Source organism: Dipodomys merriami, unplaced genomic scaffold (genome assembly GCF_024711535.1).
Source record: "Dipodomys merriami isolate MVZ:Mamm:240054 unplaced genomic scaffold, mDipMer1.0.p SCAF_192, whole genome shotgun sequence".
Taxonomy (NCBI): Eukaryota; Metazoa; Chordata; class Mammalia; order Rodentia; family Heteromyidae; genus Dipodomys; species Dipodomys merriami.
Window position 1 is genome coordinate 393847 of NW_027203293.1, and position 72089 is coordinate 465935.

Below are 72089 nucleotides of genomic sequence, written 5' to 3' on the forward strand. Positions count from 1 at the left end.
CCCAGCACAGAAAAGAAAGGAAGGAAGTAGGACAGGAAGAGGAGGGAAGGGGAGAGGAGGGGAAGTGAGAAGTTGGGCTGGGGAGGGGAGGTAAGGGAAGATAATAAGGCTTAAGCAAACAAACTGGGTCAGTTCATTGAAGTCAGCTTTCCAGTGGCTTTGAGGAGTCTTTCAGAATGGTGAAGGAAAGAGGTTTCTTTCTTTTTTTTTTTTTTTGGGGGGGGGGGGGGGGTTGGTCGTAGGGCCTGAACTCTGAGCCTAGTTGCTGTCCTTCAGCTCTTCAGCTCAAGGCTAGCGCTCTACTTGAGCCAGAGTGCCAGTTCCAGCTTTTCTTCTTTTGCTTATGTGGTGCTAGAGAATCGAACCCAAGGCCTCATGCATGCAAGGCAAGTGCTCTACCACTGAGCCACCTTCCCAGCCCCAAGGGAAAGAGGTTTCTTAACAGTGCCATTTGCATTTCAGTTTCCGCAGCCTGGGATACATACAGTCATACTGACAGCAAGAAGAGAGAAAAGAGCTGACTGCACTGAGGAGTTCAGGGCCAGAGTCCCTATTCAGTGATTTCACTGATGCTGCCAGGGAGCAAAAGGGCTATGTGTGTAAGTCATTCATATGAACTAGTGCTAAATCTATTCTAACCTAATGTCTAAAACAGGATGCTTCTAACCCCACATACAAAAAGAAGGTTCCCCTCCCTCCCAGCAGGAACAGAGGAGGGGAGGTGTTTGTGGTCTCTAGGTGTACATAGGCCTTTTGGCCAACCACTGACTCCATGACTGCCCCAGATCCCTGAGCTCTCCCATGCAAGACCTGCCACCCTGCCCAGCATATCCTCACCTGGTTATGGTGAGGAGTGCAGGGCCAGGTTCACAGCACATGGGTAGCTAAACCTTGCCAGTGGCTACCATGGAAGGTTGGGTCCAGGCAGTCTTGGTCCAGGTGCCACCAGAGAACACAAATGGGCATGCCAGGCCCCTCCCCACCCAAGATCTATTTTCCTTTCTTTGGGTTTTTGTTTTTTTTTTTTTTTTTTGGTCAGTAGTGGAGCTTGAACTCTGGGCACTGTCCCTGAGCTCTTCAGCTCAAAGTGAGTGCTCTACCACTTGAGCCACTTCTGGTTTTCTGGGGGTAATTGTAGATAAGAGTCTTACAAACTTTCCTACCTGGGCTGGTTTTGAACTGCAATCCTCAGATCTCAGCCTCCTGAGTAGCTAGGATTACAGGTGTGAGCCACCAGCACCTGGCTCTTTTCCTTTTTTAATTCTAGTTGAGGGGTGCAGTTTGGATTTTTCAGGATTTTTCAGGCAAGTCCAGTGGCTCAGACAGTTCCCAACATTTGCCTGTCCCACAACCTACTGTCACCTCACCCAGTGCTGGTGAGGGTTTGTGAAGTTTCCCTTTAAAAGTAGAGACTCTTCATTTAGGGTCCTTGACTTTGCCCTCAGAATAAGAATTTCTGGATATCATAATGGTAAGAAAACTTGGAAAAGCTTTATTGATTAAGTGAGCGAACAGACAGACAAGCAGGAAGGCAGGGGCATACTCTAAACATAGTGTGGATGCTATCATAGGGAGAGAGAGACACCCTGGGCTCTTTGACATCAGGGTATTATATGATGACAGCAGGGTCTGACTTAAAGTCATGCAAAGATAGGTGTTTATCTTTGTTCCTAACACTCTTGGTGTTACACTGTTAGCACTTGGGCTCAGGATCTCTGAGACTGACCTGTAACTTTAACTATATGACCATTGTGTTTGGGCACCCCTTTTAGGAAAGAGTGTATTCTGTAATATATTTATCTTTTTTTTATTTATTTTTATTTTATTTTATTTGAGAACATACTGTACAGAGGGGTTACAATTACATGGGCAGGATAATGCATACATTTCTTACCAAGCATTGCAGCCTCCTCCTTTGTTTACCCTTCACCTCCCTTCCCAGCCTCCCCCCTCCCCCCCACCCAATCATACCCCCCTCCCCACCCCACACCGACATTGTAAAGCTGGTTTTGACATGACATTTTGTTATATTTATCTTTGATGTAGAATGCATCTGCCACACATGTTTATTCTTTGGGATGAGCATGTTGTATCCCGAAAAGCCATTTTTCCAAGTATTTGCATCTCCAGGGTACATGGCTTTTTTGTGTGTGATGCCTTTCTCAGATTTTAGAACACCCTGTTTGGAGCCAGCAGGCAAGGTCAGGTGGAGAAAACTGTCCTTGCTTTTCCCACCTTGTGTTGATACTGCATCTTATGAAGGAGTACAAGGGTTACAACGAAGGAGATAGTGCTATGTTTCTAAATATATTGTTTCTAAATTCCTGGCTGCCATTCACTTTATTTTCCCTAGACTATCCAGATGCATTTCCCCATAACATGACTTTAGTTCCTTAATTTTAAGGGAAGTTGATGGGTAAAGATCAGTCTCCTGCATTTGCTCTAAGCCAAGTTGTTGTTATTTGTGTTTGTTTTTTAATTCTTGGCTGCCGTTTACCAGGCCTCATTTCCCTTAATCTGTCCTGCCTCACTACCACCCAAGAATGGGCACCTTGGTGCCTTCCACACATGCTTGTGGGCAATTTAAACTCTGTCTCTGAGTGTGAAATGTGCATCAAATAAAGTAATCCCAGAACTTGCTTCATCAGGGGCTATGAGGTAAAATTAAGCATGTGAGGGCTTACAAACCTAAATTTCAATGACTGAAGATGGGAAAATGAGGGAGAAAAAGTAGAGATAGAAGGAGATAGAGAGGAAGAGAGAAAAAAGAAAAAAGAGAAACTCCAAGTCCTTTAGATTTGTCTCTTTTCTTTGGTCTTCCAAAGTTCCGAGGACTTCATTTCCATTGTACAAGATCTTTCAGAACCATATTGAGAATTTCCAAGGACAGCATGCTCAAGTGCTCCCCAACCATTTTTCCATGATATACCCAGAAGGATTCAGTCTACACAGCCATAGGTGTGCAGAGGTGTGGGGAGCGGGGGGGCGGGGGCGGGTGGGTGGGAGGGAAAGGGGTCCAAATAAGGAGCCAAGTATTGAGAACCCCTTGGGTGATTCTAAGTTTTCCTTCTCATATATCTCATAAAGAAACATTACCATGGGCCAGAGCCAGTAACAGTTATGGAAGGCCTCATCCAGCTCCTCCCTGAACCAGGGCATCTAGAAGCTTCCTTCCAGTAGTATTGGCAGTCATCTGACAAGTCATCTAACAAGTCATCTCAAAGTAGAAACAGCACAAATCACTGCTTCACATGTTCCTACATGAGGGCTCTGACCTTTTAAGAACAGAATTTAGAGCTGAAAGAAAATTTAATGGCCAGGCCAAACCTATCCTACAAACCAAAGATGTTGTGTTTCTCATTGTAAGAGCTTAGATATCCTGGCAGGAACCAGTGCTCTCTGTACTACTGTAGAATATCTCCAAGTTAAGTGATGATACACAAAGTTCTCTTAAAAATTGCAGCTCTAGGGGCTGGGAATGTGTCTTAATGGTAGAGTGCTTGCCTAGCATGCATGAAGCCCTGAGTTCTATTCCTCAGTACGATATAAACAGAAAAAGGTAGAAGTGGCACTGTGGCTCAAGTGATCGAGTGCTAGCCTTGAGCACAGAAAGGCTCAGGGACAGAGGCTAGGCCCTGAGTTCAAGCCCCAGAACTGGAAAAAGAAAATTGCAGATCTCAGCCAGATGCCAGTGCCTCATACAAGTAATCCAAACCTCTCAGGAAGGATGGTAGTTAGAAGCCAGCAGAAAAGTTTACAAGATTCTAATTTAATTTCTAATTAACCAGCAAAAATCTAGATTGGAGGTATGGCTCCATGGTAGGTGGAGCATCAGCCATGAGCAAGAGAACTGATGGAGAATATAAGATCCTGAGTTCAAGCCCTGGTTAAAAAAAAATGCTGATGCTCAATATTGACATGAATAATTACATTGCATTGCCTAAGTATGAACAAGAATAAAATTTTGCATAGGTTTATGATTATATAAAAGTAGATTTGCAAGTTACATGCCAACAGAAGTATAACATATAACAATGTAGTACCAGTAACATTGAAACAGATATTATTAATGAGATGGAAGACATTGTTTTGTTTTGCTGGAGGCAAATATAAAAATCACTGCAGGCAATATAAAGATGATCAGGGCCACAGCTACACAGTTTCTTTGGGGTTCAATGGGGTTAGGTCATCCTAGCCACATATTGGTCCTCTACCATTTGAATCATGCAGGAAGCATTTAATCCCAGTAGTTCATCTGCAGAACATTTATATATTAGAATAACCTATTCTTTTTCAGTAGCTTGAGTAAAAGTCTTATATGCGCCGGGCGCTGGTGGCTCACGCCTGTAATCCTAGCTACTCAGGAGGCTGAGATCTGAGGATCGCGGTTCAAAGCCAGCCCGGGCAGGAGAGACTGTGAGACTCCTATCTCCAATAAACCACCAGAAAACCGGAAGTGGCGCTGTAGCTCAAGTGGTAGAGCGCTAGCCTTGAGCTGAAGAGCTGAGGGACAGCGCCCAGGCCCAGAGTTCAAGCCCCATGACCGACAAAAAAAAAAAAAAAAAGTCTTACATGCATAAAGAAAAAGGGTAGAAGCTGAAATCCTAGGATAATCCTAAACTATTGTTACATTAGTGATCATGTAGTGTGTGTGTGTGTGTGTGTGTGTGTGTGTGTGTGTGTGTGTGCTTGCGCGTGTGGGTGCAAGCATGCCAGTACTGGAGCTAGAACTCAGAGCCTGGCACTGTCCCTGACCGTTTTGTACTGAAGACTAGTTCTCTATCACTTGTGACACAGTCTTACTTCTAGCTTTTTGCTGGTTAATTGGAGAGTCTCACAGACTTTCCTGCCCAGGCTGGCTTTGAACCGATATCCTCAGATCTCAGCCTCCTGAGTAGCTAGCATTACAAGCCATGAGCCACTGGTGCCTAGCTGCATTAACTGTAGTTTTAAGAGAAGACTAAGGAGAAGGATCAAAGAGTTGATATTGATCAAGATGCATTGTACTCATAATCTGACTTGTTGAATCAAAACCCTTCTGGTACAACTCAAGTAAAAAACCAGAAACAATAGATTGAAATGAAACACATTTAAAAACATTCTGACTCTAATTTGAGAACAGTGCACTGTCTCCTACTTTTGTTGCTGTAAAGGCACCAATGGTAACTTCTCTACTACCTGCTCCAGATGCCGGAACTTCCACATTCCAGTCATGCCTTTGCTTCTTTAGGCTCCTCACCTAGCAGTATCTTAGATTAAGTCCCTGGAAATAGAAAATGTCTTGGAATGTTCCAGGTCAGAAAGAGAAAGGGAAGGAGAAGGAGCCAGGGGTAACCAGTGGGGTAATCAGAGAGACTCACCTTACTCAGCTCTACAAGAACAGCCTGCTATTATTTCCAGAACTACTCTTGTGGATGCCCACCTACTTCACAGCTGTCCTTACATGGCTGACCAAGGATCCCAGCTATTGCCTCCATTTGGAAGGAGGACTGAAAGGACATGACACTTTACAGCACTGCCACCACTGCACTGGAGTTGTTAATGTGCTACCTTGCCAGTGTACTTCAGAGTCAAGTTCACAGGCCTCCACTGAGTGGCAGGGTATATGACAAAGTAGGGTGGGGGAGAGGGGGCTGGGGGTGGGATGGGGAAGGTGTCTCACTAGTACCAGGCAGTGAGGAAGATGATCTCACCAAGTTCTTTATGCATCCACCCAGCCTCTGGACTCTCTGGGTTTGCCTTTGTCTAAATGTCCCTATTATCTGGGGGGTGGGAAGGGGAGTATGTGCAGGGGGTGGGAGAGGGTTGAGGGGAAATAACCTTTAAGAGAACAGTGTCCAGATTGGAGTTGTGGCTCAATTGGTAGAGCACTAGCCAATGAGTAAAAGTATCAGGTACCAAGTTCAAATCCCAGTCTTCAACTAAAGAAAAGAAATAACCACAGTCATTTCATTTTTATATATTACTCCATTTTATTAAATAAATGAAATGAGGTTTACACTACATATTCCTACAATGCTTAAATAAAGAGCATAAAGTATAAAGGTTTATAAAGAAGGTATATTCTACATAACATAGACTACTTCTAGCACATGATTAAAGATGAATAGGAGCCACTCTTTAGTAGTACAGATCAGCAATGCTTAGCATCATGAGTTCACAAATCCATAAAGAAACCAAGAAGCAAAACATTTCCTTCAACTTAGTCATAAAAGTTAAAAAAAAAAACAAACACAAAACACTACTGGACATTGGTGACTCACCCCTGTAATCCTAGCTACTCAGATGGCTGAGATCAGAAAATCATAGCTCAAAGCCAGACCAGGAAAAAACGTCCATAAGACTCTTCATCTAAAATTAACCAGCTAAATGCTGGAAGTGAAACAGTGGCTCAAGTGTAGAGCACTAGCTTTGAGCAATAAAGCTTAAGAGAACAGTGTCCAGGCCCTGGGTTCAAGTCCCAGTGTCAGCACGCACATATACACAAAACAAAATAAAAACAAAAATAACAAAATTTAGAAATCCTTTAGTCATATTTGAGCACTGTCCAGAGGAAGAGAGGGCTATAACAATACCCAGGACAAAGAGGATCAAGTTTCCCAAATCCTTAAGTTATTTCCTGGTTAAAAATTTCAACCATTGCATTAATTCCAGGAAACAGAAAAAGCAGGTTAAGATCCTGTTCTATAAGGCACATAATAAATCTCTACCATATTTTTGTCTTAAAATTGCTGAAGTTTTCCAGTAAAGTTTTGAGTTTCTTTTTTGTCCATAATAAACTGGTAATTTGTCTGATATTTGCCCTTTATAACAGTCTTTGAAATGTATTTGTTTCTATTTCAGAAATTACATACTTGAAAAAAATAAAATATTTTCAACATTTTAGAAAAGTAGCTCAGATGAAACAACCTTTTAATTCAAAGAACTCAAAAGTGAAAGATTCTCAGCAGAAAGTCTATTGCTTAATGGAATGTTCTGATAAGAAAAAAAAATCTTTTTTAACATGTAGTTCAATGCCAGAGGCAAGGCCTGAATGAGCTCAGAGCCTCTACTGCCATCTAGTGTCTACACCACCAATAAGCTATCAATGATCCTTCTTTCTCTCTTTTGAATTTTTGTCTTAGTCTTTTGAAGACTCTGTCTTACTTGCGGAAGTAAAATTCTACTTCATAAGGTCCTTTTTCAAAGGAAGCATTAGTAAAGAAGACAAAGTGAAAATGACTTGGAGAAAAAATGAATGATTCCCCAAGAAAATCTATTCCTTTCTGTCCCAAGAAAGAAGCAGCCAGGGACATAGCACATAATGTAGAAGTAACCTGCCCTAGAGCTGGAGTTAGCGTGTGGTTCTCAAAGGCAGGCCTGGGGCTAGGAGGAAGTCAACAGTGCTTGCCTGCAGTGCATAAAGCACTGGGTTCCATCCCAGCACCACAATAATCAAAGAGCAGACTGGAAGGCATCCAAGTAAATCTAATCCATTTCCAGCCTTCTACAGGTAGAAAGCTCTTGGGGCTCTAAAAGTCATCTTTCATTTTAAAAATGTGAGGAAAACAAGAAAGAAGGAAAATGACAAGCAAGAAAAATGATTTGCCGTATCATTACAAGAAGGAAAAAAACATGTAACAGAAACTAGATAAAAAGATATCATTTGGGACTAGGGCTATAGCTTCAGTGGTGAAGAGCTTTCCTTATTTGAGGCCCTGATTTCAGTCCCCAGCCAGGAAGGAAGGAAGGAAGGAAGGAAGGAAGGAGGGAGGGAGGGAAAAGAAATTGTCTTTTTTAACCCTTAGGTACAATTAATATACACTAAAAGGAATGACAGGAAAATAAAAGAGATGTTGGGGATGGGTACCAGCTACAGGGGGAGGGTGACTGAGGATGGATACAGTAGAATATGCCTATATAAAAAACTAAACAGTGAAACCAGTTAAAATTGCTTTTAAGAAGGAGGTGTCTAAAAAGCCATAGAAGGTGTGAGGTTGATGGAGTCTACTGGAAGCATATATAGAAATGTCACAAGGAAACTTCCCTTCTATACAAATAATATATGCTAATACATTTCTTTTAAAGAAAAGAAAAGGTGGTGTGGCACTGGTGGTTCACAGCGCAATACTAGCTGATGAGGAGGCTGAGGTCTGTGGATCATGGTTCAAAGCCAGCCCAGGCAGGGAAATCCATGAGACTCTTATCTCCAATTAATCACCACAAAGCTGGAAATAGAGCTGTAGCTTAAGTAGTAGAGCACCAGCCTTGAACAAAAAGCTCAAGACCATGAGTTGAAGTCCATGCTAGCACAAAAAGAATTTTTAAAAGAATCACACAGCCAATTCCTAAAATTACCTGAGACAGAAGTCAAACAGCTTCAAACATCTTCCACCAACACACTCCAAACAACATACACTGGTAATTTTCAAAGCCAACACATCACACCACCCTGGATTAAGGTGTTAACATATTTTAACAATTCCTCACAAAGGTAAAGTCTTCAAAGGCTTAAAATCACTTATTATAAGTGAGAGATCCTGACAAAGTCGGAAATTTTAAAGCAGTGCAATACTCTGAGGATCTACTTCTAGCACTGTCTATACCTGGGGTTAAAAAGTCCAGGTCTTCACAGCCTGAAATATCTTCAGTCGACAAGCAGCAAGAGCTTCTCGCAGTTCAGAAACAGCAACATCCTCTCAGAAGCTGCATCACATGGTTTCCAGTGCTTTTTCAGAACAGTCAGAGAAAAGTAGCATCAGGAGCTCCTCTTCCAAAAGAAAAAACATACAGTGCCTGTATTCTTTTTTGCTGTTGTTGTTGCAAGTTTTCTATAACAAGAAATATGTACTTGTGTATATGATTGTGGGTATCAAAGGGCACTTCAATGGTAAGGACTGGTGTTTGGAGGTTACAATTCAGGCCATTAGCACTGGCGAAGAGCATTTGATGCTGACACACAGCAATCGAAAGAACCCAGTCTTCATCTGTGGCTCCCATCCCAGAGCTGTGATGAGCCAAGTGAGAAGCAGAGTGGAATACAGAAAGCTCAACTATTGCAGAAGTTTGCGCTTTGAGAAGGTAGTCTCAGGCAGCCTTGAACTTGTGTCACAAGTCCAGTTTCTTCAGCTGCTCATAAGTCACAAAGAACTGGAGTTATGGGTTAAGGCTGTCAAATGAACCCTTCATTAAGTGCGATCTTCTCAACTCCAAGAATAAAAGCAGGGGCTGGGAAGATGGCTCAGTGGTAGAGTGCTTGCCTTGCATGCATGAAACCCTGGGTTCAATTCCTCAGCACCACATAAGCAGAAAAAAGCCGGAAGTGGTTCTGTGGCTCAAGAGGTAGAGCACTAGCCTTGAGCTGAAGAGCTCAGGGATAGCGCCCAGGCCCAGAGTTCATGGAAGCAGACTATCAATTTGCAGACCTACATGGGCAGACCCATACCACAGACCTTATCAAACATAGAAGCCCCATCCTAAAACTCCTCAAGCTAACAACCCGTAAATGTGTCCAAGGTCAGTTTGGAACAGAAAGACCACAGCTGAGATCTGATTGGTTTCTGTGCCACTGCAACAAGTCTTAGAAAGCTTCCTTGGTAAGCCTTGCTTTGGAGGAAAAAACAGAGAAAGAGAAATAATCAAGCCAGGTGCTAGTGGCTCACACCTGCAATCCTAGCTACTCAGAGGAGATCTGAGGATTGCAGTTCAAAGCCAGCCCAGCAGGAAAGTCCATTGGGACTCTTAGCTCCAACTATCATAAAAGCTTGAAGTACAGCTGTGGCTAGCCTTGAGCAAAAGGGTCTCAGGGACAGTGCCCAGGTCCTGAATTCAAGCCTCTGTAACAGAGCACACACACACACACACACACACACACACACACACGCACACGCGCACACGCACACGCGCACATGCACACGCGCACACACCCACACCCACACACGCACACACACGCACACACACACACTAACATTCCTCTTCCTTAATTCTGCCTTTGCTGCCTCTGTCTTTCCAAGGAAGAGTTTAGGCCAGCCAAACACCCCCACAGCCAATTCCTGTGTGGTTATCTTCACACAGTCTCTACAGGAAATATTCTTGGGTCTTGTTATTAACCACATCCTTCCCCAGAGTAGCTAGAAATACCAATCCTTGTTGCTCTGAAATTATGAATACTTTTAGCTCTTCAGCAGGATCCAATGAGATATTTATTGCCTTATTACATTTCAATAACTATTTAATTATTATTATTATTAGTATTAGTATTATCTGGTAATACTGAGGTTTAATCTCAGAACCTCTCACTTGCTATAGTGGTATTCTACCACTTGAGCCATATATCCAGCCTTGCTTTTTGCTATTACTTTTCAAGATAAGGTCTCATAAACATTCTGCCCAAGCTGGCCTTGAACCAAGCCTTTCTCAACTTCCTGAATAGCTAGGATTACAAATGTGAGCCCTCAATGCCCAGCTGAAAGATAAGTCATTTTAATAATTTATATTGTTAAACTAAGATCAGTGTCTAGTACCCAGACTTTATATTTCCTGAAACAGAAACATAATAGTTATGTCTTAAAGAACTCAAATAGGAAAGAATTTACTTTTAAGTTAATAATTTGCTAGTTTGTATAAGCAATATTCTTTGTTACATTATGTTTTTCAAATCCACTACAACAGGAAAGGATACAATGATATTCCAGGGACCAAGCCTCAGCCAATTAGGCCAGAACCCTTTATACAGGGCAAAAAATCCTTCATTCTTCCACGTCTGTTAAAAAGCAAACAAGAGAAAAAGATTGAGTGTCCAATTTCCCAATTATATTGAATGCTTAATAGTTGTCAGACTATTTTCATAAAAATTGAACCATGGCATGAGTTTTGGCTCAGTGATTGAGTGGAAGGACCACTCAGCAATATTTGCCCTCTCTGGGCACCGGTGGCTCACGCCTATAATCCTAGCTACTTAAGAGGCTGAGATCTGAGGATTGCAGTTCAAAGCCAGCCCAAGCAAGAAAGTCCATAAGACTCTTATCTCCAATTAACCACCTGAAAACCAGAAGTTTGAGCACTGTGGCTCAAGTGGTAGAGCGCCCTCTATAATATTGATGTTTGGTGTCTATGTGTGAAGATGACATTAGGAAACTCACTAAAAGTTACTAAACAGGGCTGGGAATATGGCTCAGTGGTAGAGTGCCTGCCTAGCATGCATGAGGCCCTGGGTTCAATTCCTCAGTACCACATGAACAGAAAAAGCTGGAAATGGTGCTGTGGATCAAGTGGTAGAGCACTAGCCTTGAGTACAGAGAGGATCAGGGACTGCCCCAGGACTAGCAAAAAAAAAGGAAGAAAGAAAGAAAGAAAGAAAGAAAGAAAGAAAGAAAGAAAGAAAGAAAGAAAGAAAGAAAGAAAGAAAGAAAGAAAGAAAGAAAGAAAGAAAGGAAGGAAGGAAGGAAGGAAGGAAGGAAGGAAGGAAGAAAGAAAGAAAGAAAGAAAGAAAGAAAGAAAGAAAGAAAGAAAGAAAGAAAGAAAAGAAAGAAAGAAAGAGAGGGAGGAAGGAAGGAAGGAAGGAAGGAAGGAAGGAAGCTACTGAACAACAGAGAAAGAGAGCAACTGATGAGGTTAATCTCATTAAATTATTCTTTTTTTTAACTTTTTTTTTGTCAGTCATGGGGCTTGAATTCAGGGCCTGGGCACTGTCCCTGGGCTTTTTCTCTCAAGGCTAGCACTCTACCACTTGAGCCACAGCGCCACTTCCAGTCTTCTGGTGGTTAATTGGAGATAAGAGTCTCACAGACGTTCCTGCCCAGGCTGGCTTTGAACTGTGATCCTCAGATCTCAGCCTCCTGAGTTAGCTAGGATTATAGGCACCAGTGCCCAGCAATCTGATTGAATCATGTGAAAGTAAGATTACCATGGTGAAGTTACCTTGTAGGAACTACACTTTATAAAAAAAAAAACAAAAAAAACAAAAAACAAAACCAAGCATCAGTGACACATCTATAATCCTAGCTCCTCAGGAGGCTAAGATCTGAGAATCATAGTTCAGAATCAGCCTGGGCAAATCCAAGCTACTCTTATCTCCAATTAACCAGAAAAAAGTTAAAAGTGCAAGTGTGATTCAAGCCAAGAAAGAGTATGAGGCCCAGAGTTTAAGCACCCAGTACCAGCACAAATAAATAAAAAGGTAGAATGAATCCTACATGAAGCTGAATGAACAGGAAACTAGATTTAATCTCAATAGGCTCATTGGCTTCCATGCCACTGGGGTTTCTTAACAGGTCAGAAATAAAAGATTCAGGGGCTGGGAAGATGGCTCAGTGGTAGAGCGCTTGCCTTGCATGCAGGAGGCCCTGGGTTTGATTCCTCAGCACCACATTAGCAAAATGAAAAAAGCCGGAAGTGGCGCTATGGCTCAAGTGGTAGAGTACTAGCCTTGAGCTGAAGAGCTGAGGGACAGCGCCCAGGCCCAGAGTTCAGGCCCCACGACCGGACCCCCCCCCCCCAAAAAAAAAAAAGAAATAAAAGATTCAATGATAGTAAAGATTTCATTCAGAGAAAAGGGAATGTGGCTTAGTGGTAGAGTACTTGCCTGTCCAAGGCTTTAAATTCAAACCCTAGTATCTGCCCCCTGAAAGATATCATTCAGAAATGTCTACTTTCTAAATTATTGGATAGATAAAGGAGACAAGATAGGGGAAGAGAGATAAGGAAGAGTAATGAAGGAATTGAGTCTGTATTATATGGTCATGTCTCATGTCAAAATGAACCTCCCTTCGTTCAACTAAGTGATGTGGCAGGAGCAACAGCAACACTATGTTCTTGGCTTTAGTTGGTCACCATTTTTCTTTCATGACATTCAAGTCAACTTGTTTCTCATTTTAAAAAAAAACACTCTAATGCAATACTTGGATATATGGTGTGCTAGCATCATGCCAGAGAATTGGAAGAGGTGGTTCCTAGTTCTTGGCTGCTGGCAATCCAATGGGAAGACAGTGGACATTCATCCACCCACGAACAGGAAGCCCAAAGCCCAGGTTTCAGAACTGAGAGTTACAGAAGACTGATGCACTCCTTTGAGAGAAGTGTCTGGATAGGGACTTTTCTAGTCTCCTTCTAGTCTCACTCCACAGGCAGAAAGTGGATTTTAGATACAGTTCTGTGTTTACGGAAAACAATACTACTTTATTGCCCTTCGGAGCACAAGAGAAGGTATTCAGAAAATAAGCTTTTATTTCTCTCTATTCAACTATATTTTTGTACTTTTGTCAAAGTTAACCTCAGCTAGGGGTGGTGGCCTGTGCCTGTAGTTCAAACAAACAAAGCTAACCTCAATGTGGCCAAAATAAGGTGGCACGTGTCTATGTAAGAGCTTTAGAGTATCACTCAGCGGTTGTTTGGTTGATTGTACTAGGGCTTGAACTTGTTTTGCTCATAGCTGGGGCTCTACTTCTTGAGGCTACAGACCTTCACTTCTGGCTTTTTTCTCTTAGAGAATACTTGATTAGTTTCTGTAATCCATTTAGTCACTTCTGGTTTTTTGCTAGTTAATTGGAAATAAGACTCTGGATTTGTCTGCCCAGGCTGGCTTAGAACCATTATTCTCAGGTGTCAGCCACGTGGGTAGTTAGAATAACAGGTATGAGTCAGAGGCTCTCAGCTTCATCTTAGTTTTAGGTGTAATAACTGAATCACTGAAGTCACAATATACACATGTATACAATTTACAACTTTGCATAGACATGCCCATCCTCACCTGTAACAAGCAATCCAGGGTACCTGTGTAGCCAGAGCAACTGCCATCTCGAAGAACTCTCTGATTCATCATTCGTGTTCTCACAACGTCCACGGGGTTTGAGGCCAGGGCCCCCACGAGACCGCAGGTGAAGCTCGAGCTATGAAGACAGGATTGGAAAAAGGCAAAAAGTCAACCACTACTCAACTCCAACTACTCCTGTCAAAGGCAGAAGTTAGCCTCCTTGCCAAAACATGTGAAATTAATATGGAATACAAACTTCTTAAATGTAACACTGACCATTTGGCTTATAAACTCCAGTTATAGCTAAGAACACCTTTGAAATAGAAAATTAAAAAAAAATGCAGTGAAACACGAAGGAGCAGTCTCCAAAGGTGATCTATTCCATTTCGTTACTTGAGTAGGAGTTGGTAGTGGGTCAGAGTAATGCTACCCATATCAAGTTAATATTGTTCCTACAGATCAAACACAAAGATCTCTCCACGATTCTGGCCTCCACACGTGGCAGGTTCTACTAAACTCTCTGTTTTACAACAGAACTCACTAGGTGTTGATTATTTTGTCTGATCGCTGATGTAAATTTTCAAATATGTAAATACTTTTATAATAAACTCCCATAATATTTTTATAAAGTTATACTCTCTTTCCACCCTAACCTCATGCCAACCTGTGGGTAGGGAAAAAATGGGGGAAAACAAGAAAAAGGTGACATTATCTACCATACTCATAACCTGGCTTACAGAAATATAATGCCTTTGTACAACTATTTAATAACAACAATTTTTTTTAAACCGTATAAACATACAGGAAGTGGGTATAGACCGTGTCTCCCATGAGACCCGAGAGCATCAGATGCTTCTTGGTGAAGTCATAGACTGGAAGTTCCACACCAACAACAATAGCTGCCCTCTGCGCCGTGAGGGACACGCCCTAGTAAAAACATGGATGATGAGAGGATTCAGACACTGCTCTACAGAGCACAAGTGTTCAAAGGTTTCCACTCCACAAATTACAACCAATATTTTTGTTTGTTTGTCATCATGGGGCTTGAATTCTGGGCCTGGGTTCCTGAGCTCGTCAGCTCTAGGCGAGTGCTCTACCACTTGAGCCACAGCACCACTTCCAGTTTTCTGATGGTTAATTGGAGATAAGAGTCTCACAGACTTTTCTGTCCAGGCTGGCTTTGAACCATGATCCTCAGATTGCAGCCTCTTGAGTAGTTACAATTACAGGAGTGAACCATCAGTGCCCACCTACAACCAAGTTTTACATGTTCCTGTTAGTAGGTAGAAATGTAGAGTGACACAGTAAAAAAAAATAAAAGGGAACACTCAAAAAGCTCAAAAGCTCTAAGTTCTAATGCTGACTTTAGCACCAACTATATATGGTCTTGGGGCAGATCTTGACCAGGACAACATACTTCTCAGAGGCTTTGGCTTCTTTATCATACTGAAGGGTCAACCTAGATGATATGTAGGATCTGTTTTATGAGCTACAGACTAAGTTACCTAGAAACAGCACACCACACCAGCATAAAAAACTGACTTCATGGGCTGGGAAGGTGGCTCAGTGATAGAGTGCTTGCCTAGCATGCATGAGGCCCTAGGTTCAATTCCTCAGCACTACATAAACAGAAAAAGCCAAGAGTGGTGCTGTGGCTCAAGTGGTAAAACGCTAGCCTTGAGCTGAAAAGCTGAGGGACAGCGCCCAGGCCCAGAGTTCAAGCCCATGACTAACAAAAACAAACAAACAAAAAACTAACTTCATTTATAGTCCCAAAACCATATTGACCAATCAATGAAACTGGAACCCAAAAACATTTAAAGATTTAAACAACAGCCAGACACCAGTAGCTAAAATTAATAGAAATATGACTAATTGTAAGCCAGGCACCAATGGCTCATGCCTGTAATCCTAGATACTCAGAGACTGAGATCTAAGGATCATGGTTCAAAGCCAGCCCAGGCAGGAAATGAGATTCTTATCTCCAAGTAACCACCAGAAAACAAGAAATGATGCTAAGAAAGTGGTAGAGTGCTACCTCAAGCAAAGGACTCAGGGATGGCACCCAGGCTCCAAGTTCAAGCCCCATGGATGACAAAAAAAAAAAAAGAAAAGAAAAGAAATATGAAAAATTTTTAAACAAGAAGAAAGTTAAAAGAAGTGAATGAGTTGGATCTGTTTTGTAGCTTACCTTCCACAGACCTCTTGTTCCCTCTTGCTGATAAATGTGAATGAAGTTACCTATCATCCCTCCTTGGAGATTGTTGCTTTGTGCTTGCATTCGGATCTAGAGATTATTTAAAGACCAACATGAGAAGGAAACCAGTACATTCACCACCACCAACAACCACTTCTGAAAATCATTCTAGCTACTGCTTAATATTCCTTAGAACAAACTGGATATAAATATGGCTACTTTAAAATGTCCTCAGGAGGAAGTGGCGCTGTGGCTCAAGTGGTAGAGCACTAGCCTTGAGCTGAAGAGCTGAGGGACAGTGCCCAGGCCCAGAGTTCAAGCCCCAGGACCGACCAAAAAAAAAATAGTGTATCTGAATAAAATGTCCTCAGGAGATTAAAAAGCCTATAAGGATTAGTTCTTAGGAACCCTAAAATTTCTACAAAGTACCTAGTAGAATCCTATATACGCCTTTATTAAATTTTAAAAAAAAATCAGGGAGCATGAGCAAGCACTAGTAGCTCATATCTGTAATCCTAGCTACTCAGGAGGCAAAGACCTAAGAATCGAGGTTCAAAGCCAGCCTGGGAAAAAAAGTTTCTGGGACTCTTATCTCCAATGTAACTACCAAAAGTCCAGAAGTGGAACTATGGCTCAAGTGTCCAGAGCTAGCCTTGAGCAGAAAAAACTTAGGGTCAGTGCCTGGGCACTGAGTTCAAGCCTCAAAACTAACAAAAGGAAAAGGGAAAAAGAAGACTTTTGGGTAAGACAGAAAATAATATAATTTGACTTTAGGTTACCAAACAGGAATCAAAAGTGATGACAATTCTGAAGGCTTGATGTGATTAATTAGTTATGCATCAAGCATGAGCAAACATGGTTCTGAACCTGCTCCTAGCCATAAGTATTTCCAACCCAGTGGACCAAAAGGTATGCAAGTGAGCTGGCCAAAGGATGGCCACATGATGCTGTTACAGTCTGATGCACTTGAACTTACTAATGATCCTCACAACAGCCACAAGGGCCATGTGGCCAATATTCTACCAGATACATGGTTGATGTAGCTCTTTACCTTTTTTTTTTCCCCAATACTGGGGTTTTAACTTAGGGCCTCACACTGTCCCCTGGCTTTTTCCACTCAACAGCTGATGCTCTACCAGTTGCCACACCTCTACTTCCAGCTTTTTGGTGGTTATTTGGAGATAAGAATCACAGAGATGTGTCTGCCTCTGCTGACTTGGAACTGTGATTCCCAGACCTCAGCCTCCTGTGTAGGTCGGATTATAGGCATGAGCCACAGGTCTCAGTGCCTTGCTTTCCTAAAAATGAAAAGGGTTTCACACTACTTAAAAAAAATCTAGCACCACTACCTTCTAAGGAAACTGTTTGGTGCCACCCTAATAGTGGAAAAGAAACTAAAATACAGGAATTGCTTTCTTATAAGCCCTGAGATATATTTAAGAAATTAATAGGAGTACAGGTTTTTTTCCCCTTTAGTTCTTTTACCCCAGTGTAAAATAAATCTGTGGCCTCATACATGGAGAACAACTCAACATGTTCATCTATTTTTGAGGCTAGATGATGAGACCGGAGGACCTCTGAGGACAAGGCCCTCCGCCCACTCATGTGGGAGGCCCAGCATGCAGAGCAAAGCAGAAGCATAGCTTACTAGTTAAATAGTGGAGGGGGGAGGGGTACTCTAGAAGGGTTCAGGAAATAGCTCATGTAGACTTTATTTAGTTAGTCCCTAGTCTTATTCCAAAAAGGATTTAAAGAGGTTGTATTGCTAGTATTCTCAGTACGTTCATCATACCCCAGTCCTTTTGTTAATATTTTGTTACTGCGACAGAGACTTACTAACTTTGCCTGGGTTGGGCTCCAATTCACAATCTTCCTGCCTCTGACTCCCCTGTAGCTAGGATTACAGGTCTGTATCTCCACCCCTGGTAACCCATGTTCTGTTGTGGCAGGGGCCAATACTGGGGTTTGAACTCAGGGTTTCATGCTTGCCAGGCAGGTGTTCTACCACTTGAGCCACACCTATAGCTTTTTTCACTTTAGATATTGTTCAGATAGGGTCTTGGCATTTTTACACTGGACTGTGATCATCCAACCAAGCCTCCTGCACATCTGGGATCATAGATGTGTACCACCATGTCTGGCATGTTTGTTGAGATGGAGTCTTGTAATTTTTGCCTTGGTTTGCCTAGAACCACAGTCTTCCCAACTCCATTTCCCAGGTAGCTGAGACTCCAGGCATACCAGTCATGGTGTTGCTATCCCATCTGGCTTTATGAAGCAATAAGCAAGGGAACAAGGAACTCAAATACATCCACACCCTAAAATTTTCTTTTTTGTACAATCACTAAAAATCTTGTCTCCAAAATGAATTCTACTTTAGACCTATCTGTATCAATGGGAAATCCACTTAGTGAGTATTTAAGACTTAGACTGCATGACATAAATTATGAACAGATTCACCTATATTATATTTCATTATCTGAATGTTGCTCCCAATTAGAAAATGTTGAATGTGGGACCAGCATGGTGGCACAAGTATATAATCCTAGAACTTGAGAGATAGAGCAAAAAGACTGCAAGTTCAAGGCCAGCCTGGGTGAATGAGGCCCTGTCTTGAAGAAAATAAAGAGAAAAGGAAAAAGAAAAAAAAAGTAAAGGAAAAGAAAGAGAAAGGGAAAAAGAAAAAAAAGTAAAGGAAAAGAAAGAGAAAGGGAAAAAGGAAAGAAAATGTGAGATGTGTCCCTAAGATATAGCTAGCACAGCTTACTTTTAGCACATCGGTTGGATTGGCAATGGCTGAAGATATGACTCCAGAAAGAATTCCACATATGACGTTGATCAGTAGAGTTTCATCTGTAAACAAAGACAAAGTATTTGGTTTTTTATACACATGGAGTTCTTTCCATATGCCTCATTAACAACTCATTCACCTTAGAATGAAGACAGGTGTGCTCTTTGAATCAAGCAATTTAAAAAGGAATACTGCTGACTAAAGGAATTTTGCTTGGCCAAATTTCTTGATATCTAAAAATCAATTGGGGGCTGGGAAGGTGGCTCAATGGTAGAGCCCATGCCTTGCATGCCAGAGGCCCTGGGTTCGATTCCTCAGCACCACATAAGCAAAAAGAAAAAAGCCGGAAGTGGCGCTGTGGCTCAAGTGGTAGAGTGCTAGCCTTGAGCTGAAGAGCTGAGGGACAGCGCCCAGGCCCAGAGTTCAGGCCCCATGACCGGACCCAAAAAAAAAAAAATCAATTGGAATCATCATGCAGAGTGAGGGACTATGGGGGCTGGGAAGTTGGCTCAGAGGTAGGGTGCTTGCCTCACATGCATGAGGTCCTGTGTTTGATTCTTCAGTACCACATAAACAGAAAAAGCAGGAAGTGGCGCTGTAGCTTAAGTGGTAGAGCACTAGCCTTGAGCTGAAGAGCTACGGGACAGCACCCATGCCCAGAGTTCAAGCCCCACGACCAACCAAAAAAAGTGAGGGACTATGTACCAATTTAATTTTATGTGGCTTCAGAGCCACATAAAATTAAATGAGGCAGAATTCTTAGGAGAGTAAGAGAAATTCCCAGGAGATAACATGAGGATTTATTAGGCACAGGAAGTTTCTAAAGCATAGGATATGTATTTAGTTTGACATCATCAAAGTACTTTCAAGGCTCTTGTTCATCTCTCTGTTAACAGGGACTGGTAATCCCATTCATTTGAAGGAGACAGGGAGAGATAGAGAGAAGCAGTTTTATGAATTAAAACAAAGCCCCAGAACCAACCAGCCACAGTCTATTAGAACTCAGAGCTCCTGGAACTGGAAGCATAGCTCAAGTAGCAAAGCGCCACCTGTGAGAGGGAAAAGCTGAGTGACAGCAAGAGGCCCTGAGTTCAAGCCCCAGTACAGGCACCAGTGAAAGAATACAGAGCTCTTAACACTAAGAAAGTATTTAATGCTTTCCTAAAAAACAGGTGACAATACACAAGATTAAAAAAATTATGTTAGATTAAATGGTAATAACATATCCCCTAGTGTAGGCACATAAAGACAAATAATTAAAATGTTTGTAGAGATGGTTCCTTGAGTACTATTGGCTGATACCTGATTTTCTATAAGCCCAATTTGTTGAAACTTTACACCCAGACATTCTCCTTTGCCATGATCAAATGTTAAGATGAAGAAATCCCCTTCAAAAATACTGAAATGAAAAGATCAACAAGCCAGGCACCGTTGGCCCAGGCCTGTAATCCTAGCTACCCACCAGGCTGAAATCTGAGGACTGTGCTTCAAAGCCAGCCAAGCAGGAAAGCTCATGAGATTCTTTATCACCAATTAACAACAACAACAAAAAAGATGGGAGTAGAGTTGTGGCTCAAGTAGTAGAACGCTTGACTTGAGCATGAAAGCTCAGAGATAGCACTCAAGCCCTGAGGTTCAAGCTCCAGGATTGGTGCAAACAACAACAACACCACCAACAAAAATCAACAGTCCACCAGCTGTCCCCAGATAGAAGACAGATTCCCACTTACCTTCTGGGCGTTCCACGAACAATCTCTTCAAGCTCTGATAAGTGCCAATCTTGATGGTGCCATAGGAGGCCTGGCGGAGCATGGCAGGGGCAATCCTGTCAAACCACCACACAGGGGGACAAAGAACATCCAAAAGTCACTCAAATCCTCAAGGAGAGCAACATGATCCAACAACACTAGTTTTGCAGGGGTTTTTTCTTTTGGTGATACAAGTTCTGAACTTAGGGCCTCATACTTGATAGACAAGTGATCTATCACTTGAACCATTCCCCATGCCCTTTTTGCTTTAGCAATTTTTTGGATAGGGTCTCACTTTTTTTTTTTCTATTTTATTGTTATTATAAAGGTGATATACAGAGGGTGATGTACAGTTACAAAAATCAGGAAAAAGGGCCATTTCTTTTTGGACAATGTCATCCCTTCTCCTGTTCTCTCCCAGTTTTTCCTACCTGTCCAAGGGCTCACTTTTTTTTTTTGCCCAGGTAAGCCTGAATCTCGATCCTCCCTACCTCTGCTTCTGAGAAGCTGAGGTGACTGGTGTGAGCCACCACACCTAACTCAAGAACCCTTAAATGGATTCTCAGGAACATCCCTTCTCAGCACAAAACACTTGGGAAAACAGGCCTCACCCGGGTATAGCTCAAGTACCAGAAATAATCCTACTCTGTTGCTCTGGAACTCATCTCAAATACCTTAGGCACCCCTGTCTAGTATTTCCTTTTCCTAAAAGTTTTTATATCACAGCACTGAAATAAGTTCAAGACAGGGTCAGGAAGCAGGACACTATTTGGCTCACACCTGTAATCCTAGCCACTCAGGGCTCTGAGATCTGAGGATGGTTTAAAGCTAGTCTCAGCAGGAAAGTCTATGAAACTCCCATCTCCAGTTAATTAACAAAAAGCCAGACATGGAGCTATTTCTCAAGTGGTAGAGAGCTAGCCTTAGACAAAAAAAAAAAAGAAAAAAAAAGAAAACACATGAGAATTCAAGCCTAGTACCAGAAAAAAAAATCAGGAAAAAGAAGAAGCCAACAGAGAAGTGTCCACTCAAGGCTGAATGAAGAAAAGCAATTCAGTGCTACACTATGTCATTTTCATTATGACAAAACCTCAATCACTCAGAATAACTAAGAGAAAGGGCTCTTCTTTCCAATAGTAAAAAACTGATTAGCAGGCTGTTTAAAACAAATGCCATTTTTGCATGGTTGTCTGCACCTGAATATAATGAACAGATTGTTTTACCAAAACAATCGCTCTATAATATATACAAAAAATAGAGATGAAATTTAAATGTTAGACTCTACCATGCTTAGTTATTGCTTTCCAATATGTCTCAAATCCCTACTGTTTCTTTAAGAAGTCTAACTCTGTCATCTCCACTGGAAAGGGTCAACAAACAGAAGCATATACTCTTCACTTACCCTGAGTACAAGGCCTTCAGCCCTTCTTCCCGGCCAATCCGCACCAATGCATGCAGCATCCCTCGGTACCTAATTTCTCGGAAGTTGGCATCATTGGTCTGGCCTTGAATCTGAAGTCGTGTCTTGGTTAAATCAATTGGAAATGTGCCTTTAAACGTTAAAGAAACTTCACTAAGTATCCATAAGGATGCATTACTAAGGAGCTATTCACTATAAAATGGAGGCAGAAACAATAAGAAATGGCACACACTGTGCAGTCTTTTTTTGGGGGGTCCTGTAATGGGGCCTGAACTCTGGGCCAGGGCGCTGTCCCTCAGCTCTTTAGCTCAAGGCTAGTGTTCTATCACTTGAGCCACAGCGTCACTTCCGGCTTTTTTCCTTTTTGCTTATGTGGTGCTGAGGAATCGAACCCAGGGTCTCAGGCATGCAAGGCAAGTGCTCTACCACTGAGCCATCTTCCCAGCCCCTGTGCAGTCTTTTTTCTACTTAAAAAAAAAAGAGATTAATAGTGGAGTGCTGGTGGTTTACCTCTCTAATCCTAGCTACTCAGGAGGCTGAGATCTAAGGATTGGGGTTCAAAGCCAGCTCAGGCAGGAAAATCCTTAAGACTTATCCCCAATTAGGCAGCAAAAAGCTGGAAGTAGAGCAATAGCTAGTGTACCACAGTTTTGTCACTCAAAAAGCTTCAGCAAAAAGGAAACTAAGGGACAGTGCTCAGGCTCTTAGTTCAAGCCCCAGGATTAAAACAAAACAAAAAGCATAAATGTATCTTTTTATCTTTCTTCCCTCCTTCCCTCCTTGCTTACAGGACTGGGGGTCAAACACAGGACCTTATATATGCTGTACACACACACACGCACGCGCACGCGCGCGCGCACACACACACACACACACACACACACACACACTGGGTCTTAAACTCAGGGCCTGGGCACTGTTCCTTATCTTTTTCACTGAAGACCAGCACTCTACCATTTGAGCCATAGCTCTACTTTTGTTTTTTTGCTGGTTAATTGGCAATCGGAGATCTGCTGGTTAATTGGCAAGAGGTAGATCTGTCCACGCTGGATTCAGACCACGACCCTCAGATCTCAGCCTTTCTGAGTAGCTAGGATTACAGGCATGAGCTATTGTACCTGGCCCAATCAGTATGTGTTGAATGAATGATTTAGAGCATAAACACAGGGACAACTAGGGTCAGATATGAAACTCCACAGATGAAGACGTCAGCAGCAGAATACAAACAATCACAAGGTTAGAAAGTGACTGAACAAGTACAGTTCATCCAATCTGGCTCTGGGCAACCCTTGAGCTTCCCAAACTTTTTGACAGTCAAATGGATTAATAATGGCACAGTGGGGGAAGGATAAGGAAAACAGGGTCAGACGTAATCCAAACAGCATTCATAGAACAGATCAACAGGCTCAACTTTTCTCTCACTGAACTTTCAACCCTAAGCTGCTAATAAGTAGCCAAAATGACTATCAGGTCTTCAAAACATACCACAGAAAGTGTTTCTGAATTATGAGGTTAATGTTTGTACAAGCTCATATTGTGCATTTGTTCATGCCCGTAATCCTAGCACTTGAGAGCCTGAAGTAAAACAATCCTGAGTTCCCAATCAGCCTGGACTACTTAGAAACCCTGTTATGACAAAATGAAACAAAGCACCAAACTATCAACCTTAGGTTTCAAACGCTGTCACACAGGCAACTTTAGGGTCCCGGGCTCCTTACCACATTCGGCCGTGATGGAGGCCAGCCCTCCATAAACAAAGGGCTTCCAGTTGAGGGCTGACATTTTCGCTGTCCCTTCACCTTTCAATTATGCAAACATCACCTCCAAAAGCGTGTTCCTAAACACAAAAAGAAGATGATTCAAAGTTGTAACTTCTCATATAGGTGCCTTCTCTAGTCTTTACCTGGGTATTAGTTAGGGAGTGCTAACAGGGGCTATCACTGGAGACTCCCACATCAGTCCCCAAGGTGAGTCTCACCTTAATATAAGCCAAGTACCCCCACCCCCTAAGCCCCAGAACAGCAATTCCTTTCCTTTCTTTTCCTTTTCTTTCCTTTCCTTTCCTTTCCTTTTCTTTCCCTACCCTTCCCTTCCCTCCTTCCCTCCCTCCTTCCTTCCTTCCTTCCTTCCTTCCTTCCTTCCTTCCGTCCTTCCTTCCTTCCTTCCTTCCTTCCTTTCTTCCTTCCTTCCTTCCTTCCTACCTTCCTTTCTTGTGCCAGTATTAGGGCTTGAATTCAAGACCTGTGCACTGTTCTTTAGCTATTTTGCTCAAGGCTGATGCTCTACCTCTTGAGCCACAGCTCTACTCTGGCTTTTTGTTGGAGATTTAGAGGTAAGAGTCTCATAAGCTTTTTTCCCGGGCTGTCTTCAAACCTGGATCCCTAGCTCTCAGCCTCCTGAGAAGCTAGAATTATAGGTATAAGTCACCAGCATCTGACCTAGATCAGTAAATTTTAATCTTACTTCATCAGTGGCCTTAATTTTCATTCAGGAATCAAAATATAATCTTCCAGGTTGATGCTGATACTCAAATATGCATTCAGGCTGTTTCTGGACAGTTTATTTTATCTTAGATCTATAATTTTTCATGTAATCAATGCTTGCTATTCATTTACCACTGTCTCAGTGAGTCCCTAAAGGAAGGCATCACATCCTCTGGGGTGCACCGAAGCAGGAGAAGGTTATAGACCTGCGTCATATGATAAAGGACAATTACTTAAAATGGCCACAATCTACTTGTAGTGTACACTCTGTAAATGTCAGCTCACTCTGAGCCATATTACGTTACAAGCTGGGAGGCAGCTTGGCATGTCTAGAGACAGAGTCCAGTCAGAGCCACACACTCCTTCCTATAAAAGTTCCTGCTAGCCTCTGAGGCCAGGGGTTTCCTTCCTGGACACAATCAGCATCACCAACTCCAGTTAACAATGCAACCAGTTAACAGCAGGGCACTTAGATAAGTGGAATACCTAGCTTGAATGCCTCTGGTGGGAGTTAGATGGCATATATGCTAAATACACTAAATAAATGCTGTCTTCTGACTTGCTGTCCTTCTTTGTTCACTGTACTACACATTTACCCTTGTGCCCCAGCTCCTGTACAATCATGAGAGGGTCTGCAAGTTGTTGAACTGGGCACTGTCCCTGAGCTTTGTCACTCAAGGCTTGAATCATTTGAGTTACAACTCCACTTCCAGCTTTCTGCTCATTAATCAGAAGTAAAAGTCTCACAGACTTTTCTGCCCAGGATGACTGAATCATGATCCTCAGATCTCAGCTTCCTGAGTAGCTAGGACTACAGGCATGAGCCCTCTAAGCCTGGCTAATGTCCCCAGTGTTTTTTTATTTTGCATGTGTTTAGTAATTTCCCAAGTCTACCTGTCCAGAACCTACTATAAGTCACTAGTCAGCTCCAACAAGATCGACTGTTTCAAACTAAGAGGAAACACGAGAGTCCAAAATTGGACCCTTTGGAAATTAAATACATTATTCCTCATTTGTGGTGATTAACCAAATTCAGAGTAGTTACAAACATGTGGGGGAGAAGGCTTCCCAGACATAAAAACTGAAGGTCACTGCATGCTTTACTTATTTCAGCACCTGTCTCAAACCTCCTCTAATCTCCCTAATGTCGCTGGAAACCTTGAATGCCTGTACTTTAACTCAGTGTTGGCCTTTACTGAATTCACAGGTAAGATAACAATGAACATGATCACGTTAATATGATAATGATAATATCTCTAAGAATAGATATTAATAAGTTCTAATCATTCATTTACTATCCAGTAGTAACTTCCTCAACTCATTTTTTGTTTTGCTGACTTCTGAACTAAAGAGCCAAACACAGATTACATAACAGTAGCTCCTGGAAGTTCTGTAGCCAACCTTGTCCCATAGAACTGCTTTTAGAGCCCTCGCCTCCACTCCTGCCACCCCCACCCCGAAAAACCAAGCCCAGCCTAGGTAGCCAAGTTGTACTCTTCCCACAAACAGATCATAAATCCAGGCACATCCGGTGCCTAGCCTCGGGCCACACAGCTGGTGCGAGCAGGATGAGGCTGACTACCCCAAGTTCAGACTCCAAGCACTGTGTTCTTTATACTTGCAGCCTCAGGCTACACACTGTCACAAACCAGTGAAAACATAGGAAACATCAAGAACCCACACGGAGGTTGTAGTGATTAAAAATATTCCATTCATTTCAATTAAGGAGAAATGAAAAGGTTATAGTTGACAGGATGTATTTCATAAATAACAACAAAAAAGCCTAATTTAAGGGAAAAACCTTAAAATATTCAGAAGGACAGTCATTTATTTTTTTCCCAACAAACGGTATACTGTACAGCAATGAACACAATTTAGTGTTCATGACTTTTTCTCAAGCTTTTCTTTTCTTTTTTTTTTTTTAATGTGTGCAGGAACTGGGCTTGAACAAGTATGCTCAGTATTATTGCTAAAGTCTGGTGCTCTACCACTTGACCCACACCTCCATTTTCAGCTTTTTTTTTTTGCTGGTAACTGGAGACAACAATCTCTCAGGTTTGTCTGCCAAGACTAGCCCCAAACTTCGATCCTCAGGTCTTAGACTCTCGAATAGCTAAGATTACAGGCATGAGCCACTGGCCCCTGGTTTCCCATACCTTTTCTCTTTTTCAGATGAAATTCCATAACATGAAACAAAGCACACAGAAGTGACCTAAGAGACACTCGGCATAGTCACAAAGTATGCAACCACCATTTTGTCTAGTGCCCAAGCCATTCATTAGTCCCAAAGGAAACTATGAAGCAGCTGCTCCCAGCATGCCTGCTCCCTTCCATGTTATTCTTATTCCAGGGGGTCCTGGCATTACTGAAGTAAATGATGGCCCATTTATACCAGGGAATACTGTGATCACTTAAATTCCTGTTTTAAGTAATTTTAACCTATGATTAATGGTGAATGAACTGGTGGTCCTTCTGCCTCAGTCTTCTGCATGCTGGAATTCAGGCATGTACAAATATGCCTGGTTATTCATCTTATTTAGAAGTGCCTATTTTTCACAATTACCATGTGGGAACACACACTGCACAAGCAGCATGTAAAATGTCAGCAAAAGTTTGTGGAATGATAACCGATCCATTTAAAAGTTAACTGTTTAGCACTGTTCACAATAGCTAGGATATGGAAACAACCCAGATGTCCCACCACAGATGAATGGATCCAAAAATTGTGGTATTTATACACAATGGAATATTATGCAGCCATTAGAAATGACAAAATAATGGCATTTGCAGGGAAATGGATGGAGCTAGAAGAAATCATGTTGAGTGAGGTAAGCCAAGAGCAAAGAGACAAATGGTACATGGTCTCCCTGATAAGTGGATGTTAAATCCAAAATGTTAGGTGATATGACAAAATTAACAAGACTTAAGAAACAAAGAACTTTCACTCATCTGGTCGAACCACTACTAAATATCCCCATGCTGCTGATCACATGTATGGTGTATATGTGTACACCGTTATATGTTATAGACCGTGATAGACAATTTGCTCCAGGAAAGTTAGAATGAGCTTGTGACTTTAAATGAGCATCATTATTCTATAATACTGTGAAATTTGGAAAATTATGTAATCACTTAATCACAACTAAAAAAAAAAAAAGCACCAGAAAACTAGAAGTGACGCGATGGCTCAAGTGGTAGAGCATGAGCCTTGAGCTGAATTGTTCAGGGACAGCTCCCAGGCCTAGAGCTCAAACCCCACGGCTGACCAAAAAAAAAAAAAAAAAAGAGAGATCTTTCATGCGATTGTTTCTAACATTTATAAGATTATGTCTTTGTTGCCTTATATGTCCCTTCCCCACGGTACAACCCCTGCTTTCACTATATATGATGTTGGTATATGTGGAGGGGAAGGGAAAAACAAATTGTAAAAACAGAGATACAGGAGGACCCATTGCAACAATGAGATGTACAAGTCGTTATGTTGAAAAACGAACTTTACGGGAAGGTGGCTCAGTGGTAGAGCGCTTGCCTTGCATGCATGAGGCCCTGGGTTGGATTCCTTAGCACCACATAAGCAAAAAGAAAAAAGCTGGAAGTGGCGCTGTGGCTCAAGTGGTAGAGCGCTAGCCTTGAGCTGAAGAGCTGAGGGACAGCGCCCAGGCCCAGCATTCAGGCCCCACGACCAGACTCCCCCCCCCCAAAAAAAAAGAAAAGAAAAACAAACTTTACAACTTTGGTGGGGGAGGACGGGGGGGGGGGGGGTGTGGGGGAGGATAGGAAGGCACAAGAGGGTAAACAAAGCAGGAGGCTACAATGCTTGATAAGAAATGTGCTCATTATCTTACCCACGTAATTGTAACCCTTTGTACAGTATTTTCACAATAACAATATATTAAAAAAATTTTAAAAAGTTAACTGTTTAGCACTATATCCTCATGGCATTAACTTTTAACTTCATGCCATTTCATTAATTTTTTTTAGTTTTCTGTCACTACTATTTTCTTTTGCCAGTCATAGGGCTTGAACTCAGGGCCTGGGCGCTGTCTCTGAGCTTCTTTTTGCCCAAAGCTAGCACTCTATTACTTAAGCACAGCACCAGTTCTGGCTTTCTCTGAGTAGTTTAGTGGAGATAAGAGTTTCATGGGGGGCTGGGAAGGTGGCTCAGTGGTAGAGCGCTTGCCTTGCACGCCTGAGGTCCTGGGTTCAATTCCTCAGCACCATATAAGCAAAAAGAAAAAAGCCGGAAGTGGCGCTGTGGCTCAAGTGGTAGAGCACTAGCCTTGAGCTGAAGAGCTGAGGGACGGTGCCCAGGCCCTGAGTTCAGGCCCCACGACTGGACCCCCCCCCCCAAAAAAAAGAGTTTCATGGGCTTTCCTGCCCTGGCTGGCTCCAAACCATGATTCTCAGATCTCAGCCTCCTGAGTAGCTAGGATTACAGGCATGAACCCCCAGTGCCCATCTTCTGTCACTATTTTTAGGCTACCTCTTCCACCATAAGTCTTGTTATCAAATTTTGAGTAAGTATACGTACACTCAACTGGAGCAACTGTTCAATTGCCTTCTCGTGGTTTTATTTATTAGCTTTCAGATATACTGCAAGAATAAAACATCTACAAATGAGTATCCACTGGTATATCTGTGTAAACTGTGCTCATTTGCCTTGCCCTAAATTAAATCCTCAGTACCACACATACAATAACACACACACACACACACACACACACACACACACACACACACACACACACACACGCCAAATAAAATCTATTCTACTCAATTCAGTGTTTAAAAGTAAGCTAAGTGGCATCAATCAAGATGTATTATACTCACTCATAAACTGACATATTGAGCTGACATCTCTTTGAACAACTACTTAAGGATAACAACTTAAAAAGTTAGCTAGTAGCTGGGTGCTGGTGGCTCACATTAGCTACTTGGGAGGCTGAAGGAATGAGGTTCATTAGATGTCATCTCAAAAAAAAAGTTTGGCTGGAGGCATGGCTCATGTGGACTTTCACCAGCCTATCAAGCATGAGGCTGTGAGTTTAAATACTAGTACTGCAAAAAAAAAAAAATCTAGGAAGGTTTAAAACTTATTCCTGATTCATCTCTTTCCTTTCCAACAGCTAAGATTAGATCCCTGAGTACTAAGACTACTGGGTCTTCCTCAGTTAATGTTTGTTGAGAAAAAGAAAAAAAAAAAAAAGGCTTACACTAAGAACCAGAAAGCCTAGGGTGGTGGACAAACTGCAAAGGTTCTAACAAAGGCTAAAATAGGTGAGTTGGTGTTTGCTAAACTATACTGGCAAAGGACAGCTTCTGTCCTTTGGGGCTGAATTTCTGGTCAGTAAGCCAACTCTCAGAGATTTCCTCCCACACATTCCTTAAATTCCAAGTTTTGGAAATCTTTCTACTGAAATACTAAAATAATAGTCAGAGACTATGTTCTTTGCAACCAACAGTGTTTGGGCAGCATCTCAGCATGAGATGAGGGAAGGGATTACAACTGACAGAAATCTAGGGTCATTGTTGCTTTGTATGTCCCTCCCCCACAGTATAACCCCTGCTTTCACTATATTTGATGTCGGTATAATTTGTGGAGGAGAAGGGGAAAAACAAGTCGTTTAAGGATACAGGTGGACCCGTTGCAACAATGAGAAGTACAAGTTGTCATGTCGAAATCGAACTTTACAACTTTGGGGGGGGGGGAGGGAGGATTGGGGGAGGGGAGGCTGGGAAGGGATGTGAAGGGTAACAAAGGAGGAGGCTGCAATGCTTGATAAGAAATGTACTCATTATCTTGCCCATGTAATTGTAACCCCTCTGTACAGTATGTTCACAATAAAAATAAAAATAAAAGTGAACAGAAATCTAGTGTTAGAAAAAGATATCTACTTCCCACTGGCTTCCTGTTTTGATCACACTCTAAGTCAGACTACATCTGATTTGCTTTTCTTTGCTTTATTTTTATTTTATTTTATTTTATTTTTTGGGGTCTGGTCATGGGGTCTGAACTCTGGGTCTCGGCGCTGTCCCTCAGCTCTTCAGCTCAAGGTTAGCGCTCTACCACTTGAGCCACAGCGGCACTTCCGGCTTTTTTCTTTTTGCTTATGTAGTGCTGAGGAATTGAGCCTAGGGCCTCAGGCATGCAAGGCAAGCGCTCTACTGCTGAGCCACCTTCCCAGCCCTCTTTGCTTTATTGTAAACACAATTTTAGGTAGTTTGTTGTTATTGATGTTGTTGTAGTTGGTGGTGGTGTGTGTGTGTGTTGGTAGTACTACAGCTTAAATTCAGGGCCTTGCACATGCTTGGCCTTCTTGCTCATGGATGGCACTCTACCACTTGAGAAACATTTTCAGCTCAGCCTTTTGCCAGTTAATTAGAAATGGAGTCTCTTGGACTTTTCTGCCAGAAGTAAGTGGCTTCAAATGGTGTTTTTCCAGGTCTCAGCCTCCTGAGTAGCTAGAATTACAGGTATGAGCCACCAGCCATCAGCAAGAACACAATTCTAGTACCAGTGATTATTACTAAATACTTGATGTCAGACATTGCTATACATTTTCCACACAAAGGACTTGATTTAATCCTCACAACCCTATGTCATTATCCATCCACACTTCCCAACAGAAGCAACAAGTCTCTAAGAAGTAAAGTGCCCTTCCTTAGTGCTACAGGGGATTCAAATCAATGCTTCTCCGAAGTGTATCGCAGTGTTTTCTCTATGCACTACTTTGTATTCAAATACTGTCTTCCAAAGGCTGGCTAAAAAAAAAAAAAAAAAAATCTGAGGATAGCCTTGCTACCTACTCAGGAGTTAAAAATCTGAGGATCACAGTTTGAAGTCAGCCCAGAGTATAAAGTCTAAGACTCTTATCTCCAATTAACCACCAAAAAGGCCAAAAGTAGAGCTGTGGCTCACCCTTGAATGAAAAAACTAGTGGAATAGAGCCCAGTCCCTGAGTTCAAGCCCTAATACTGGCATACACACACACACACAAAAAAAATATTGAGGTTTGGGAGTACAGCTCAGAGGAAGGGCAATCATCTAGTATAGAGGAAGCCCTGGGTTCAATTCCCAGCACCACAAAAACACATGGGAGGATAAACATGGAATTTTTCTGGAGTGATGCATAACTTAAAGAACTTATCTTTAAGTTCCTTATGAACAGAAATACCTACACAAATTAAGAGTTTCAAAGATTCTCCTCACACTCAAGATGTATGGTTAAGCTGGGTGCTAGTGGCTCACAATTATAACCCTAGCTACTCAGGAGACAGAGATCTGAGGATCCAGGATCAAAGACAGTCATTTAACCAGCATCTCCAGTTAATCAGTTATCCCCAATTATCCAGGAAAAAAAAGTTAATGGGGCTGGGAAGGTGGCTCAGGGGTAGAGCGCTTGCCTTGCATGCCTGAGGCCCTGGGTTCGATTCCTCAGTACCACATAAGCAAAAAGAAAAAAGCCAGAAGTGGCGCTATGGCTCAAGTGGTAGAGCACTAGCCTTGAGCTGAAGAGCTGAGGGACAGCGCCCAGGCCCAGAGTTCAGGCCCCACGACTAGAACCCCCCACCCCCAAAAAAAGTTAAAATGTGGCTCAAGCTCCAGCATTAAGAAGAAAAAGCTGAGCAAGAGCATGAGTACCATACTCAATACTCATACATACATACTCAAGTCTGTAAACCTAGCTACTTAGGATGCTGAGATCTGAGGACAACTGTTCCAGTTCCAAGCCAGGCCCTGGCAGGCAAGTCCCTGAGATTCTTATCTACAATTAACCACTAAACAGCCAGAATTGCAGCTATGGCTCAAGAAGAGAGTGCTAGCCTGGAGCACAAATGGTCAGGGACAATGCTTAGGCCCTGAGTTCAAACCTTAGGACTTGACAAAAAAAAAAAGGTCCAGTTACTCATCCTCTCTACGATATATTGTCTCCTATGGTTACGTAATATTATTATTATCTGGCCTTCGGTGTACAGCTATAAGGAGAGGTAATTAATTGAATACAGTACTAGCTGCTGGAACTTCTGAAAGCTTTCCAAGTTTCTCTTACATAACTCTCCAGAAATTCTTTGTTTTATTTGGTGTTCTCTTTTCAGGAGTTATAAACGCTAACCTGTCTCCATGTGCTCTCATTAATCTTATTGCACTTTCATTTCCTATTTCCTATTCTTTTTTTAAAGTGCAAAACAAAGTTTGAAAAAATCAGCACGGTCTTACAAAACGTAAGGTTTGAAAGAAATTTTAGCTGGGTGCTGGTGGCTCACTCCTGTAATCCTAACTACATAAGAAACTGAGATCCTGGTTCAAAACCAGCCTGAGCAGAAAAACAAAACAAAACAACAACAACAACAAAAACCCTGTGAGATTTTTTTTTTTGGTCGGTTGTGGGACTTGAACTCTGGGCCTGGGCACTGTCCCTCAGCTCTTCAGCTCAAGGCGAGTGCTCTACCGCTTGAGCCACAGCGCCACTTCCAGTGTTTATTGGAGATAAGTCTCCCAGTCTTTCGTGCCTGGGCTGGCCTTGAACTGCGATCCTTAGATCTCAGCCTCCTGAGTAGCTAGGATTACAGGCGTGAGCCACCGGCATAGGGCTCCTGTGAGATTCTTATCTCCCAATTAGCCAGCACAAAGCCGAAAGCAGAGCTGTGGTTCAAGTGATGGAGTGTCAGCCTTTAACAAAACAGTTCAAGCCCTCCCTCAGTTCAAGCCCCTTCCTGGTATTTAAAAAGAAAAGAAATCTTAGAAAATTCTGTCTCACTTCACGTGAACGAACTGGGAGCCCAAGGGTTGGCAGCAGCAACAGCTACACCAAGGCCATTTACAAGGCTAGCGCGCTGCCCTGCCCAGGCTGGAGGCGTGCATCATCTGCAGGGCAGTTCCGACTCCGCTGTGCCGTTCTCGCGCAGGAGCAATGCGGCAGATTATTTGGGAAGACATTACGCACAAAGACCTTAACATCCAGGGCTACACTAACCTGCCGAGCAAATTCATTCAGGCGGTTCTGGCAAAGAGGAGCCAACCTGGCTTGCTCCGCGAGCAATTCCCGTCCTCCCCGGCGCAGGAAGCTCGCGGTGCCGCGGCTGCCCGGGCCGCGGGGACTGCGCGGGGCACCAGCCCACGAGTGGGCGGACATCCCCGGAGGAGGGGCTAACGGCTGCAGCCGGGGTGCAAACTCCGCGCAGCCAGAACCGGCTCCACGTCGGCATGAGAGGAGCTGCCCCGCAACCAGCAACAGCAGCTCCCGCAGAACCCGCCCGACCCGAGGCAGCAGCAACCGGGAGAGGAGGACCCAGCCCCGGGAACCGCGCGCTGCACCGCACGGAGCCAACCGAGGGCACCGGCAGCCACGAACACGCTTCCCCGGAGATCCAGGTCCCAATCACACACACCCCCGCCAGGCACCGTCGTGAAAGGGAGCGAGCGGAAGGAAGCGCCAGCCAGGAACTTACCCGCGACGGCTGCCTTTCCACGCAGGATCAGCCACGGCCCGAGTGCGCACTGATGCGGGAAACGAAAAAAGGTGGGGAAGCCGCCGAGGAGCTGGCCGGGGAGCCTGCGCGTAGCCCCGCCCCGGCCACGCCCACGCGAGAGACCACGCCCGTCTCGGCTCCTATTGGTCACCGTCAGCATCAGCCCCGCCTCACATACACGCCTGCAGTGAGTGGTCCGCGGAGGGGTGGGGCCAGGCTGGGGAACCCGGAAACCACTCTTGGCTGAGAGGCACCTGCTATTCCACCACTTAGAGGAAACGTGGGGAGACCTCGGGAAAGGAGCCTTCTGAAGTGGGTGGTTCTCTGTCCACGTGAGCCTCCACCACCCAAAGGAAGTAAATTCGTTCATATTTTTTATACCCCAGTTATTTGATTTAAAAAATGTGTTAATCAACTGAAAAACTGAAGGAAACGTACTGTGAAGAGCATCCGGTTTATCCAGCCACCGAAAGCAACCATTCCGCAACGTTTGCCTTCCTTTATCACTGTATTGTCTCCCTGAACCAGATGAATAATACAGTATAATGCTAGGTTGGTAGATTGTCATGCCACGTGCCAGAAATTGAATATATTTTCAATCATGTCTGATACAATATTCATATGTATATTTCCTTTGCTATTGCGAAATGTCACCTACATTCACACCTATATTCGATGCCGGATCGACGAAGGATTAGCCTGATGCATGATTTCTCATAGCTTTATAAAGTGACTTCCAATTTCGTTGTGTTTGAAGTGCAGGCCAGACGTCTTGCAGATCGCATCGCTTTCTGGAAGTGTCCCCTCGTAATTAGATTCAAGTTATAAGTCTTAGTTAAACTTTGGAAAGTTTGGAAAGCCGTGTTTTTCCGTTACTTCGCTTTACTTCCGGGAGCCCAGAGCGTCAGCGACGTCATTACCCCACCAGATCTGGGTACTTCTGGCTCCTTTCTGTCCCACAAAACTGCCTTCTGCGATGGAGATCAATACTTTCAGGCATAGGCTGCAAGCTGGTGAATGTTTTGTCCCTAACAGCCCTTCAGTCAGTGGAATAGCATACACTGATGAACTTTCTATAACTATTATATGACTTTGCAATTCATTCTTTTTTCCTCTTTAACTGTCTTTCCTGTCTAAAAAAAGAATACCTGTTCCATTTTTTTTCTCATTTTCATTCTCCTTCCCTCCTCCACTTGCCCTTCTTCCTCCTCTCTTTGATTCTGCATCATGGTGCAGATTCCTGAATTCACTTTAATTGCGATTAGCACAATCAGATTCCATTCCTACTTCTGTGGTCAGATTATCCACATTTGGCCAGTGGAAACTCTCTCACCTGATTTCTGTGTCCTTTTAAATGTCTTATCAATCTGAGTTTTCTGGCACAAAACCTCCTTGTTCTCCCCACACCTTCTTTGCATATTTTACCTTTATCATTTTATATTATAAAAATCCCTTAAGTCTTTTTACATTGTTCTTTTCCTTTCATATTTATCTACATAAAAAAATGAATAGTTTTTACTTAATCCAATGCCATAGGGTTCATTTAAACCTTCCCTTTCCACATCTGCATCCTCCATCTCATGTAGTGAAAACCCTGGTCCTGACCAGCATCTATATATACATTTACTCTTTTTTTTTCTGTCCTGCAATTTACACAAAACAGTGTAACACACCAGTAATGCCACCAGAAACAAACTTACAGGTTCAAGATTTCTTTACCTTTCTTTATGTCTTTATAATATCCTTCTAAATGGTGTGTAGTTAGTGTGCTGTGTTCCAAAGTTGCTTTTTAGTATCAATTAAAAAGTACATTAATTCAAGGTAATGATATCAATTTGTTACAGTGTTGTTATTTTCATTCACAACAATTTTAGAGTTATTGTTTATCTTTTTTTCCTGCTAGTAGGGTTTGAACTCAGCCCCTGAGCACTGTCCCTAAGCTCTTGTGCTCAAGGATCATGCTCTACTACTTTGAGCCACAGCTCCTCTTCATTTTTGGTGGTTAATTGGAGATAAGATTCTCATTGACTTTCCTTCCCAGGTTGACTTTAAATCCTGATCCTCAGTCTCAGCCTCCTAAGTAGCTTGGATTACAGATGTGAGCCACCAGCGCTTAGTTATTTTTCACCTTTTTATGGTTTTTATTTTTAGAGCATATAAAATGTTTTTTGTTTTTTTTCTTTTATTTTTATTGAAAAGGTGGTGAGCAACGTGATTACAGTTAAACAAGTACTGAGTACATTTGTTTTTAAATACTGTTACCTCATCCTTCATTTTCTCCTGCTTACCCTAAAGTGTCTACATAATACAAAATCAGATCTTATTAGAGTTATATTTGGAGAAGTCTCACTCTATTCTTATTCCTGAAACTGTTTCTCTGGTTCCTATCAAAGACCATCAGTAATCAATTAGTAGCCATCTCTTTACTGTGTCTATGTTTTTGTTTTGTGATGGTTACTGAGATCAAGTATGATAGTACATGCCTGTAATTCTTATAATTCAGAAGGAGGAGGTAGAAGTTCAAAGCCAGCCTGAGCTACATAGTGATTCCCCATCTCTACATTCAAGTGCAAAAGACTGCATGAATACCAAGAGGCAAGAATCCTTGGTTGCCACATTAGAGACTGCATACTATAGTATATCATAGTACATTTCCTTTTTTTTTCTTTATGCAGGTCCTGGGCTTGAACTCAGGGCCTGAGTGCTGTTGCTGAGTTTTAGTGCTCAAGGCTATTGCTCTGCCAGTTGAGAAACAGCTCCACTTTTGGCTTTTGGGGGGGGGGGGGTAGTTAATTGGAGATAAGAATTCCACAGACGTTCCTGCCAAGGCTGGCTACAACTGAGATCTCAGCTTTGTGAATAACTAGGATTGTAGGCATGAGTCACCAGTACCAGCTTTTACTTCCCCTTTCTTTACATGAAAAATAACACACATTATCCCATCTTGTTTTCTCCACTTAGCAATGTGAAACCCCAGAGTTCATAGAGGCTGCCTTGCTGCTTAATGACTGCAGCATGGTTCTTCAGGGGACTGACAGAACCCAAATCATCCAGTCATCTTCCTGTGGGGTGACAGGCAGAATTCCAAGATAGACCCAAGATTCTTGGCACATGTTATTCACATATCTTCTCCCAGAAATTCAAACAGTAATGTAGCTACTGCTGTGAAAGGATTTTGCATATGTAATTAAGATTCCAAACAAACCAGTCCTATGATAGAGAAATTAGCTAGTGGGTCCATCTAAGTCCTTAGGCCATTTTGTGTTGCCTGATGCTAGGTAATGTATATTTTTTAGAAAAAGACATTTTTTAAATTTTATTCAGGATTCTTGTAGCTAGAAAGTCCAAGAAGCATGTCATGTAATAAAGAGCAACAAGCTACATCACAGCTTGGTAGATGACACCACACTTGGTGGATAAGATTCTACAGCCTCAGTTCCCTATAAAGAAGCCCACATGGCAAGAGAGGAATAAACTAGAGCCAGCAGAGAAGCGACAAACTCACTTTCTAACAATCCATTCTCCCAGGAACTAATCCAGCCTCATGAGACCTAACTATACCTAAGAGACGGCATTAACTCTCCATGAGGATGGAGACCCCTTTCCCATGATCTAATTATCCTTCATTAGCCACTATTCCATCACCTCACCACTATACCAGAGAACAAGCTTCCAGCACTGAACCTGTGGGAACAAAGCAGATCCAAACTCATTACATAAGCACCTGTCAAGAGCCAAGTGTTTTCTTTAGCTGGTCACAGAAAAGGTGGGCAGAGATTCAAATCACAAGGATTTTAAGCACTGTAGCTGGCTTAATGTTGAAGGAGTCCCATGGCAAAGAATGAACACACAAGGCCTAAAGATGGTGAAAGCCAGAAAAGAAATAAAACTTTCACCCTTCTAGCAGAAGCAACTAGATTATCCTCCATAGTGTTCTAGTTGAAAGCTCAATCTAACACCTTCATTTCAGTTTTGTGGTGTCCTAAGCAGGGAATTGAGCCATACCACACTAGAATTCTGAGCTACAGAAGTGTGAGCTAATAATTGCTTTTATAAGCTATCAAATTGTGTTAATATATAATACAAGAATCAAAAACTAATAGAACCCATCATGATGTCTCAAGCTTGTAGTCCCAGCTACTCAGGAGGCTGAGGAAGGATTATTTGAGCCAGAAATTTGAGACCATTCTGAATAATGTAGTACCTGTCTCAAGAAAAATACACACACACACACACACACACACACACACACACACACACACACACACACATACACATAGTGTGGGTGTAATATTGGAGGGGGTACAGCTTAAGGTTAAATTCCTAGAAGTGCAAGTATTGGATCAAAAAAGTAAAAACAGCAACATAAAAGTGGTAACTATTAGTGGAAAGTTTCTACTTTGGGAATGATTACATAAATTGGTTCATTTAAGCAAAAGCAGTGTGAGCTCCATTTTACAGGTAGGGGAACAGAAGTTCCAAGGGTTAACTGGCTTTTGCCATTATCAGGGCACTTAGCCATCTCTCTCATTCCTTTCTCCTATTTCTCTAGCTCAGGCCCCAGGCTGAGCTTCAACAGCTCCTTTTCTGCTTACAACTTGAAGTCTAGGTGAGCCCCTGGATTTTTGTCCCCATACTTTTTAAAATCAATACCGTTTGGAATGGCTTAAAGTGTCATCTGAATCCTGACCTTGAGGCCCAAAACAATCCCCAGGCTATGGAGCCAGTTGTTGGAATGCTTTTCTTTGTAGGAAAATAAGTACACAATTCTTTCTAACTCTATGTTGTCTTCATCTACTCCTGTCCTGACTCATAATCATGCATGTAATGGTACTAGAATTTCTTCATTCCTACAGAGCCTTTAGTGGGGGAGGAGGGGTCCTGAGGCTTGAACTCAGGGTCTGGGCGCTGTCCCTGAACTTTTGTGCTCAAGGCTACCACTCTACTGCTGTGAGCCACAGCTCCTTTTCTGGCTTTTTGGTAGTTATTTGGATATAAGAGTCTCATAGACTTTCCTGGTTTTGAACCAAGATCCTTAGTTCTCATATTCCTGAATAACTAGGAGCCCAGGCATGTGACATTGGTGTGCAGTCCCACAGAGCCTTTAACACCTAAACTCTATCGCCACCCTCAGCTTCAACAGCCCATGCCTATACAAGGAAATTTCCAACCTTAAGTATGGGAGCTTTGTTAGCCAGACTTTGGATTGCTGTGATGAATATTTGATATAAACAAATGAAGAGGAGAAAGATTTATTTTAGCTCACAGTTTCAGAAATCTAAATCCATAGACCTTGTCTGTATTGATTCTGGACTTGTGATGAGGCATAAAATGGCAGTAGTGGAAGCATGTGGCAGAGTCTACCCACCTCATGGTAGACAGGAAACAGGAAGAGGCCCAGCCCAAGTGAAACTTTCTTTTTTTCTTTCTTTTTTTTTTGGGGGGGGGGTGGTCCGGTCGTGAGGCCTGAACTCTGGGCCTGGGCGCTGTCCCTCAGCTCTTCAGCTCAAGGCTAGCGCTCTACCACTTGAGCCACAGTGCCACTTCTGGCTTTTTTCTTTTTGCTTATGTGGTGCTGAGGAATCGAACCCAGGGCCTCATGCATGCAGGGCAAGCATTCTACCACTGAGCCACCTTCCCAGCCCCCCAAGTGAAACTTTCAAAGGCACACCACTACCTCTAGCTCAGCTCCACCACCTAAAGTTTCCTCTACCTCCCAAAATAGTACTACCAGCTGGAGACCAAGAATCCAACCCTTGAGTTTATCAGTGACATTTTGTACTCAAACCATAATAAATCACCTTTGAATATGAATTGAATTTTGAAAGATTTTGGAGTTTTTGTAAAACAGAGGATAGTCTTTTCCATTGAGCCACACAGATTTTGGTCCATGGGTTGAAAACCACTTCTATAAGGAAGAATAACTTGGAATAAACAGCATAACTGGCTTAGAAATAAGAGTAAAAAAAGGCAACAAGAGCTGGGAAGGTGGCTCAGTGGTAGAGTGCTTGCCTTGCATGCATGAGGCCCTGGGTTCAATTCCTCAGCACCACATAAGCAGAAAAAGCAGGAAGTGGTGCTATGGCTCAAGTGGTAGAGCACTAGCCTTGAGCTGAAGAACTGAGTGACAGCGCCCAGGCCCAGAGTGCAGGCCCCAGGACCGACAAAAAGAAAAAAGAAAAAAAAAGGCAACAAATATAGAACTGTATCTACTAACAGTTTCATGCTAGCTCCTGCTGGATACAACTTATTTTTCATCTATTATTTGTCTTCAACTTTGGCCTCATACCAACACTGTGTGTGTGTGTGTGTGTGTGTGTGTGTGTGTGTGTGTGTGTGTGTGTGTGTGTGTGTGTGTGTGTATGTATGTGTGTGTATGTGTGTGTGTTATCTGACTAGTAAACACACCCAGGTGGCAATATAAAATTAAGACTTGATTCTGCTTCATGCTGGCCACAGCTTTTTTTAGCTCTATGGCCCTGGTTAATTAATGTCTCAGTTGATGAAAGTCCTAAGCTGCAAAACAGTACTTAGCCTAGAGAATGTTAAATGAGGTGAAGTACGCACCCAAATTGTGTGTGTGTGTGTGTGTGTGTGTGTGTGTGTGTGTGTGTGTGTGTGTGTTAGCTGTGTATCACTGTTAACTGAGATAATCAATTTATGAAGGACAAAGGCTGATTTTGACTCACAATTTGGGAGACTCCAAAATTGCTTTGAAACCTCTAGTGGTGGAGGTGGCACACCATAGCAGCAGCCTGTGATGGAGAAAAAACAGTTCCCATTATGGCAGAGACGCATAAAGAGAAAGAGAAAACAAGCAGTGTCCTACAATTCCCTTCTAGGACAGGCCTATTCCAATGACCTAAAGCCACCTCCTACTGCCACCTCTTAAATTTCCATCACTCCTCAACAGCACCCAGGTTGGGACAAAGGTTCTAATGCATTGGCCTCTGGGGGATATTCCAGACCCCAATTATAGCAGTGTATAAAACATACTTTGTGAAATAGAGTTGCTGTAGAAATATCTTCCAAATTCATCTGACCCATCCATCACTTGGCAGCTTAGTCTTATTGCTTCCTAAGGTAATCAGGTTAAGGTAAGTAAACCCTTAAGCCTGACAATAAAACCCACGAACCTAGGGTTGTTAGATCTTTCCAGGTGCAGAATCCAGTTCCCCATTTCCTCCTTTATTCACCCACCTCTTGCCCATGCATTTAAAGTCTGAACTTTTATCCTGATTTGCATTTAGGCCTTGTATTAGCATGATCTGCACGCCACTCCTTGGTGTGGTAAGGTCCACAGGGCCACAAGCTAGCACTATATTAGTAATGAGTTGGATTGGAAATCTAGTTTATTTAATGTGATGTTACTTCCTGCATGCATTTCTTTGAACATTGGTCTGTCTCCTCTCTGATGGCAATAACACAATAACAAAAGCAGATGAGTTATAAAGAAAGATTTGTTTGGGATTATTTAGTTCTGGAAATGAAGGTTGCTACATCTGGTGATGGCCTTCTTGTTAGTACTGTCTTGAGACAGCAAAAAATATCATGAGACAAAAGACAGGGAGAACATGTGTCTATGTCTATGGAATCTTTTTTCAACACCAGGGGGCTTGTAACTATGATTCCCTGCATCTCAGCCTCCTTAGTAGATAGGATTACTGGCATAGGCCACTAATCATGGCTCAATTTTTCATTAATACAATTTTCTTTAAAATATATTTATTATTTTATTGTTGCTGGTACTAGAGCTTGAATTCAGGGTCTAGGAGCTGTCCCTTAGCTTCTTCATTCAAAGCTTTCCCTCTACCACTTCAGTTAAATCTCTGAATTTTTCTGGTTAATTAGAGATAAGACTCTCATGGACTTTCCTACCTGAGCTGGCTTTAAACCATAATTTTCAAATCTCATCTTCCTGAGCAGCTAGGATTATAGACCTGAACCAATGGTGCCCAACTTACCAATACAAGTTGAATAATAAAATCTTACTAAAAACTGTAGCTGGAAATGATGGGGCACATACACAACAGTCCCATATTTGAAAGATTGAGGCAAGATGACTCAGAATTTGAAGCTAGCCTGGGCAACATAGTGGGAACTTGTCTCAAACAACAACAACAGCAACAGCGGGGCACCAGTGGCTCACACCTGTAATCCTAGCTACTCAGGAGGCTGAGATCCGAGGATAGCCTGGGCAGGAAAGTCCATGAGACTCTTATCTCCAATTAACCACCTGAAAATCAGATGTAGCACAATGGCTCAAGTGGTAGAGTGTTCACTTTGAGCTGAAGAGCTCAGGGACAATGACCAGGCCGAGAGTTTAAGACCCATGACTGACAAAAAAAAAAAAAAAAAAAGGAAAGAAAGAAAGAAAGGAAAAAGGAGTTAAATCATTAAATCATGATAGTTCCTACTTAATAGTTTATTCCATCCATGGATTCAAATTTTGAATAGACCATTGGGAGTCGGTAGAACTATAGAAGGTAGGGCCTGATTAAAGGAAGTAGCTCATTGGGCACCTGTCCTTGGGAGCTGAATCTTGCCCTGGCTCCTTCCTGTTGCCACTCCTCTCTGATTTCTGTTCACCATAAGGAGATGAAGCTCCTTGGTGTAGGACATTCCCACTGCCATGCTAGCTTGCCCAAGCAAACATGGTTGCCAAGCAACCATGGCTGAAATATCTAAAACCATGAGCAAAACACACTCTTGCTCTGGTTTAGTTGTTTGGTCACAGCAATGATGTAAGCTAACTAATGAAGAAACCCAAATGACTATATACTAATTTTTATAGCTTGTTTATCATATGGGCCAAAAAGAAAACTAATCAAATCAATGCATCAAAAAGTCAATCTTTAGCCTGCTGCTAGTGGCTCATGCCTGTAATCCTAGCTACTCAAGAAGCTGAGATCTGAGGATCATGGTTTGAAGCCAACTAGGGCAAGAAAGTTTGTGATATTCTTATATCCAATTAACCTCTAGAAAACCAGAAGTGGAGCTGTGGCTCAAAGTGGTACAGCACTAGCCTTGAGTGTAAAAGCTCAGGGACAGTGCTGAAGCCCTGAGTTCAAGCCCCATGAACCCCACCAAAACAACAAAAATCAATCTTAGCCTTTATTAACATTGCCTGTTTTCTGACTAAATATTTTATTCTCTAACTTTCTGGGTTGCTTTCATGTTGTAGATAGTGCCAAAACAATCAGACTTGTTTACCAGTAGGAAACTTTAAAGACAAATTGCAATCTCCAGCAGATAAACGAAATGGCTCTTTCCCAGAAAAAGAATTTGGAGAACCATAATTGACCAGCGAGGCCTAGTGCCTGAGAGGCATAAACATAAAGGGAATAAACAGGTGACTCCTGAGTAGTAATTATACCCAGCAAGTCTGCAGCTGCCTCTGGGGTGTATGGGAGGTCACTAGCCTGGCCTGAGGCTGCAGGAATGTTCCAGAACATTCCAGTAATTCACAGAATAGCTAGAGATAGCAAAGCCAGGCTGATAGGAGGTTTCTTTTTTCTTTTACTTTTTTCTGAGAAATGATCTTGACATGTAGCCCACACTGGCTTCATACTCAAAATCCTCCAGCATCAGCCTCCGAGTGCTAGAATTACAGTCTGTGCTACCACACCCACCGAACTTCTGATACTATTGTTTTCTGTTTTGTAGGTGGTGGTTGTGGTGGTTTTTTTGTGTTTTTTTGTTTGTTTGTTTGTGTGGTGCCAGTCCTGAGGTTTGGATTTGGGGCTTGGGTACTGTCCCAGAGCTTTTTTGCTCAAGGCTAGAACTCTATCACTTGAGCCACAAGTCCACTTCTGGCTTTTTGGTGGTTAATTGGAGATAAGAGTTCTAGGGACTTTCCTGCTTGGTCTTGCTTCCAACTGCAGTCCATAGATCTCATCCACCTGAGTAGCTAGGGTATAAGAGTGAGTCACTGGCACATTCCCTGATATCATATAAACAACTGGAAAACTGAAAACTTTTACAACTTTATGAGAACTATGTTCTCAGTTCTTGAAACTTACCCTCAGATTACCAACTCAATTTTTACAATATAGAGTAGTCATTCACAGACAGGTAAGGTGGCACAATACTACGATCCCAGTACTTGGAAGAAGAGGTAGGAGGATCTCAAATTTGAGGCCCTGTTTTATATATATATATATAAAAACAAGAAAGAAGTAAACATGTTTAGCATGGGAAATTTCATAATACTGCCATCTCAATAATATTTGAAGACTCAAAAAGGCAAGTCTAAAAGCTGATAATGAAAAGTCTGGGCAGTTCAACTATTGTCATTTATGTCTATCACTTTCAAACTGGTTGATCTATATCTACATTAAGGAACACCAGCACCAACACAAACACACACACACATATACACATATATGTATTCTTGTGCCACAGAAAGGACTGTCATGCACTCTGCTCTTTATTATTCTATTCTATTCCTTTCCATTTTGGGTTTACTCTGTTCACAGTCTACAAAACTGAAAGTCCAGTTTTAGAAGTTCTACTTACAAAATTCTGATCAAACTATATTCTTTCTGGGCCTAGGGGTATATCTCAGCAGTAGTATAATTGGCATTGTGAGGCCTTGGGTTCAATCCTCAATACCAAAACAAAATACACAACAAAAGAAAAAATCCTAAAACCATACTCTTTCTGAGCTAATCTCAATCAGAAATAGTTCTCATTTCTGGGCTGGGAAGGTGGCTCAGTGGTAGAGTGCTTGCCTTGCATGCCTGAGGAGGCCCTGGGTTCAATTCCTCAGGACCACATAAGCAGAAAAAGCTGAAAGTGGCGCTGTGGCTCAAAGTGGTAGAGCATTAGCCTTGAACTGAAGAGCTGAGGGACGGTGCCCATGCCCAGAGTTCAGGCCCCACAACCGACCAAAAAAAAAAAAAAGTTCTCATTTCTGTAGAGTTAGAGAAGGTGAGTGGGAAATAGATAGTCACACACTGTTAGAATGGTCAAAGCCCAGTGACCTTGTTTTTTAAGATGGCAATTAGGATTGTTATGAGGATCAAATGGAAAGATTCTAGAGCAATGCCAAGGCAGGTTGAAGGACTCTGCAAATTAAAGCTATTGTTAAGAAGCCAGAAGGGGATGGGGTAAGAGAGTTGGGTGAATCTGATCAAAATTCATTATCTGTTGGTATGTAAATATTACAGTAAAACCTATTTGCATAATTAATTTATGTTAATAAATTTTCAAAGTAAAAAGAACAAGCTGGGTGTAGTGGAGTACACCTGTTAAATCCACTTACTTAAGAAGCTGAAGCAGGAGGATGGTCCATTTGAGGCTTGCCTGGATTATACACACAGGAAGGAAGGGAAAGAAAGAAAGAAAGAAAGAAAGAAAGAAAGAAAGAAAGAAAGAAAGAAAGAAAGAAAGAAAGAAAGAAAGAAAGAAAGAAAGAAAGAAAGAGAGAAAGAAAGAAAGAGAGAGAGAGAGAGAAAGAAAGAGAGAGAGAAAGAAAGAGAGAGAAAGAGAGAGAGAAAGAAAGAGAGAGAGAAAGAAAGAGAGAGAGAAAGAAAGAGAGAGAGAAAGAAAGAGAGAGAAAGAAAGAGAGAGAAAGAAAGAGAGAGAGAAAGAGAGAGAAAGAAAGAGAGAGAGAAAGAAAGAGAGAAAGAAAGAGAGAAAGAGAGAGAGAAAGAGAGAAAGAGAGAAAAAAGAAAGAGAGAGAGAAAGAAAGAGAGAAAAAAGAAAGAGAGAGAGAAAGAAAGAAAGAAAGAGAGAGAGAGAGAGAGAAAAGAAAGGGAGAGAAAAAAGAAAGAGAGAGAGAGAAAAAAAGAAAGAAGAAAGGAAGGAAGGAAGGAAGGAGGAAAGAAAGGAAGGAAGGAAGGGAGGAAGGAAGGAAGGAGGGAGGGAGGAAGGAAGGAAGGAGGGAGGGAGGACAATGGAAGGATGAAGGGAAAGGAAAGGAGGAAAAGAAAGAAAATGAGAGGAAAAAAAGAAGAAGAGATCAGAAAAGAGAAAAGAAAAAAGAAAGGACGTTTTTCTAAGATTGAATGACAGCTAACTCTCTGATACTTCATCTTGAGGTTGTAAACTGGAAAATTCCTCTCCCCAAGGGAGACTCACAGGAGAGTATCTGTTTTCATTCACACTTGCCATGACCTCAATTGACTCTTGTCTATTTGGTTTGCTTTTGTGTGAATGTAACTGATAGCTAGACTGCCATAAAATGGTTAGGCAATGAATGCTCAGCAAACAATGTCTCGCTTTGACATCAAGAAGCTTCTGAGAACTGGGAGAGTGGCCCTGCTACGTTTGCTCAGGAAGGCATCTTCTTACATAAAGTCTATAAAGCGGGTTAGTTCCATCAGCCTGCGTATCCTTGCAATCCCAACACTCAAGAGGCTGAGACAAGAAGGTCAAGGAGTTTTGTCTGTTGTCTGGTCATACCTGATTCACACCTTGCTACTTAGGAGGCAAAGATCTGAGGATCATGATTGAAGCCAGCCTGAACAGACACAAATCTGTAAGATTCTTATCTCCAATTAAATAAGTAAAAACTGGAATTGGATGAATAACTCAAGTGGTAAATGCCAGTAATGAGTGGAGAGCTCAAGAATCTGAGTTCAAGCCCCAGTACAGACATAAAAGAATAAACAACTTTGTGGCTACCCTGGGCAATGTAGCAAGACCTAATCTCAGAGAAAAATGAAGTTTAATTTTCTTTTCTTTCTTTTTGGGGGGGGAGTGGGGGGTCCAGTCGTGGGGCCTGAACTCTGGGCCTGGGCGCTGTCCCTCAGCTCTTCAGCTCAAGGCTAGTGCTCTACCACCTGAGCCACAGTGCCACTTCCGGCTTTTTTCTTTTTGCTTATGTGGTGCTGAGGAATCAAACCCAGGGTCTCATGCATGCAAGGCAAGCGCTCTACCACTGAGCCACCTTCCCAGCCCCATGAAGTTTAATTTTCTTATGTGATTTCCACCTCAATTTTAAAAAATATAGGAACACATACCATCACAGTGATTAAAATATGATGTTTGTTTGTTATTTTATTATAAAAGCAGAAAGGTTTTCTAGCTTTTGTTTTGGACAAATTAATCAAGAAAAATAAGTAACTCATTGTATATAGTCAAATTGCTTTATTTAAAAATATTGGCCAGCCAGGCACCTGTAGCTCACATCTGTAATGCTGGCTACTCAGGAGGATGAGACCTGAGGATGATGTTTCGAAGCCAGCATGGGCAGGAAAGTCTATGAGACCCTTATCTCCAATAAACTACCCCAAAAAAGGACCTGTGGCTCAAGTGGTAGAGCATCCGCCTTGAGCAAAAGAAGCACAAGAACAGTGCTGGGAAGGTGGCTCAGTGGTAGAGTGCTTGCCTAGCATGCATGAAGCCCTAGATTCAATTCCTCAGCACCACATAAACAGAAAAAACTGGAAATGGAGCTTTGGCTCAAGTGTTAGAGCACTAGCCTTGAGTGAAAGAAGCTCAGGGACAGTGCCTAGGCCCTGAGTTCAAGCCCTAGGACTGGAAACAGTGCCCTGAGTTCAAGCCCCATATGCAAACACACACACACACACACACACACACACACACACACACACACACACACACACATATTGGCCAGCAAACAGGCTACAGAACCAATGGTCTAGAACCAATTTTTGTGTTATTACCTCCTCTAAAAACCTCAAAAAGCCTATGTTATCCACAGCCTTCTTTTATGGTGACCAAGAATGAACAGATGGATCACACAGGTTCAGGAAAAGAGACCAAGAGACCACTCCACAGGCCCTGTCCCTCTCCAGTACTCTTTAGGAATTGTCTCATGTCTCATATGAGTACAATGTATCTGGCCTTTCATGGTTTAATCTGTACTGAAAATGTGCAGGCTTTATTTTCTTCTCATCATCTCCTAAACACACATTATAACAATTAGGTACATAGCATTTATATCCTATTAGGTGCTGTAGGTTAGATGGATACTAGATATGATTTAAAGTATGGGAAGATATAGGTGGATCATGTGCAAATACTATGTCATTTTATGCAAGGGCCCTGAGCATCCTCAGATGTGTGTATGCATGCATGTGTGTACATGCGTGTATGTGTGCACATGTGTGTACCAATAATGGGGTTTGAACTCTGTATTAGCTTTATAGCTCATGGCTAGTACTCCACTACTTGAGCCATGACTCCAGTTCAGCATTTTTTCTGGTCAGTTGGAGACTGACCAAGTTACAGACTTGGCTTTCCAGGTTGGCTTTAGCATTAATCCTTCAGGCCTCAGTCTCCTGAGTAGCTAGGATAACAGTTGTGAACCCCCAGTACCTAGGTTTTCTCATATCCTAAGAGTCCTGGAATCAATCCCTGTGGGATTCCAAGATACATCTGCAAAAGGACCAAATACAGGTGCATGGCCCCCTGGTACTAGGCACATAGTCTTTATAATCCTATTAGTATAATAGGTTATCTACCCCCTCTGTCCCCTCTTAGTCTTCCATTCTTAAATGCAAACATGGTACCTGCAACAGTGGACAGCATCTTACTAAGAAAGTAGCATGCTAATTAAAGAAATATGAATTAATGAATGAATAAATAAATAAGTAAATGCCACAAACTAAGAAGTGGGTGATCTAAAGAGAATAAGAGTCAAGGTTCTTATTAGCATTGTTGGACAGCTGAACTAACAGTCACTTCCAACCTCCATACTTCCTGTTCCATGAGAAAAATACCATTTATACCAGGTTCTGTACATTTGCAGTTTTGCTCACTGTATTTGTTTTGTTTTGTTGCCAGTCCTGGAGCTTGAACTCAGGGCCTGGGCACTGTCCCTGAACTTCTTTTGCTCAAGTCTAGCACTCTACCACTAAGCCACATTCCCTGCCCTAACACTGTATTTGTAAAACTAATGATCATGGATGTTTAATATTTTAAGTATACTTGTAAACAAATTACATTTTGTTCATTCCACAATAAGATGCACAGTCATTCCAATTATTTCCTGTACTTCAAAAAATATTTAAATACATTAAGTTAAGGAGAACCTACTACCAAGGTCTCTGCATACAGGAATCCTACAGTTTCTTGCATATCACAATGGACAAGCTCTGCAAATAGGCTAGAAAGGGAATGACTTCTACTGCATGTGCCTTCTCTTACAGTGATCTCCTCCTGTGGCCTGGTACACATGGTCTCATGCAGTAAGAATGTGAAGGCCTGGGTCACACACAGGGAAACACTATCAGTGCTCATGTGAAAGGGAGCTTTTATAGAATCAATGCAGGTCTCCATAACGTGTCAGTGACAATTCACAGCAATCACATGGACCTCTAAGATATCGTGGTGTTAGTGAAATAAGTCAGTTACAGACAAATACTGCACAATGCTACTGCCACAAGTCATATAAAGCAACCGAGCTTAAAGAAGCAGACATAGAATGGAGGTGCCAAGAAAGAGGTGAAGGCAGAGGGAAGTAGGGAGCAATGTGCTGGGTAGAAAGTTACAAACATACAAGATGATTGAGTTCTAGGGGTCTGGGAAGGTGGCTCAGTGGTAGAGCACTTGCCTTGCATGCCTGAGGCCCTGGGTTCGATTCCTCAGCACCACATAAGTAAAAAGAAAAAAAGCCGGAAGTGGCACTGTGGCTCAAGTGCGTAGAGCACTAGCCTTGAGCTGAAGAGCTGAGGGACAGCGCCAAGGCCCAGAGTTCAGGCCCCATGACCGGACCAAAAAAAAAAAAAAAAGATGATTGAGTTCTAGAGATCTGATGTATAACCGTGTTTATCCTCCATAGTAGTGTTGTGTTATGTCAAATTTTGCCAGGCACTGGTGGCTCACACCTATAATACTGGCTGCTCAGGAGGCTAAGATCTGAGGATTAGGGTTCAAAGCCAGCCCAGGCAGAAAGGTCCATGAGACTCTTATTTCCAATTAACTACCAGAAAACCACAAGTGGTGCTGTGGCTCAAAGTGGTAGAGCATTAGCCTTGAGCAAAAGTGCTCAAGGACAGAGTCCAGACCCCGAGTTCAAACCCCACGACAGAACAACAAAACAAAAAAAAGTCAGATTTTGGGATCCAGGCACTAGCGATTCACACTTGTAATCCTAGCTATTCAGGAGGGCTGAGATCTGAGGATCAGCTGAAGCCAGCTTCCACAAACAAATTGGAGAGATTCTTATGTCTAATTACCAGCAAAAAGTGGAGGTATGGCTCAAGTGCATCAACCCGGTATGCAGAAAAGCTCATTAAGAGCATAAGGCCCCAGTTCAAGACCCAGTTTCAGCACATGCAAAAAAGCTAAATCTCACTTTAGAAGTTTTTAATTCACACAGAGAGAGCAAGAAGCAAAATAAAAAAGAGAAACTTGTAAAGATGATGATTTGTGAACATGATGTGGTAATATATACATAATCTCATATCATGTCCAAACTCATCAAATTGTATACCTTATTCTAGCTGTAGTGGCATGCCTGTCCAGTAGTCAGTCAAGAGACTGAAACAGGAGGATCAAAAGTTCAAGGCTAGTCTGGACTGTATAATGAGAACTCTCCCTCTCTCTCTCTCTCTCTCTCTCTCTCTCTCTCTCTCTCTCTCTCTCTCTCTCTCCATATATATATATACACACATATATATACACACATATATATGTATACATATGTATACTTGTATATATACTTCATATAATGTACATAATTTATGGACATAAATAAACTATATACTTTAAATATGTACAATTTATATATTATAAACTAATAAAATAACATAAATGTGTAAAAATAAACATATATATATGTGTGTATATATATATATATATATATATATATATATATATATATCCGGGCACCAGTGTCTCACGCCTGGAATCCTAGCTACTCAGGAGGCTGAGATCTGAGGATTTCGGTTCAAAGCCAGTCTGGGTAGAAAAGTCCATGAGACTCTTATCTCCAATAAACCACTCAGAAAACCAGAAGTGGCACTGTGGCTCAAGTGGTAGAGCACCAGCCTTGAGCTGAAGAGCTGAGGTACAGTGCCCAGGGCCAGAGTTCAAGCCCCATAATGGACAAGAAATAAATAAAATAAAATATATAAAATTAAACGTATTACAGAATATATAAAATATATACTTATGTAAATAAAAATAAATTTATATAAAGTACATATGTACTTTAAATCTGTACAGTTTTGATATACAAATTATACCCCCATGAAGCTATGAATTAAAATACTCTAGGTAAGAAAAAAAAAGACAAGAATCCTGTGAGGAGCCTAATATGGATATCATACTAAAAAATCATGAAGGGACCACTCTCTGTCACGCAGAGTAATACAACCATGACTGCACACCCATATTCAACATCTACCCCAATGCTCAACATATGTATGGCCTAAAGAGCCCTCACTTAGCTAGTCCATATAGCAGAAGCTAGAAATAGATGAGACATGCAACAGATGCTGGTTAACTAGCAAATTCCTGTCCAGAGGGGCAGGCCAAGCAGCCAGCAGAATCCACATTCACACTTTGCTTATTTTGAAGCTCATAACAGCCTCAAGTTGTGTTGTCTTCCTCATCTTGTCCTTCCCAACAGCTCAAGGTCATTGCTGCTCACTTGATGGCTGAGTCACATGTACATTCATTCCCAGGTCAGATTCATTCTTTGAACTAGAAAAGGGGGTTGAACTGATTTTTTTAAGTCTCTATGTCCAGGACCCCTTGAATTTGGATTTTCTAACAGCCTGGGGAAAATCCTGCAGTCAGAGCCATCCTTATGACTTATGACATCCTTATCCTTATGACACACATCACCACTGTCACCTTTCACCTAATTACCTTTATAGGTGAACAATAACACCTCAACTGGGGCTTATTGATCTAGTTCAGAGAACCAATGCCCGTTATACATTGCCACAGCGTCTGAATAAACAGGATGACCTCTTCCCCAAATAAGATTTCTTTCATCAGAGTTCACTGGAAGATAGAAGCAAGGAAGACACATGTCCCTTGCCATGTGATGCCTGAGCCACCTCTGGACTGCCACCAAAGAAGGCTATCACCAGATGCAGCCCCTACGCCTCCCACCTCTAGAACCATTTGCCAAAAGGCACCTCTTTTCTTCATAAAGTGAAACAAGTCAACAAAAAAACTACAGAAGAGTTGACGATTGCTGTGTGTGGGGTGTTGATTGTCCTCTTTCTGTTGTGTTCAAAAGCACAGATGGCTTTCCCAGCCCTCACTTTATCATACCTAGCATGAGTGCTAAAGCAATGTTAGGTAAACAACAATTCACAAAGCCTTTCTGAAAATGCCCAAATTGAGCTGAGAACCTTGGTTTTCTGTGAGAGCCACAGAGGAACATGATTCAGACGTGTCCATGAAAAAAAAACAACCTGTCTCTGTCAACATTATTACTTGTCTTTACCCATTAATACTTCACTTAAAATGAATCACAGAACAAACATTTCAGAACGGGGAATGTGGCTTAGTGGTAGAGTACTTACCTAGGATGTAGCACATAAACAGAAAAAGCCAGAAATGGCTCTGGCTCAAGTGATTGGGTGCTAGATTTCAGCAAAAGAAGATCAGAGACAGTGCCCAAGCCCTGAGTTCAAGTCAGGACTGGAAAAAAAAAAAGAACAAATATTTCAAACAAGAAAACAGGAAGAGTTTGAATAGTGCTATTTACACAGCTAGCCCCAGAAAGGACATAAAGAAATTCTCTGGGGAAGCATGGCAGAGAAGAGGTCTGCTTTGCCACTAAAACTGGATTATCCTGTGCCATGGTGAATCTGGGTGAACTCTAAGTCCCCTTCTTCCTCTAGGAGGCTGGATTTTGTTAATATTTTGCTGTTCTGGGCTCTCTCTATTAACCTCCTCAAAAGCCAAGAGGGCTCCCATTGAGTCTTAGGAAACTGAATTCCACCAGGCCAGTGGTAGGTGGGTAAGGTTTATTCACATGGATTTCCCACCCCTGAAAGACCTAGAGCTCTTAGGATCCTCGTGTTAATAAGAAGGCCCACTGGAGCTCCACGCATAGAATCCAGGATGTGCAAACACAGGTCCTGTGATTGGTCTGCAAGGAGTAGAGAGGGTTCCGAGGTGCACCAGGTCCCACGTTACTCTCAGCTTTTATACTGCACCCTGGGTTTGTCCCAGACCTTTTTCTTGCCAATTAAAAAAAAAAAAAAGTAAAATCAACCCATTTCATCTTGGAGAGCTTAAAGCTGCACTGTTAAAAATTAAGCCTCTGAGCTGGGTGCTGGTGTCTCACACTTGTAATCCTAACTACTCAGGAGGCTAAGATCTGAGCCAGCCAGGGAAGAAAGTCCATGAGATTTTTATTTTATTTTATTTTGCCAGTCCTGGGGCTTGAATTCAGGGCCTGGGCATTGTCCCTGAGCTTCTTTTGCTCACATCTAGCACTCGACCACTTGAGTCACAGTGCTACTTGCAGCTTTTTCTATTTATATGGTACTAAGGATTCGAACCCAGGGCTTCATGCATGGTAGGCAAGCACTCTATCACTAAGCCACATTCCCAGCCCCTTCGGGATATAAATATATATATATTTATATTTATATTTATTTATTTATTTATTGGTTGTGCAGCTTGAACTATGGGCCTGGGCCCTGTCCCTCAGTTCTTCAGCTCAAGGCTAGTGCTCTACCACATGAGCCACAGTGCTACTTCCAGCTTTTTCTGCTTATGTGGTGCTGAGGAGTCAAACCCAGGGCCTCATGCTTGCAAGGCAAGCACTCTACTACTGAGCCACCTTTCCAGCCTCTCCGAGAAATTCTTATAACTAACTAACCATCAAAAAGCTGGAAGTAACAGATTCAGGTTCACACCTGTAATTCTAGCTACTCAAAAGGCTGAGATCTGAGGACCACGGTTCAAAGCCAGCCCAGGCAGACTCTTACCTCCAATAAATCACCAAAAAACCAGACGTGGTGCTGTGGCTCAAGTAATAGAGGGCTAGCCTTGAGCTGAAGAGCTCAGAGACAGTTACCAGGCCCAGAGTTCAAGCCTCACAACTGACCCCCCCCCATTAAAAGCTGGAAGTGAAGGTGTGACTCAAGTGGTAGATTGTTACCTTGTGCAAAAAAGCTACAGGACAGCACTCAGGCCCTGAATTCAGGCCTCAATACCAACACACACACACACACACACACACACACACACACACACACACACACACACACACACTAATTCCCCCCAAATAAAGCTTTTGTTGGAAGCATGCCCTAAATTCCAATCCAAGTACTAGGGGGGCGGGGGAGGGGGAATAGTCCTCTTTCTGGGGACATGGCTCAAGTAGAGGGCTTGCCTAGCATGCACTTGAGGCCTGAGTTCAGTCCTCTGAACAATTGCACTTCAGTTATTAAAAGGGTCCAAGTCTTAGCTTTTTGGTTGGAAGAAACCCTTCAAGTGATTTACTCACAGTCTTAACAAATCTGGCTTGGGACTTGGTATCTCTGTTCCCTGTGTTTTCAAGGCTAATTCAAATTCAAATTTCCCATCCTCTAGAAAGTATCACCAAGGAGTGATAGATAGGTGCATAGGATCAAGTATATTTTTAGTTAATGAATTTGACTTCATAAAAGCTTTTGCTGATACTATTATTTCTGTAGTTAATTGACATCAAGCTATGAGTACATCTTTTGTAACATTCAACACTGTGTGTCTTTTTATCTAGGCCTAGTGTTGATAATATGTTTTTTATGCTTCCCTTTAGCATTAATAAGTACAGTCTGACCAAGAAGCTATAATTTTGTTTCTGGTTTTGTTTTGTTTGGGGGTGTTGGTACCTTGCTTGAACTTAGGACCTCAAATTCTGGTTTGGCTTGTTTATTCACAGCTGGTGTTCTACCACTTGAGCCATGTTTCCATCTAGCAATTCGTTGCTTCACCGGACATGATATCTTGCAGACTTTTCTGACTGGGCTGGCTTCAAACCTAGCTCCTTTGATCTCAGCCTTCTGAGTAGCTAAGATTATATACATGAACCTCTCCCACATAAGATGCTAGAATTTTCCCAAAAGCATTTTCCTCCTCCCAACTCCCTCTACACTCAGCCTTACTCTGCACGTATAAACACCAGCCTCTAGGAAGCCTTTTCATCTCCAGAAAAATCCCACAACTGTCCAGAGAAAACAGCAAGACTCAGAAATGGCAATTAAGCAGAATTAAAGTTCCCTGGGAATACATTCTGGGTGACTGAAGAAAACATGTTGAGAATTCTTGCAAACTGAAAAAGGCCTGAGGCCAAATAACCATTTCATACTATAAACTGAATCAGGATGTACTACTAATTGGGAGATGACCTTGACTTAAGCAGTTAGAGTTGACAAGGCAGTAAAGTGCAAAAGCTGCAGAGGAATTTGAGAGTCTATTTAAAAATATATTTTCCAGAGACTTACAGGAAATAAGATGAGATTAGATGACTTTCAAGATTTGCCATCAACCAAACAAACATCATGCCACGCTAAACATTACCTCAAGAAGGATTTCGTAGTTTTGATAGACTAACAGGACTTTGCTTGTGCATGACCTCTGTTAGATACTTTAAAATTAACTTTAGCTAGGGCCCAGTTTTTCTGACTGGTGAACTAGTCAGCTCTCATTGTTAAGAATATAGCTACACGATATATCCGACAAAGGCCTAATATCCAAATATATACAGGAACTCAAGAAAATAATGCCTCCCATAGCCAATAAACCAATCACTTAATGGGCAAAGGAGTTACGGAGAGACTTCTCAGAAGAAGAAGTAAAGAAACATATGAGGAAATACTCATTATCCTTGGCCATAAAGGAAATGCAAATCAAAACAACTCTTAAGATTCCATCTCACCCCAATGAAATGGGTCAACAACATGAATTCAAACAACAACACATTTTGGCAGGGATGTGGGGAAAAGGCCCCCTATCGCACTGTTAGTACAACCACTCTGGACAGTGATCTGGAGGCTCCTCAAAAAATTAAACATAGATCTTCCCTATGACCCAGCCATAGCACTACCCGGCAGCTTCCCAGAACCTCACAAGCTGCACTATTCACATAGTCAAGTTGTGGAAACAGTCCAGATTCCCTACAATAGATGAATGGACCCAAAAAATTTGGTTCCTATACACAATGGAATTTTACACAGCTATTAGAAAGAATAAAATAATATTTTGTACTTCTCAGGGAAATAGATGGACCTAGAACAAATCATGTTAAATGAGGTAAGCCAAGCTCAGAGGGACAAGTGGTACATGGAAACTAGATCTAACTAGATCTAAAATACTCTGGGACATGGGAAATTACACAGGACTCTAGACATTCACACACAGTGAGACCAAAGGAGGACACTCTTAGGAGAAAACTACAAAAGCACAATGCCTATGTGCGTCTGATCATATAAAATGTTATTGAAAGGTAAGAACAGAAACCAGAGTTCAGTGCCACAGCTAAGAAACTTGCTACTGGGCTGGGAAGGTGGCTCAGTGGTAGAGCGCTTGCCTTGCATGTATGAGGCTCTGGGTTCGATTCCTCAGCACCACATAAGCAAAAAGAAAGCCGGAAGTGACGCTATGGCTCAAATGGTAGAGTACTAGCCTTGAGCTGAAGAGCTGAGGGACAGCGCCCAGGCCCAGAGTTCAGGCCCCAGGACTGAAAAAAAAAAAAAAAAAGTTAAAAAAAAAGAAAGTGACTTTCTTCTGTAGGCCAGAACTCTAGAATCTGTCTCATTAAGCCACAATCAAAGTGCTGGGAGGGCTCGTTCCTTCTGGAAGTTCTGAGGAAAATTCCTTTCCTTGCTGGCTTTTGTTTGTTTTTGTTTTCAGCTTCTGGTGATGCTCTTAGCCTTGGCTTGTGTTTCCTCCATCCATCGTTGAGTGGCATCAATCTGTACTTTGCTGCCTTTGTCCTCTTCTGTAGTTAAATCTTTCTCTGCCTGCCTCCCTCTTATGATGACCCTTGTGCTTACAATCAGAGGCTACTTAGAGAATCTAGGATAGAATTGGATTGCACATCGTTTCATATAGTGATCCTGCAGATTAAAGACCCAAGCACCCAGTGTGAACCATCCTTTTTTTTTGGGGGGGGGTCCGGTCGTGGGGCCTGAACTCTGGGCCTGGGCGCTGTCCCTCAGCTCTTCAGCTCAAGGCTTGCGCTCTACCACTTGAGCCACAGTGCCACTTCCAGTCTTTTTCTTTTTGCTTATGTGGTGCTGAGGAATCGAACCCAGGGCCTCATGCATGCAAGGCAAGCGCTCTACCACTGATCCACCTTCCCAGCCCCATGAACCATCCATTTTTATGCTTAGGTTTGATGGACAGCTGGTGGAAATATGATTGGACAGGCTGGATCTGATCTAATGATAAACTGGCTGGGAGAACTCCAGCTAAGCCTGTTGGGTCCCTTTGAATGTCCTTCCTCCTCATAATGAGGGAGGGCCCTTTCTGGAATGGGAGTGGGGTCATATACACTACAATCAAAACTTATAGGTGAAGCCAGGAGCTGGTGGCTTATGGTGGTATTCCTAGCTACTCAGGAGGATGAGATCTGAGGATCATGGTGTGAAGCCAGCTCAGGCAGGAAAGTTTGTGAGAATCTCATCTCCAATCAACTACCCAGAAAAAGCTGGAAATGGTGCTAAGGCTTACGTGTTAAAGCATTAGCCTAGAGCAAAAGAAGCTCAAGGACAATGCTCAGGCCTTGAGTTCAAGCCCCAGAACAGGCACACACACACACACACACACACACACACACACACACACTGATAGGTCACAGGGTTTTGGGATTCTTTTCTTACTGGACATCTTGGGGGAAGTTATCACTCTAGGAGGGGTGCAGGGATTCCCAGTTTCCACCATGTTTATGATCCATTTGGGGATTACATTTTGAGATGTCTCACAGAAAGGAGAGTGTCACAAGGTAGAAGCTTCAGCAAGGATTTTATTTTTGTATAACAGGATAAAAGTGAGAAGTTCTAGAAATGCAAGATGGGACACAAGCCCTTTTGCGGCTGGGGAAATACATCTAGCAATAAAAACTGACATCTGACAACCACTAATTGTTTTTTTTTTATTTTGTTTTGTTTTGTTGTCAGGCATGGGGCTTGAACTCTGGGCTTGGGCGCTGTCCCTCAGCTCTTCAGCTCAAGGCTGAGTACTGTACCACTTGAGCCACAGTGCCACTTCCAGTTTTCTACTGGTTTATTGGAGATAAGAGTCTCGTGGACTTTCGTGTCCGGGCTGGCTTTGAACTGTGATCCTCAGATCTCAGCCTCCTGAATAGCTAGGATTACAGGTGTGAGCCACCAACGCCCAGCTCTCTCTTCTAATGTTCCTAACACCCATTTGTTAGCTATATGTCCTCAAGATAGAAGTCTAAAAGCTAGGAAACTCACTCATCTTCCAAGTTTTGATTCCTTTCCAGAATCCTTTGGCTTTTTTCCCCTTACTTCCAGTAACTTCAGGTAGTTTTTCTACTCCATATTTCCAAGTTTAGAGTTGTCATCTTCAAGAGTCAGTTTGATAGAATGCTACTTGGCTGTCACCATAATGAACCTTTTTTAGGATCTTTAAGGACCGCTTAATCACCCACTATCCACTACTCTTCACTGCCCTCTGCCTCCCAGAAAGATCATTCTGGAAAGTCCCAGACATGGTCATGCAATTTGCATGTCCATTTGATTTATGAAATCCATGGATCAGTGAGATACCCCACTCTTCAATTCACCCATTTTAAAGTTCAAAGGAATCGATAGATAGATATAATGAATGTATTTAAGTCCAAAGAAGGCTGGATATGATATCTTGTGCCTGTAATCCCAGCTACTCAATAGATAGAAATTAGGCTAGGCAAAAAAGTTAGCAACACCCATCTCACAAACAAGTAAAAATCATGGTGGGCTGGGAAGGTGGCTCAGTGGTAGAACGCTTGCCTTGCATGCATGAGGCCCTGGGTTAGATTCATCAGCACCACATAAGCAAAAAGAAAAAAAGCCAGAAGTGGCACTGTGGCTCAAGTGGTAGAGCGCTAGCCTTGAGCTGAAGAGCTGAGGGACAGCGCCCAGGCCCAGAGTTCAGGCCCCACGACCGGAACCCCCCCCCCAAAAAAAAATCATGGTAGTTTGTATCTGCCATCCCAGACAAGAGGAAAGGCTATAGGTAGGATCTCAGAACAAGGCCAATGGGGGAGGAGGGGGTAAGACCCTATAAAAAATAAAGCAAAAAGGGCAAAGGCTCAAGTGATAAAGCAAAAGCTCAAAACCCTAAGTTCAAACCCTAGTAGAACTAAATAAATAAATCCTTAGGATTAAGATTCCAGAGGGATGGACAGATTCTAATGCTGGGTTAGGCCCCAGTCAGGAACCAGCTGTGTGACCTTGAAATAATCAAGTCTTTTTTGTAAGCCAGTAACAGAACAGAAGATTCTCTCTCCCTCCCTCCCTTCATTCTTCCCTCCCTTCTTCACCCCCATTCCTACTTACCATAAAGGTTGAGAGATAAAATAAGTCAATATATTGGAAGTTTTACAGACTGTGCATTGTGATTTACTGTGACTCCTTAAATTTAAACCTAACTGTTGTTCCCAGGGCTTGTCTCCCAGAGGGGTTTATGCAAGGTGTGTGAATACACAGGGAATGCAGAATGTTTTTCCCTGGCACTGTTTAGGGACAGCAATGTGTGAGCACAGTGACCACTCACATGGGTTTGCTTTCTTTGCCTTTAGAAGCCCAAGCTAAAGATGTGCAGATCTGCTCAAGATAGTCAAAGACACAGAATAAAATAAAAATCCTCCTTAGGTTTTATTTCTGACAGTGGATATGCTGCTTACAACGGCTTGCCAGGCCCTGGAGTGTCTTCCAAGGGGAAATAGGAGCCCAGGGATGATTGGGGAAGGAAGCTCAGATGGTGTCACAGGAATCCAGTTAAGGGACTGTTTTGGAGGAGACAGGGAAATGGGAGGAAGGGGGAAAAAGAATAATAGAGGATCTGAAAGAAGGTGGAACGGTGGAAATAGATTGTTTGCAACCAAGAAATGCATCCGGTGGCTCCCTGGATGTTCTATTGCTGAACTATCCTAGATTCTACTGAAGCCCTTCTAATGAAGCACCTTTTCCTGTCTGCCACCTAGAGGAAAAGCAACTGAACTGAAAAGACTGGCAGGAGCCAAGACAGCCCGAGCTCCCCAAACTACACAGATGCCAGTTGCCAAATGGAAATGGGCGGTGCTCCCTCCTCAGGGGACCCGGCTGGGAGCCGCAGAAACCACCGCTGCCTGATCCCGACCCGGCTCAAACCTGAAGCAACCTCAGGACGCAGGCATCGCATCCCACCGTTCGCCCCCCCACTTTGCCAGGACTGGGGCGGGTGCCAGAAAAGTCACACACATAGACACACACAGACACAAACACACGCGCACACACACAGACACACAAAGACACACAAAGACACACACACACGCACACACACACACAGACACACACACACGCGCACACACAGAGACACACACGCGCACACACGTGCACACACACACGCACACAGACACACACGCACACACACACACACGCGCACACACACAGACACACACAAACGCGCACACACGTGCACACACGCACACAAACACAGACACAAAGACACACACACCACACACACGCACACACACACAGACACGCACACGCACACACACGCGCACACACGCGCACACACACAGACACACAAAGACACACACCACACACACACACGCACACACACACACAGACACACACGCGCACACACACAGACACACACGCGCACACACGTGCACACACAAAGACACACACAAAGACACACACACCACACACGCACGCACACACGCACACACACGCTCACACACACACGCACACAGACACACACGCACACGCACACACACGCACACACACACGCGCACACGCGCACACACACACGCACGCACAGCTGGGGTGGTGGGATCCAGGCGTCCCCACCCACGGGTCCCGAAGCCCCTAATCATCAGAATCGCCGGGATCGTCTTCCAGTCAGGGACCTGACCCCAGCAGTTCCAGCTGAACCAGAATCTCCAGGGACTCCGCCCAGAAACCTGTCACTTGGTTGTGTTTTTTAATGATGACCCGGGACGGACGCGGACGGCTGGTTACCTAGCCGGGATACGAAGACATCCCGGGAGGAAGGTGTCCAGCGGAAGTGCCGGAATCATCCCGGCCCGGCCCCGGCCCCGGCCCCGCCCCGCCCCGGCCCCGCCCCGCCCCGCCCGGCCCCTCCCCTGGCCCCGCCCCGCCCCGCGACGTCCCTGGCCCGCCACTGCTCTCCAGCGCCCTCTGCCGGACACTCCGCTACAGCCCGCTCCTCTGCTGGCAAGTGTAAGGGTGTCAAGCAGCGCTTCCCAAACTCGCTCTGTTAACCCAACAATAAAAGGTGACAGATGTAAACCAGAAGGGACGGGACTAGTGATGGGTTAGGTGTTGAGGAGGAAACTGTCAAACTTGGCACGAGGGCTCAGGGCTTTGGGTTCTGGAGGGGCCACTGGCTGCGATGTTGGGGAGCAAGTTTAGGCGAGTAAGTAGAATTCATCACTGCACACCTGGAGCTTGAGGTGATGGTGTAACAGCTAAGTGAAAAACCAGGAGGCTCTGGGATAAATGACGTGTGTGTGTGTGTGTGTGTGTGTGTGTGTGTACACGCCTGCACGCATGCTAAGTCCTGGGGCTTGAATGCGGGACCTGAGCCGGTGTCCCTTAGCTTTATTGCTTACAGGTTAGTGCCCCTTCTACCATCTTAAACACAGCTCCACTTCTGGCTTTCTAGGAACTAATCGGAGATACAAGTTTCATACACTTTCCTGTCCTGGCTGGTTTTGAACTGTGATCCTCAGCTCTCAGCCTTCTGAGCAGCTAAGATTACAGGCATGAGCCACTGGCATCCAGCTTAGGCTCTATCTTTAAAACACACCCAATTAAAGCATATATTAGACTTTAATTTGGAGTGGATTTTTTTTTGTCTACATCTAGTTAGCTGTTAGGGGTAAAGAATGTGTATCAACAGGTCAAACTGGAAATGAAGTTCTCTCCACTCATTAACTGTCATGAAATGAAATTAGCTATGACACATCAGCGTGCTTGTTCTTGACTTGAGAGGCACTTGGTGGGGTGACTTTGCAATACCCACACCTTGTTCAACTACATATGTCCCAAGAATCACCATGGTTGCTGACTGCTAGGTATGATCCTAATAAATGGGTCCATGATGGAAGAAGAAAAACTTACTGGCTGGGCAGTGGTGGTGGCTCATGCCTATAATCCTAGCTACTCAGGAGGCTGACATCTGAAGATTATGGTTTGAGGGAAAGTTTATGAAACTCTTATCACCAATTAACCATCCAAAAAAAGCTGGAAAAAAAAACACATAAAAGAATAGAGCTGTGGCTCAAGTGGCAAAGTACTAGCCTTTAGCAAAAGCTTAGCCACAATGCCCTGAGTTCAAGCCCCAGGACTGGCACAAAGAAACAGAAGAAGAAACTCACTAATGACAAAGAAAATGTCACATGTCTCATCATGATCTTTGAAGCTACAAGCTCCAATGTGCCCACAAAGCATAAGTCACCATTTTTTAAGTTTTGCCTATACTTTTTTTTTTCAGTAATACTGGAGTTCAAACTCAGGGCCTGCTCTTGATAAACAGGAACTCTACAATTTGAACCATACCCCACCCCAGTCCATTTTACTTGAGTTAGTTATCAGATAGTATCTCATGTTTTTGCATGGGGTGCCTCAAGCAGTCCTCCGGTACCTGGGATTAGAGGCAAGAGCCACCATGTCTAGCCTTGGTTCCAGTTCTTTTTCTTTTCTTTTTCTTTTTGCCAGTAATAGGATTAAATTCAGGGCCTTAGGCTCTCACTTGGCTTTTTTACTCACAGCTGGCATTCTACCACTTGAGCCATGCCTCCAGTTCCCTAAATTTGTTTCTTTTCTATATTTTTTCTTTTTTCCCTCCCCTTCTTTTCTTTTTCTTTTTTACTTTCTTTTCTTTTTCTTTTGTCATTTGTGGGACTTGAACTCTGGGCTTGGGCACTGTCCTTGTGCTCTTTAGCTCAAGGCGAGCGCTCTACCACATGAGCCACAGTGCCACTTCTGGTTTTCTAGTGGTTTATTGGAGATAAGAATCTTAGGGCCTTTCCTTCCTGGGCTGGCTTTGAACCCTGATCCTCAGATCTCAGCCTCCTGAGTAGCTAGGATTACAAGCGTGTGCCACCAGCGCCTGGCCTCCTTATTTTTATGCCACTACAGGGGCTTGAACCCAGGGCCTCATATGCTAAGATTCATTTTTTTTCTGCTCATGGATGACATCTAACACTTGAGATATGCCTCTGGTCCAGCGTTTTGCTGATTTTTGGCACTTGTCCTAGGGCTCGAACTCAGGGCCTGCACGCTATTCCTGAGCTTTTATACTCAAAGCTAGTACTCTACCACTTGAGCCACAGTTCCATTTCTGGCTTTTTCTGGTGGTTAATTGGAGATAAGAGTCTCATGGACTTTCCTGCCCAGGCTGGCTTTGAACTTTGATCCTTTGAACTTTTGATCCTCTGAACTTTCTCTTTTGAATAGCTAGCATTACATGTGCAAGCCAAATGTGAGCATGGATTCTGATGGTTATTTTAATGAGCACCACTGTCTCACAACTGTAATCTTAGCTACTCAGGAGGCCAAGACTTGAGAATCTAGGTTCAAAGCCAGCTCAAGCAAGAAAGTTCATGAGACTCTTTTTTTTTTAAATTTTTTTTTGTGTGAACACACTGTACAGAGGGGTTACAATTACATGGGCAGGATAATGCATACATTTCTTATCAAGCATTGCAGCAGCCTCCTCCTTTGTTTACCCTTCACATCCTTTCCCAGCCTCCCCCCCATCCTCCCCCCCCCCCTTCATGAGACTCTTATCTCCAATAAACTCTTCCCCCCCCTCCCCCAAATAGCCAGAAGTAGAGTTATGGCTCAAGTGGCTGAGTACTAGTACTGAACAAAAGAAGCTCAGAGACAGCACTCAAGTCCTGAGTTCAAGCCCTAATACTGGCACAAACAAACAAACAAAATAATGGGAGTTTCACAGACTTTTCTGCCTAGTCTGGCTTTGAACTTTGATCCTCTGGATCTCAGTCTCCTGAGTATCTAAGATTATAGGTGTGATCACCTGCCCAGTTTAGAATACTTGTATTTTAAAAAGATGGTAAAGCTGGGCTCACACCTATAATCCTAACTACTCAGGAGGCTGAGTTCAGAAGATCAAAAGTCAAAGCCAGCCCAGGGAGAAAAGTCCCTATGAAACTCTTATTTCCAATTAACCACTGAAAAACCAGAGGTGGCGCTGTGGCTCAAAGTAACAGAGCACTAGTTTTGAGCAAGAGCTGAGGGACAGCACCCAGGCCTCACAATTAACAATAACAACAAAAAGATAGTGAATCTTATGACTGAGTAAATGCATTCCCCCTCCCCTTGGTTGCTAAAAGTTCCCACTTTTTCAAACCAGTACCATTGTTTGACCTTAGGACCTTGTGCTTGCTCTAATGACACTTTACCACCCAAGACACACTCAAGCACAGCTTTTGCTGGTTACTTTGTTTTGTTTGGGGTCATGGGGCTTGAATTCTGGGCCTGGGCATTGTCCCTCAGCTCTTCAGCTCAAGACTAGCGCTCTACCACTTGAGCCACAGTGCCACTTCTGATTTTCTGAGTGGTTTGTTGGAGATAAGAGTCTCACAGCCTTTTCTACCTGGGCTGGCTTTGAACCAGGATCCACAGATCTCAGTTTCCTGAATAGCTGGGATTATAGGCATGAGCCACCAGCCCCCGGCTTGCTGATTATTTTGAAGATGGAGTCTTGTAGACTTTTCTGCCTGGACTGAAACTTTGAACCTCCAGATCTCAACCTCTTGAGTGGCTATGAGTACAGACATGAGCCACCCAGCACCTGGCTCACCCATACTTTGAGTCCTCCTTGTTGACTGTGCAGAACTTGATGGCACTTAATTTGCTACCATCCTTACTCTTACCTTCATCTTTTTGTTTCATTTGTAGTTTTGGTTTGCACCAATTGCCTCATTAGCTTTTTTTTTTGGGGGGGGGGTCTGGTCGTGGGGCCTGAACTCTGGGATTGGGCGCTGTCCCTCAGCTCTTCAGCTCAAGGCTAGCACTCTACCACTTGAGCCACAGCGCCACTTCCGGCTCTTTTCTTTTTGCTTATGAAGTGCTGAGGAATCGAACTCAGGGTCTCATGTATGCAAGGCAAGCGCTCTACCACTGAGCCACCTTCCCAGCCCCTTATTAGCTTTTTAAGAAGTCTGTTCTACACAGAACTGTAAGAGCTGCTTCTGATGTTTCAAGCAAGACAGAGAAGACAGAGAGTAATGAAAATTCACAAACTCTCCAAGTTATGTTATCTCTAGTGCCCACTACAGTAGACTATTTGAAAGAGCAGAAAGCAGATGATAAGCTATCTTCCTCCTACAGAGCGTTTGGCAAGCATCCATCTATCACTCTGCACCACTCACTAAGAAGTACCTGCTGCCATTATTAGCAAAATAATTTATGAGTCTCTTTTTTAGATCACAATCATGCTAATTCACCTGCACAGATGTGTGCACACACGCATGCATACATACACACACACATACACACACACACACACACCCCTACACTATGTTTACAAACCCATCACAAAATCCATTACCTCTCAGTCTCCCAACTTAGATACAAGCCTCACTTATAGATTTATAGATATATAAATTTATATCGATTTCTTAGATCTTCAGCACATTTTCCTGAAAACCATCTGTAGGTAATGTACCTATATTTCCATGATGATGTTGGGTACCCTTGAGATACAGAATTAAACAAATAAAACATGCAAACCTCACTGGGGAAAACATCCAAGCATTGTAATTATGCTCAAGTTCCCCTAGTGCCCTCCCTCTTTCACAGCTCCACCTCCTCCCTGGGTTAGCCACTGTTATCAGCTTGATACAAGTCCTCCCAGGCTCTGAGTATACCTCCCCAAAGATCTGTGTGTCCATAACAATCTACTGAGCTCAGCTGTGTGTAGCTATGGTTGCTGGAGGCAGCCTGCACAGACTATGCCATTCTGCATCTTGCCTTTTAACAGTATGTCTTAAAGCACTGCTTTAAGAGAGAGAAGTGGGGTTTTATTGGGGGGGAGTGATTTATGTTAACTTTCTAGATAGCATCCCTGGCCCTTCTTCCATCTTCATTTTTAAAGGTAATAGACCTGAACAAAATTTAAGCTGCAGGTCATAAAGTAATTCAGAAAAATTGATTACACAAGCAGGAATATTTCATAGGGTGCTGGGATACATTGCTAACCCAACATCACTGTTAATAGTTTTGGATTAGTCATTTAGCAGAGTTTTTTTGGGGGGGGGGAGGGGATTGGTGCTGGTAGTAGGGTTTGAAGTACTAAGTAGACCCATAGGGTTTTTTCCCTCAAGGCTGGTGCTCTACCACTTGAGTCACAGCTCTATTTTCAGCTTCTTGCTGGTAAACTGGAGAAAAGTCTCATAGATTTTCCTGTTCAGGCTGGCTTCAAACTTTGATCCTCAGATCCCAGCCTCCTAAGAAGCTAGAATTACAGGGGTGGGCCACCAGCACTGGGCATTATTAGCCATAATTTACTGGCTGGTTATCAGGCTCTATTCCAGGAACTGGGAACACAGCTGGGAGCAAAGTATATACTCCTATCTAACTCCATGGCTTTTAGTTGTTCTGAGGGAAGACCAATTTAAAAAAGAAAAGACTAATGATAAGTGCTACAGGGAAAAACTGGGGAGGAAAGATGGGATTTTTTTCAATAGGAAGCTAGAGATTGTAATTTTTTTCTTTTCAGATAATGCAACTTTAAACATAAAGGTTATAGATGGCCTATGTAGGTGATGCTTTTTGAACCAAGTCTGTGACTTTTATTTTTATTTATTTATTTATTTTGGGTCCGGTCGTGGGGCCTGAACTCTGGGGCCTGGGCGCTGTCCCTCAGCTCTTCAGCTCAAGGCTAGCTCTCTACCACTTGAGCCACAGTGCCACTTCCGGCTTTTTTTTTCTGCTTATGTGGTGCTGAGGAATCGAACCCAGGGCCTCATGCATGCAAGGCAAGCGCTCTACCACTGAGCCACCTTCCCAGCTCTGTGACTTTTATTTCTATAGTTAGCAGCTTCTTTAGAGGGACAGAAAAGTGGTGAGGTGTCTGAGCAAATTCTCACTGTTCTCCCTTGCACAGCTGGCTCACACTCCCAAACTTGGCTATTAAACAATTTTGCTGTTCAGAGGGGATCAGGACACTCATTCTTCTATCAGCCCACACATAGCAGGTCAGATAATGACTTGGAAGATTTTTCTTTTGGGCTTCCTTTATCTGTGACTTGTACTTTTAAAAGGGTATCAAATTGTTTCCCTCAGCTATTTTGAAGAAAACTTAAGCCAGGTGCTAGTGGCTCACTCCTATAATCCTCACTACTCAGGAGGCTGAGATCTGAGGATCAAGATTCAAAGCCAGCCCAAGCAGAAAAGTCTGTGAGAATTTTATCTCTAATAAACTACCGTGGCTCAAGTGGTAGAGGGCTACCCTTGAGCAAAAAGAGCTTCCGGACAATGTTCAGGTCCTGAGTTCAAGCCCCAGGACCAGAAAAGACAAACACACACACACACACACACACACACACACACACACACACACACACACACACACACACACACACACACACACACACACACACACACACCTCTAATGTTCAGGTCCTGAGTTCAAGCCCCAGGACCAGAAAAGACAAACACACACACACACACACACACACACACACACACACACACACACACACACACACACACACACACACACACACACACACACACACCTCTAACTTCTGCAGCCCACTCCTAGAGAGTTTTTTTTATTAATCTGTCCTGAAGCCTGGATATTAGATTCTTTTCAGTTCCCCAGGAGATTCTAATGCACAGCTAGGAGAGCCAAGTTTTACTAGTCACTAGCCCTAGTAGTAATATGTTCAATAAATGACCAATAAATGGTCAATTCAGCCAAAAACAAAGACTAGGGTAATATAAAATCTATAATATAGATTATATATAATTCCTTAGTTTGTGCATAACTCTCTCTCTCTCTCTCTCTCTCTCTCTCTCTATATATATATATATATATATATATATATATATACATACATACATACACACACACATTTGGTCCTGGGGGTTGAACTCAGGGCCTTGGGCACTGTCCCTTAGCTTTTCATTCAAAGCTAGCATTCTACCACTGGAGCCACAGTTCCATTTCCAGCTTTTTGGTGATTAAATGGAGATAAGAGTCTCAGTTTTGTTTTGTTTTGTTTTGTTTCCAGTCCTGGGGCTTGAACTCAGTGCCTTGGCCCTGTCCCGGAGCCTCTTTGTGCTCAAAGCTAGTCCTCTACCACTTGAACCATAGTGCCACCTCTGGCTTTTTCTGAGTAGTTTATAAGAGTCTTACAGACTTTTTCTGCCTGGGCTGGCTTCAATCCTCACCTCTCAGCCTCCAGGCAGCTAGGATTATAAGTGTAAGCCATTAGCACCTGACTCAAGACTTTCTTGCCCAGGGCTGGTTTTAAGCTGTGATCCTCAGATCTCAGGGAACTGAGTAGGATTACAGGTGCAAACTAATAACATTTGCCTTGCTTATAATCTTAACATGAGTTGTTTGTGGAAGTGGCGCTGTGGTTCAAGTGGTAAAGTGCTCTCCTTGAGCTGAAGAGCTGAGGGACAGCGGTCAGGCCCAGAGTTCAAGCCCCAGAACTAACCAAAAAAAAAAGAAGAAGAAGTTGTTTGTTCTAAAAATCCTTAATTCTGAAGAATTTAAAAGCATCCAGCTGTATTCAAGCATTTATTCATCTAAAAGGCCCTGATGGGAAGTGTAAGGTCCATTCCTGGACGACGAACAGACCTCGCCCAGTACCTGCGTTACCTAGGCAACTGGGATACCTGGAAGAGGTCACATCCGCATCCGCTGAGGTCACATCCTAACCTGATGTGGCCACACCTTTCTCCCACCTGATCCCACTTCCCTTTACCTGGACACACCCTTCCCCGCCCCCCTACCCTATATAAGGCCTAAACCGCCGTCAGACCTCCCTTTTTTCCTTTGCCAGCCGCGTGGAGTGCCAACCTTGCCTGGTCCCAGCAGGTCTACTGAATAAACTCCTTACCTGAATACCACGTGTGTGGTGCAGTTCTTACTCGGCTACCTCTTTTTAAAAACCTAACATAAATGGTGCCGTGACTCGGATAAAGGGCTTAAAGTCAGGACAGCCGAGATTCCTCTCTTTTTTTTTTTCTTTTTTTCATTTTTGTTTTTCCCTTTTTGCTCTGAGGAATACCCACAGTTCTGACGGCCTTTTATCTGCTGCGGACACAGTGCATCAATTCTATTGCTGGCCTCTGCATCTTCCTCGACACTTTTACATTTTGGTGAGTGACCTGCTCTCTAAGGGTTCTCTGTCGTTCAGTCTCTTTACAGATACCACGCCGGAGAACCTACTAGGCCTTTACTTGACTCTGGTTGTTCGTCACTTCTCTCTAGAGGGCTCGGTGGTAAGTTGGGACACCGCTTCCATTCAGTAAGCCCTCCTTCACTCACTAAATTTTTCCCCCTACGTTTTTCTCTTTTGCATTTCTAATGGGTTGTTGTAAGTCACGCCCAAAGGAGGAAACTCCATTGAAATGCCTCCTGCATTCCCTGGATGTCTTGTCTATTGACTGCATCGACAAGAAACGCCTGATTTATTATTGCACTCAAGTTTGGCCACCTGTAACTTCCCAACTAAATCCTTTCCCTTTCCCTCCAGATCTTGTCAACCCTCTTATCTGGGATACTTCCACTCCTACTATGGCTAGACACCATACTCCTGTCCTCATTAAACTTAAAGACCCTACCCATTTCCCTGGTACTTCCCAATACCCCATTTCCCTTAGGCACAGGCAAGGTTTAAAACCCATCATCCTTCGCCTTCTTAAACAAGGACTTCTCAGACCCACTAACTCCCCCTTTAACACTCCTATCCTGCCAGTAGTTAAACCTGATGGGACCTATGGCCTAGTCCAGGACCTGCGCACTATTAATGCTGCAGTCCTTCCCATTCATCCTGTTGTGCCTAACCCATATACTCTCCTTTCACAGATACCTCCTGGTACCACCCACTTCTCGGTGCTGGACCTCAAGGATGCATTCTTCACAATCCCCCTGCATCCCAACTGCCAAGATTTCTTTGCTTTTACTTGGGTGGACCCAGACACTTCAAGGGCACAACAGCTGACCTGGACGGTCCTCCCTCAAGGGTTCCGAGACAGTCCCCATTTCTTTGGACAGGCTTTATCAAAGGATCTCCTCTCTCTTCAGGTGTCTCCTAGCATTGTTCTCCAGTATGTGGATGATCTTTTGCTTTGCAGCCCTTCCTTTGAGTTGGCTCGCCAACATACAGCTGACCTCCTCAACTTCCTGTTGACAAAAGGATATAGAGTCTCTCCTTCAAAGGCCCAGATAGCGAAGTCAGAGGTAACATACTTGGGTTTGTCCATAACTCCTACAGAGAGAAGAATTACCCTTGATAGAAAAGCCTACATTGAGTCTTTCTCTGTCCCACAGACCAAGGAGGACATTCTGTCTTTCCTGGGACTTGCAGGCTTCCTTCGTGTTTGGATACCCGGTTTTGCTACATTGGCCAAACCTCTTTATGAGGCATCCAAAGGTTCCCTACTGGAGCCGCCAGACCCCACAAAGCCCATTGACACCCCATTTAAAGTTCTGAAGCAAGCGCTTCTTCGGGCTCCAGCACTGGCTCTACCTAACCTCAAGGAACCCTTTATACTCTGTCACTGAGAAGTGGGGAATTGGCCTTGGGGTTCTTGGACAAATGTCAGGCCCCTCATTTAGACCTGTGGCCTACCTCTCAAAGCAGCTAGACCCAACGGTAAAAGGCTGGCCAGCATGTCTTCGAGCTTTGGCCGCAGCAGCCACCTTGGCACAGGAGAGCACAAAACTCACTTTTGGCCAACCCACTACCATTCGCTCTCCCCACAGACTAAAGGACCTTTTGTCTCATAAATCCCTGTCTTCCCTTTCCCCTTCCCGCCTACAGCTGTTTCATGTTACTTTTATTCAAAACCCTGACTTTTCACTGGAAAGCTGCTCCCCGCTCAATCCAGCCACCTTGCTTCCATCCAATTCTAACCCTCTTTCCCATTCCTGTACAGAGACCTTGGAGGAATTCACACCCCATTTTACAGGTATCTCGGAAACTCCTCTTCCTGACCCAGAAGACACCTGGTACATCGATGGCAGTTCCACATCTACCTCTTCAGGAAGCCGAGTTGCGGGCTATGCCATCGTTAATAACTCTACCATTCTTGAAAGCAGCCCTCTGCTGTCCAATTCATATATGCATCCCAAATCCCTCTACTTAATTATTAACCAAACCTGTTTTATTTAAACGGGTTGCAGCTCGGGCCTCGTCCTACACTCCAACACAGCGGAGCCTAGGAGGAGAGCCCTGAGCTAAGGATTTGCAGGTCTTATATAGGCACAGAATCAACCAGGTGTTTTGATTACCACCACGTGTTGCTTTGCTAGACAAAAACAAGCAACACGTGATCACTGCCTCCAACTTTAACCTTTCAATATATACAAACACTACCAATATTTACTGATCACTTATTTACCTATTTATTTGTACTGGAGCTTGAACTCCAGGCCTCTTGCTCAACTTTTTCTGATCCTGACTGGTGCTGTATCACTTGCCACACCTCCAATTCCAGCTTTCTCCTGGTTAATTGGCTTTTTTTTTTTTTTTTTTTTTTTGTCCTAGGGCTTGAGCCCTGGTCCTGGGTGCTGTCCCTGAGCTCTTTGTGCTCAGGGCTAGCGCTCTACCAGTGAGTCACAGTGCCCCACTTCAAGCTTTTTCTGAGTAGCTTATTGCAGAGAAGAGTCTTCCTGCCCAGACTGGCTTTGAACTGCTATTCTCAGATCTCAGCCTCCTCAGTAGATAGGATTACTGGTGTGAGCCACCAGTACCCAGCCTCTAAATTTCTTATTTATTTTTTGCCAGCCCTGGGGCTTGAACTCAGGGCCTGGGCTTCTTTTGCTCAAGGCTAGCACAGTACCACTTGAGCCACAGAGCCACTTCTGGCTCTTTCTGGTTATGTGATACTGAGGAATCGAACCCAGGACTTCATGCAGAGTAGGCAA

General features: G+C 43.1%; 1 protein-coding gene across 2 annotated transcripts; it reads right to left on the reverse strand.

The window, feature by feature from the left end:
* Positions 1-5893: 5893 nt before the first annotated feature.
* Positions 5894-33976, reverse strand: Slc25a30 (solute carrier family 25 member 30). Of its 2 annotated transcripts, none has more exons than XM_070028438.1 (10): positions 33344-33422; positions 23604-23722; positions 21868-22015; positions 20448-20542; positions 18694-18779; positions 15921-16016; positions 14532-14656; positions 13727-13865; positions 10661-10741; positions 5894-9129 (listed from the first exon to the last, which is right to left on the reverse strand). In XM_070028438.1, the coding sequence occupies exons 2-10, from the start codon at positions 23665-23667 to the stop codon at positions 9088-9090; spliced, it is 876 nt and encodes a 291-aa protein (XP_069884539.1). In that variant the 5' UTR covers positions 23668-23722; positions 33344-33422; the 3' UTR covers positions 5894-9087. The 2 variants fall into 2 exon arrangements, with proteins under 2 accessions (XP_069884539.1, XP_069884538.1); XM_070028437.1 differs by lacking the exon at positions 33344-33422 and adding an exon at positions 33819-33976 and having other exon boundaries at positions 5895-9129.
* Positions 33977-72089: the final 38113 nt, after the last annotated feature.

Bases quoted from the DNA above. Each gene is read 5' to 3' on its own strand.
- Slc25a30 (XM_070028438.1), bottom strand. From the start codon at position 23,667: ATGTCAGCCCTCAACTGGAAGCCCTTTGTTTATGGAGGGCTGGCCTCC. The intron at 20,543-21,867 runs GTAAGTGAAGAG...GTGGTTTGACAG, and splicing joins CTGAAGGCCTTGTACTCAGG to GATTGCCCCTGCCATGCTCC. The intron at 16,017-18,693 runs GTAAGCTGTGCT...AATAATCTCTAG, and splicing joins ATCCAACCGATGTGCTAAAA to ATCCGAATGCAAGCACAAAG.